At 50.6% G+C, this 69961-nt stretch overlaps 3 protein-coding genes and 2 long non-coding RNA genes across 5 annotated transcripts in view; 3 read left to right on the top strand and 2 right to left on the bottom strand.

Moving 5' to 3' along the window:
* The window catches only part of CDCP1 (CUB domain containing protein 1), a 21615-nt gene extending 16806 nt beyond the window's left edge, over nucleotides 1–4809 (top strand). The window contains exons 6-7 of the mRNA XM_049642508.1: nucleotides 38–125; nucleotides 2817–4809. Coding sequence (XP_049498465.1) covers nucleotides 38–125; nucleotides 2817–3234 — 506 coding nt within the window. The 3' untranslated portion in view covers nucleotides 3235–4809. The remainder of the gene's footprint in view (nucleotides 1–37; nucleotides 126–2816) is intronic.
* A 20065-nt stretch (nucleotides 4810–24874) lies between these two features.
* Nucleotides 24875–28117, top strand: LOC125930649 (uncharacterized). Its single transcript, XR_007460194.1, has 3 exons — nucleotides 24875–25193; nucleotides 25605–25788; nucleotides 26232–28117. It is a non-coding gene; the product is annotated as an uncharacterized LOC125930649 (long non-coding RNA).
* Nucleotides 28118–35072: 6955 nt separating this feature from the next.
* On the bottom strand, nucleotides 35073–42572 carry CLEC3B (C-type lectin domain family 3 member B). Its single transcript, XM_049642552.1, has 3 exons — nucleotides 42345–42572; nucleotides 38610–38708; nucleotides 35073–35563 (listed from the first exon to the last, which is right to left on the bottom strand). Exons 1-3 carry the CDS (start codon nucleotides 42451–42453, stop codon nucleotides 35163–35165), a joined length of 609 nt encoding a protein of 202 aa, XP_049498509.1. The 5' UTR covers nucleotides 42454–42572; the 3' UTR covers nucleotides 35073–35162.
* An 11505-nt stretch (nucleotides 42573–54077) lies between these two features.
* On the top strand, nucleotides 54078–57356 carry LOC125930650 (uncharacterized). Its single transcript, XR_007460195.1, has 2 exons — nucleotides 54078–54219; nucleotides 54425–57356. It is a non-coding gene; the product is annotated as an uncharacterized LOC125930650 (long non-coding RNA).
* The window catches only part of EXOSC7 (exosome component 7), a 36716-nt gene continuing 21342 nt past the window's right edge, over nucleotides 54588–69961 (bottom strand). Inside the window, exons 5-8 of the mRNA XM_049642542.1 lie at nucleotides 64670–64740; nucleotides 59508–59631; nucleotides 58266–58421; nucleotides 54588–54827 (exon numbers count right to left, since the gene is read on the bottom strand). Coding sequence (XP_049498499.1) covers nucleotides 54723–54827; nucleotides 58266–58421; nucleotides 59508–59631; nucleotides 64670–64740 — 456 coding nt within the window. The 3' untranslated portion in view covers nucleotides 54588–54722. The remainder of the gene's footprint in view (nucleotides 54828–58265; nucleotides 58422–59507; nucleotides 59632–64669; nucleotides 64741–69961) is intronic.

The raw sequence follows: 69961 nt of genomic DNA, 5'->3' as shown, positions 1-69961 counted from the left end.
GTCTCCTCATCCCTCTCCCTCGTGTCTCTGCTCACAGACCTGACTGTCATCATCACGGCGATCGTGGGAGGTGGCGCCTTGCTGCTGTTTGCCCTCGGACTCATCATTTGCTTCGTGAGAAAGAAGTAGGTGGAATTTCTCAAAACTGTCTTCAGCTGCCCTGACGCCTCCTTAGATCCCACAGACCAGAGCTGTCGTGAATTACGGATTTCTTTCCTTGCTCCCGGTTTCTCTCCCGAGGATCGGTGTTAGATAATATTGTTTGGAGGGGACGGGGCGGAAAAAAACAGAAAACACGGCCGGTGACACTTTGGCCTGCAGTTTTTTACACAGCTGCCTCAGCACAAGTCAGCTGTGAGTCATGTACTGTCTGCTCATCACACGGTGGCCATCACCGGGGTGACCTTAGTAGGAAAACCATCACGTCGGCCCCGCCAGACCGGGCCTCTGAGCCTGTGTCCTCTGTCCCCTTGAGAGCAAACGTACGCTGCCCTCTCCCCCCCCCGGCATGTTCTCCTCAGGTTTCTTAAACTATTTTATGTCTGTTTATTGGACTCCAGACAGGCACCAAAAAGCTAGCCCTGTGGGCAAGAGGAAGGAAGACCCAGTTATCTGACTCAGTCTCCCCTCCCTCCCCCTCAGGGTGACGGCTGCTGTTTCATGAAAGGGAAGCGTTGACCTTTTTAGACCTAATATACGCTGCTACCAGATTTGATCAGTTCTGCTCGTATTTCTGACGAAAGCCGTGAGGAAGGAGGGGGGAAATTGCTTTCCTTAGCACGACTCAACCTTCCAACAAGCCAAAACGAAATTTTTTTTTATTAACTGGGGCCATGAGCACACAACCGAAATTCCTGACCAACAGTGAGACTGTCCAGAAATATCTCTGCTGATGAGGAGGGGGCTGCCCACGGCCGATCCGGGGAAACACCTCTTCTCCATGAGATGGGATTGTACATATATCGCACGGGGAAAAAGGACTTCTTTTTGTGAATCATCGATTTATGGTTTCTCTAGGAAGCTTCCTTGTCTGCGGTGCAGTCTCTTCCACCCAGACCAGAAAGCTCCGTGTTAACACTGGGCCCCTGCCCATCAGGAGGGAACCGGGTGACGGGAGGGTCCAGCTTCTGGCCTGAGAATCGGCAGCCCCGGCCTTGCGGTGGGGGAGGCCACCAGCTGTAGGAGGGCAGGGAGGTTCTGCATTGGGAATGACGGCCTCCTGGACATTGGGGACCGTGCACGGTGCTGGGGATGCAACAGTGAGCAGGACAGAGTCTCTCCCACCGCCCGGTGTGGGGGCAGAGGGACGAAATGAAGGACCAGCTTCAGAACTGCCTGAAAAGAGCGTTCGTGGAGAGCATCGAGGCTCTGCGAAGCACGAGTGAGGGGCGTCCGTCTCAGGGCTTCAGGCTGGAGCCTTCGGAACCCATCAGTCCAGCCAGACACGCGGTGTTACAAGCTAAATGTACTAGATTATTTTTTTATCTCAGAAAAGGACAGAGAGCCTGTCCACAGTTAGTGAGCCGCCAGCCTGTGCGTTATACGGTCCATTATGTTAATTGGGCTAATGTCCTCCATTTGAATCACTGGTCAGTTAAAAAGCCAACATCCCCTGCTTTTGGCTCGTGGCGATGGAGGGCGAAGCGTTTTCCGTGGCAGCGAGTGCTAATGCCCGTCCACGCCCAAGGACCAAAGAACATTACAAACCAAAGGTTAATGGTGTTACCGAGGAACTCTGGCGTCCCGGCCTAAATGCTGTTTTCTTTTGAGCTCTTTCCCCTTATGCAGCTTCCTGCTGAAGGGGCTGGATCCCTCTGCTAATACTGACTTCCATTGTCCCCGGCTCCAGCTAAAAACTAGGATACAGCCTTCCATCCTGAGTCTCCTATGTCCTATCCTTGAGAATGCAGACGGTCAGAGTTCTACCCATGCAAAGGAGGGGTGAAGCCTTAAGCTACGGGAAGGACTGAGTCGTAGAGGGTTGGCCTGGGCATGACCGCACCTGATGTGGTCGGGGTGGGGCACGGCCCTTTCTCGTAGGACAGAGGGGAGCTGGTTGTCAGATGTTTCCACCCCGGGGTACTGCGCATTCGCCGAAGCACATCCAAGTGCAGACAGTGTTTTTTTTGTTTTGTTTTGTTTTTTAATGTTTTATTTATTTTTGAGACAGGGAGAGACAGAGCATGAAGGGGGGAGGGTCAGAGAGAGAGGGAGACACAGAATCTGAAACAGGCTCCAGGCTCTGAGCCGTCAGCACAGAGCCCGACGCGGGGCTTGAACTCACGGACAGTGAGATCATGACCTGAGCCGAAGTCGGACGCTTAACCGACTGAGCCACCCAGGCGCCCCAGCGCAGGCAGTGTTAAAACGGGCACCGTCTCCACCACCCTGTGTCCACTGTGAAGACTGGAGACAAAAGCTGGTCCCCTTTTTTGTTTTTTTTAATGTTTATGTATTTTGAGAGTGAGAGAGCATGTGAGCAGGGGGAGGGGCAGAGAGAGGTGAAGACAGAATCCCAAGTGGGCTCCACACTGTTAGCACAGAGCCCAGCGCGGGGCTCGATCTCACAAACCGTGAGATCATGACCTGAGCCGATATCAAGAGTCAGATGCTTAACCGACTGAGCCACCCAGGCGCCCCAGAAGCTGGTCCCTTCTAAATTCTAAGGACAGGAGCTTCCACTTCAAGGACCGAGGGATTTGAGAGACTTGGGGGAGACGTGTGGGAACCCCAAAGTGCCCGAGTTCCGGTAGGGGCTCTACAAATGGAACACCGCTAAGGTCGTTTCCTTCCTGTCCTGTTCCCTTGTCTGTCAGTAGGAAAAAGAAGATAAGCAAAGGCCCCTCTGTAGGCATCTACAACGGCAACATCAACACCCAGATGCCGATGCAGCCAAAAAAGTTTCAGAAGGGACGAAAGGACAGTGACTCCCACGTGTACGCAGTCATCGATGACACCATGGTATATGGCCATCTGTTGCAAGATTCCAACGGCTCCTTCCTGCAGCCAGAGGTGGACACCTACCGGCCGTTCCAGGGTCCCACGGGGGACCGCCCTCCCTCCCCGCCCCTCACAGGCTCCAGGGCCCCGACTGCAAAGCTGACCGTAGACGAGCCATCCCCCAGCTTCCCTGCTGAGTCTGAGAGTGAACCATATACCTTCTCCCACCCCAACAACGGGAACACAGACATTCCCTTGCTGGACACCCACGAGCCCACGGAGCCTGGGGAGTAACCTGGACCCATCCCAAAGACTTTTGCTGAAAGCGGGGCACTGAGACACCCTTTAGGGGTCTCCAGCAGAAACCCTAAAGAGGAGTTTTATGGAAGGAACGGCAGGAGGTTTTCCTGGACGCCACCAACCCCTGATTTCCAAGCGGGCTCGTTCCGACAATGGGACGTTGAAAGTGACGAATGCCTACCTGGATACAGTCGTCCCAGTCCGTATCCTTCTGAAGCCAGGTTGGGTTGTAAACCAGCCGTAAGGAGAGGGGAGGGCTGTGAGTCACCCCGTACGAGGTTGTAATGAGCTCTGGATCTGGATTTGGAACTCTTCAGGGCAACAATACTGATCCCTAGGAGCCCATCCAAGGTCCCTGCTCCCCCTGGAGCCCCCTGGATGAAAAGGACGATGTGCCTTATTATTATTATTTATTTGGGGGTCCTGTGTATTTAAGAAGTCGAAGGTATGACCACGCAGCTCTTTTCACCTGACGTAGTGACAGCTCACGCTCACTGGTCGGATGGCTGGGCTTTGACTTCTCCCGACCACTAGATAAACATGTGCCTGTTCCCCGGAAGATGGGAATGATTTGCGATCTGTCCCGCCAGGAAAGGGTGCGCATGTTTGAGGGCATTGACACTTACCTGCTTTGACAAGAGCCTTCATGGTTCTCTTGCTCTGCTCGTGGTCATCCTCACTGTCCTTCAGTCCCAGAAGGAAGAGAAATTTCCTCGAATTGCCGTGGGTGGCTGTCCCGGCTCCAGCCGTACTTTGGTATTTAAACAGAAATGTAGAGAGGATTTGCATCCCCTAAAAGTGTTTAATGACACAGGGGAGACTGGCCACTGGGTTCCTTTCCTATCGCTACCGTAACCAATTATCTCAAACCCGGTGGCTTGAAACAACGCAAATTTCTTAGCTTCCGGTTCTGGAGATGAGAAGGGCATAGATGGGTTTCACGGGGCCAGCTAGCATCAGGGTGTTAGCCCCTTCTGGAGGCTCTAGGGGAGAGTCGGTTGCCTTGCCTTTTCAAGCTTCTAGAGGCTGCTCACACTCCTTGCCTCCGATGGGGCTGGGCACACCGTGGCACCCGCACTGTCACTGGCAGGGTGACCCTGATGCCCCTCTTTCCTTCTTTCGTTTATAAAGCCCGCCCACCCAGATAATCCGGGATCATCTCCCCGTGTCGAGCTCTTTAATTTAATCACACTGAAAAGTCCCCTTTTGCCGTGTGAGGTACCATATCCACAGGTTCCTGGGAATTAGGCACATCTCTGGGGAATCATCGTTCTGCCCATCACACCCCCCTGCCAGTGCAGGACAGACTATGAAATGACCCAGCCCGCCAGTGTGCTTGGTTTGGCCTAAGAATCTTTTTTATTTTTTTATTTTTTTAAGAATTAGCCACTAACGTTTAAAATTCTAAAACGTTTGCGTAAAAATCCGGATCGGGACGTGCGGCTGGCCTGGGGGGCTCACGCTGTCACCCAGCAGCCGCTGGCTGGAGCTGGTAAAGCAGGTCCAGTTTTAGGTGGGACAGCTGGTGTCCCGGTTCAACCCAGCCTCCCCCTCCCACCCCCCCACCCCCACCCCTGCCACCATATTTCTTCTCGCCTCCCTCACTGATGCTGAGCCTGTGGCTAAAGATCAGTGCACGTCCCCCCGCCCCGCTGCAGGGTTGCTTTGTTTATAATGAAATGGAAAGTTTGGGCCCTAGATCTCTCATCGAATGAGAAGACAGGCCTCGAGGCTGGTGTCTGTTTCAGGAAAGGTTTTTCCCACACACAGCCCCGCGTCCCTCGTTCATACTAATGACCAGCCGAGCTCCTGTGGGCGTTTGCCTCTGCGGCCCCTGCTGTCCTCTGGGAGGAGAGGGATGGTGTTGCGGCTTGACAACACCATCCAGAGGTCAGTGTTTCTGTGGCCAGACCTCCTGTAAAGGTAAACCGGCTTCATCGTGTTCGGTGAATTCACCTGGGAAACACCCGGCCTAGACTTTGCTACTTTGCCTCCATGAGGACTTGTGCAGTCTCCGGACTGGTGTATCTTCCGAGGCCTCTTGGACTCTTTCCAGAAGGAAGAGTCTGTTGTTTTAGTGATGACCTTGGTGGTGCCCCCGGCACCTTTCTCTTCTGAAAGGCGGCCCCCTGCCCAGTTACCCTCGGCCTCTCGGCCTGAGATGCGGGCGACCTCCCCCATGAGGGGCCAGCGGAGGGCTGGGGCTTCCTGCCCACAACTGAAATTGGATCGTTGCTTCCAGTCCCTATAGGAGCCCCAGCCTCCACCTGCCGCCCTCCCCGACCTCCTGGGCTCTGCGGAAGCACCCTCAACCCATGCCCTGCATCTTGTAGCCACGAAGCGTGGCTGGCCACCCTTGGGCCCCGTGTGGCCATTTTTTAACCGAGAGCTCAAAGCCCCAGACCCAGTTGCCTTCTTCCTGAGACCGCAGGTGAATTGAACCATTTTCTGAAGCTTTGCCTCCCTGCAGGTGCCGGCCCAACATACCCCTGGCCCTTTTCTTGAAAGCCCAGACCCCCACTTACGTAAAGTACTTCGGGGTCACTGGAAACCAGTCAGACACGTTTGCTGATGCCTTCTGTGCTGGCACGGTGCCCTTCCTGCTGGGACTGCCTGCACCGGGGCCGCCCCCACACCCGTCTGCTGGGCTGGTGAAGAAGCCCGGCTCGTCCAGGCCTGGGCTGTAGCGCTGGGGTCATTTTGCCCAGGAGGAGAAAGGCCCAGGAAGAGTCAAGGGGGAAAAGCATATGTCCGGGGGGATGTAACCTTGGTCACGGTTAGAGAACTGGTGTGTGTGGATCTGTAATCCTTCGCTGGAAATAATTTATTTTGTTGTAGATACTTTTTAGGCGCCGTTTTCTTCATTTCCTACACTTTTTGTTTTTGTTTCTGTTTTTTTTTTTTAATAAACAAATGTACAGGAAAGAAAAACGGGCGTTGAGTTGTTTACATGCTTTGGTTCTTTGTCCCCTGGGTCGGCTGAGGGCCACATTCCCCAGTTCACTGTGACGGGCTCAGCACAAGGTCAGCAGATGCCGTGTCTTCTGTGTGTTTATGGCACGGGATGCCAGGCTTTGGGCTGACAGTGGGTACCTCGGACGCCAGAGCGCGCTCTGCTCCGTCTGTTGAGACAACACGCGCCTCCCTGTGTGACCACTCGTGATTTGCTCCTGCCACTGTTCCTGGACTACTCTCTACCAAAATCTGTGCCACCTACCTCCCCTCCTGGCGAAAAGCCTACCAGCACTTCAGAATCCACCATTGCCCACTTCCTCCAAGAAGCCCTCCAGCTCCCCCCCCCAGGCTCTCCCTCTGAATGGCAATAGTCTGCACGGAGGGACATTAGTTTTCTTACTTAGAAGTTTGTACTTGCAGGGGCCCCTGGGTGGCTCAGTCGGTTAAGTGTCCGACGCGTGATCTCAGCTCAGGTCATGATTTCATGGCTCGTGGGTTCAAGCCCCGCATCAGGCCCTGCACTAACAGTGCAGAGCCTGCTTGGGATTCTGTCTCTCTCTCTCTCTCTCTGCTCCTCCCTGCTGTCTCTCGAAATAAATTAAAAAAAAAAAAAAAGTCAAATGTACACTTCAGTTTGGGGGCACCTGGGTGGCTCAGTCGGTTGAGCGTCCGGCTGCAGCTCAGGTCATGATCTCGTGCTTCGTGAGTTCGAGCCCCCCGTCGGGCTCTGGGCTGACAGCCCGGAACCCGGAGCCGGCTTCGGATTCTGTGTCCCCCTCTCTCTCTGCCCCTCTCCTGTTCACGCTCATGTGCTCTCTCTCTCTCTCTCTGTCTCTCAAAAATAAATAAAAACATTTTAAAAAATGGAAGAAAAAAAAAGGTTATGCTTACTTGTGTTTTGCCCAGTGCGATTGTATTTTTCTTGGAGGGAGGAGTCTGTATTTTGTACTTGGTTCGGCTTCCTCATACTGCCCAACACAGCAGGTGCCCAGAAACAACATCTGGGACATTAACTGTCACAACAGAGACATATTGTGCTTCCGCAGTGACATCAGGCAGGTATCCTACTTGAGGCTACCAGATGGAGGGCGGGGATTAGATGCCAGGCAAAGACCGTGCTAGAAGCTTTCAAGCCTTCCCTCGCGGCAGCCGCTGCCGACTCCCAACAGCAGTGCTTCATCCCGTTTACTGGTGAGGAAAGGAGGCCCGGAAAGATGGAGTCACTTGCCCAGGGACACAAACCCAGAAGAGGCGGAGCAACAAATGTATAGCAGCCTTTCCACCTTGTTCCCCTGCTCAGTTCAGCCCAGGAGGGCCCAGTGCTGGGATCCGGGATCAGGTGAGGGGCTGCCAGAGGTGGCCCAGGACTCCCATGGGATCCTTTTCTCCCCCATCTTTTTCCCCTTCCTACAGGAGGCCGTGAACTTCGGGGGAAGGAAGCCTCAGGGACGCCGTAGCCGCCACAGGCCCTCTCTGGACTTTGTGCTAGCGGCCCCTCCCCCTTGTCGGGGATGCCTGGGAATCTGGTGTCAGCCACAGAGCCAAGGGCCTGCAGCCCTCCAGGCCCTGCCAAGTCCGGCTCCCCACACTCACCCCTGCTCCTGAGGATTCCTGCTCCTGAGGGGAGGGGGGGAGTCACGCTTCACACCTGTGTGGCCTCCAGGGTTGCTGCCAGAAAGTGCCACCTCCAGGCACTGATGTGACCTCAGCCCAGGCTCTCCTCCGGAGGTAAGCAAACAGTTCCCTACCCCAGGGCTCACAGTCCTCTGTTTGGGGGTTGATGGGGCTGCTTTTTGGCTTTAAAGGTGCTTATTGGGGGGGGGGGGTGCCTAGGTGGCTTTGTCAGGTAAGCTCCCGACTCTTGGTTTCCGCTCAGGTCACGATCTCACAGTTCGTGGGTTCAAGCCCCGTATCAGGCTCTGTGCTGCCGGCATGGAGTTAGGATTCTCTCTCTCTCTCTCTTTCTCTCTGTCCCTCCCCTGCTCATTCTCTCTCTCTCTCTCTCTCTCTCTCTCTCAAAATAAATAAGCTTAAAAAAAAAAAAAAGATTAAAAACTGGAGCACCTGGGTGACTCAGTTAAGCATCCGACTTCGGCTCCGGTCATGATCTCAGGTTCATGAGTTCAAGCCCCACGTCAGGCTCTACGCTGGCAGCTCGGAGCCTGGAGCCTGCTCTCTCTCTCTGCCCCCTCCCCTACTCATACTTGCTCACTCTCTCTGTCTCAAAAATATATAAACATTTTAAAAGTAAAAAAAAAAAATCAAAAACTAAAGAAAGGTGCTTATGAGGAAACAGGGAGACATGGAACTCAATCTAACTCCCACCCCCACCCATCCCCTCCTTTCCTTTGCTGATCCGTGACTCACAGAGCTGAGCTGTAACGGCCTCTTGGCCAGTCTTTGCTGAAGGTAATTGCCAGAAGCTAGACTGTGGTCGTTTCAGACCCAGACGACAAATAGGCCTAGAAAAAGATTTGCTGCAAAGCAGTCTAAGGATGTGGAAAGAGGAAAGACCCAGAACAGATGCCAGGAAAGATCTCCCACCCCAGCCTTCAGCCCCAGGCCAGTGCAGCAGCCGCAACAAACCCCCTGAGCCCACTCTTTTCACCACTTAGACCACCCAGCAGCCCCTCTCAGACCCTAGAGGCAGCTTCACGTGTGGGCCCCCTTGCAGCCACACAAGCCATGTGTTCAACAGGACCTACGCATAGCACTGTGGCCAGTTCGAAATTCTTTTTTGGGGGGAGGGGGGGAGGTGCAACTTAGCCAGAGGCAGAAAGCGGGTGGGGAGAGAGGGAGAGAGAGAAGAGCAGGGCTCATCCGAAGCAGAGCTCCTGTTTGACCAGAAGCGGGGCTCGTGTTCACCCCATTCAGGGCTCGAGCTCACCCGGAGCAGGGCTCGTGTTTTACCCAAAGCGGGACTTGTGCTCACCGGATGTAGGACTCGAACTCATAAACCATGAGATCGTGACCTGGGCCGAAATCAGAATGCTTAACAACTGAGCCACCCAGGTGGCCCGCCAGGTTGAAATAACTGTTGCACGAGGGGCCTCACGTTTTTCTTCTGGACGGGACCCCACCAATGACGTGACCACCTCTGCCTGGAGGTCAGGGCTGTTATGACCCCTCATCTCAGAGGATGAGGCTGGCTTGGAGACGTCCAGTAACTCGTCAGGGCCCCGCAGCCAAGGGACAGAAGCAAGATTCGAGTCCTCAAGCGTTTTCAATTCTATCCCTCTTTCTTCAGGTTTTTTGCCCTCCCGTGCACCTGACTTTTGAAACGCTACCGAAGGGCCTTTCTATACCACTCACTTATTAACCGGTTAAAACACGTAATTATTAGGCTGATAATCTGAAGAGAAATTTATAATAGGTCACGGGATAGACCACAGAACCATTCTGTCCAATACAGGAAGGAGCCACATGTGGCTGTTTAAATTTTAAGATTAAATTAATCCTAATGTAGTTAAAGTTTAAGCAGGTTGGGCGCTAATTAGTACATCAAAATATATTGGGGCTTTCTTTTTCAAATTAAGTGTACGTGGCTGTGTATGGAGGGGATACCAAGGTCCCAGGGTGGGAGGACTAGGAAAACGGGCCTGGGGCTCACACTTGGCTTGAATGTTCAGCTAAGGGTGTTTGCCTGGATAAGGTATACTTTGGCATCTTATTGTGTTGGAACTGAATTTCACGAGACTGCCGTGTGTCAGCCCCTCCCATAATGTAGTTTCTCAATTGCACTAGACACATGTTCAAGTGCTAAGTAGCCACCTGTGGTTAAGTGCTGAGTATGGGACTGCACATCACAGAAAATTCTGCTATGAGGCACTAACAGTGTGTGCCTGCGTGTGTGTGCGTGCGTGTGTGATATGTAAAGTACCACCTTCCTCGCACAGGAGGAAGAGTCCTGTGTACCAAGGACTCTTCCGAGGGGTCTATGTGGCCAGCTTGACAAGCAGTGAATACCACCTCTCACTCTTTCCCCGTGAAATATTTTTTTCTCTTGGCTGTGATGGCCCCAGGCTTCCTGGTTTTCCTCCTCCCCCTCTGGTTTCTTGTCAACCTTCTTCACTGGTGCCAGCTTGCCTCCAAATCTCTAAACATCAGAGGGGCCTGTGGTTCAGGATTCGGATCCTTTTTTCTCCTCCACCCTCACTCACTTGGTGACGTCCCCCAGTCACATGACGTTGAAAACTGTCTACATCCCGATGGCTCCCGAGCCGGATCTCTCCCCTGAACTCCGAGCTGTGTGTCAGCATCTCCACCTGGCATCTGATGGGCATCTCAAATTCAAAACATCCCAAGCTGACCTCCTGCTATTCCCCCTCCAAATCTGCTCCTCCCATTGAGGGTAAGAGTAGAGGAAACAGTTTGCTCTAACTCTGTTGATGGCGATCCCAACCCTCTGGTTGCTCAGTCCAAAACCTTTGGAGTCCTCCTTGACTCTCTCTCTTACGTGCATGTTTGGTCCACCAGCAATCCTGTTTTGTTTTGTTTTGTTTCCAGTATGCTTTACTCCCAACGTGGGGCTCGAACTCGTGACCTTGAGATCAAGAGTCATATGCTCTACTGACTGGACCATCCAGGCCCCCCCGGGGCCACCAGTCATCTTAATGGCTCTTCCTTGTATCCACGATCCCCTATCTTCCTACCTCCGCTGCTTTCACTAAATCCCTCACCTCGACAATGCCGTCACCTCCTCATCAGTCTCTGTGCCTTTGCCCTCTGCTCCCTCATTTCAAGACCACAGTGATTCTGCTCATATAAGGCAGATCTCGTGACTCCCTTGCTCAGAACCTTCCCCATCGCTCCATCTCATTCAGAGTAGAAGCCGAAATCCTTCCAATGGCCCATGAGGCCCTGCTGGACCCTGCCCCCATCACTTCTTCTTTTTTTTTTTTTAATGTTTATTTTTGAGAGAGAGAGAGACCGAGTGTGAGCGGGTGAGGTGCAGAGGGAGAAGGAGACACAGAATCCCAAGCAGGCTCCAGGCTCTGAGCTGTCAGCACAGAGCCTGACGTGGGGCTCGAACTCACGAACCACAAGCTCATGACCTGAGCCGAAGTTGGACACTTAACCAACTGAGCCACCCAGGTGCCCCATGGCCCTATCACTTCTTTGAACGTCAGCTCCTAATACCTGATCTCTCAATCATCCAGCTCCACTCACGCAAAACCCTTGTTCATTCTCGAACATTCTGGCCTCACAGCCTTTGTGTTTGCTGTTCTCTCCAACTAGAATGTTCTTCTACCAGAAATCCCTCTGTTCTCACCCTTACTTCCTTAGGTCTTTGTATAAATGTCACCTCAGTTCCTTGGCAAAATCCCATGCGGCTTCCCTGGCCACACTAGAATGTCAAGCTTTCCCCCCAGCTTCCACCCTTCATATCTGCTCCCTTTCTTTATTTTTACTTCTTAGCAATTATAAAAGTATATGTTTTATTTCTTTAAAAAAAATTCTTTTTTAACATTTATTCATTTTTGAAAGACAGAGACAGAGCATGCATCGGGGAGGAACAGAGAGAGAGGGAGACACAGAATCCGAAGCAGGCTCCAGGCTCCGGGCTGTCAGCACAGAGCCCGACGCGGGGCTTGAACTCACGAACCCTGAGATCATGACCTGAGCCAAAGGTGGAAGCTTAACCCACTGAGCCCCCAGGGGCCCCCTTTTTTTTTTTTTTTTTTTTTTTTTTTTCTTTATCTTGCCTGTTGTTGCTCTTCCAACTAAATTACAAGCTTCACGAGGCAGGAAATGTTTTACTCAACCCCATCCCTAGTACCTGGAACTGTACCTAGCACATAGGTAGGTTCGAGTTCATGTAACAAAAAACAATAATAACTTAAGCAAGACAGAGCCTATTCTCTCACATATGTGACATTCAGAGGTGGGACCTAGGTTCCTATCTTTCTCCTTCACCATCCTGGCTGTGGCTTCTACCGTCAAGTTTACCTCATGGTCTCATTATGGCTGCTGGAGGTCCAGAAGCCACATACACATTCCAGGCAGGAAGAAGAGAGGTGGGGAGTAAACACCTTTCCTGGGAACTCCGCTTAACTTTTTATTGCACTCCCACCTCTATCTTCAAGGATGACTGGAAAGTTAGCTAGGCACTTCGGTGACTCTAGCAATGTAAAACTCTGTTGGGGGGGGGGGGGGAATAAGAACATAAATACCAATTAGGCACCTTGGCATTTTCGCTTCGTTTCTGGTTTTTTGTGTAATTGTTTGCATTTGAATATGATTGTAAATCTCAAAAATGTTCACTGTTTGTTTCAGCATAAAGTAGCAGGCATATCCGATTAGATGGCCAGATTGGCTAGATTCTCTTCCCTCAGACATTTATGCATCTAGGTGTTCTTTTATTTCCTGCCTTATTGGGGCGCCAGGGTGGCTCAGTTGGTTGAGCATTCGGCTCAGGTCATGATCTCGCGGTTCGTGAGTTCGAGCCCCACGTCAGGCTCTGTGCTGACAGCGCGGAGCCTGGAGCCTGCTTCGGATTCTGTGTCCCCCACCCGCCATTCTCTCTGCCCCACCCCTGCTTGTGCTCTGTCTCTCTCTGTCTTTCAAAAGTGAATAAACATTAAAAAAAAATTATTTCCTGCCTTATCAATTTAAGAACCTCTAAGGAGATTCCGCCTTATTCTATCCCTATCCCTAGCTTATTAGAGACCATGCTAAAAGTCACCATGTGTTTTAAATAGGTCGATCCTGCCCTTATGGAGTAGAGAAACGTCTCCATTTATAACAATGTGTCAGAGCACCTGGGTGACTCAGTCGGCCAAGCATCTGACTCTTGATTTCAGCTCAGGTCATGATCTCACGGTTCGTGAGTTCAAGCCCCCACATCAGGCTCTGTGCTGACGGCATGGAGCCTGCTTGGGATTCTCTCTCTCTTCTCTCTCTGCCCCTACCCCCTTCTCTCTCTCTCTCAAAATAAATAAAATAAACTTAAATAGGTTCTGTCACAAGAGCAGGGCTTTAAAAAACTATTGGGTCGTTTGGCATTCAAATTTTTTTCAAAAATGAAAATGAGCCTGTTTTCGGCAGGCTTCAAATGAGTGCCGTCCCGTAATACAAACACAGCCCATTATAACGCCGTAGAAAGATCTTGAGCCTAGCTGTAACAGGATGATGTTTTGTTCTGTTTCGTTTTGTTTCCATAATGGACATTAACTAACCTCAAAGTGCAATCTGCCACTGAAAGTCTCTGCATGTGACATAGAGCACTGGGCACCAAAGAGGCCCAAGTGGGCAGATCCGGACCAAGAACAAGCTAATTGGAGCTGTCCATCCACTTAGGAGCTTTCATTATATAATAGTTCGTCTTTATTTTCCCCAGTTCCAAGTAGGGCCTGAGTCTGTTCACACTCAAGGCCTCCTTAAGACTTGCTTGGGTATGATATTTGCCCTTGTGGCCTCAGTGGAAAAGCTTCTAGATGTTTTCTGCTCCACCCCAGCTGATTTCCCATTCCAGGGCCCAGGAGTGTCTCAGTGTGATTTCTTGAACCCGTGTCCAAATTGCCTGGAGTCCGTAGATCAAATGCAAATTTCTGGCCCCAGCTGTGACCACACTAGTCAGGATCTCCGGGACTGGAGTTGCCACGTTCTCAACAGGCTTCCTGGGCTTGGGCCAACCGACCAAGACTTTCTTCAGAAAGGGGACTCACAGGTGACGAGACGGGGGCTCACTTTCTGGCCCGCCTGTGTCACCATCGCCTGTTTGCTGCTCCTTGGAGCACCAGTTGGGGAGTGGGCTCCCCTTTGAGGGAGTCACTGCTATTGTGACCGCTCGCTGAAGAGTGTCCCACAGAGGACGCCATAGGCCACTCGCCCTCCATGTGTCAAGGAAATGGTGCAGGTCTATCAATTTGTGTTCACGGGTATGTATGTCAAACCCAGCCTGTCTTGGTTTTTTTGTTTTTTTTTTTTAATTTTTTTTTTTTAACGTTTATTTATTTTTGAGACAGAGAGAGACAGAGCATGAACGGGGGAGGGTCAGAGAGAGAGGGAGACACAGAATCTGAAACAGGCTCCAGGCTCTGAGCTGTCAGCACAGAGCCCGACGCGGGGCTCGAACTCGCGGACCGCGAGATCGTGACCTGAGCCGAGGTCGGCCGCTTAACCGACTGAGCCACCCAGGCGCCCCCCAGCCTGTCTTGTTTTGAGGGAACATTTGTCCCCAGACTGACAAAGACCTCAGAATTGCTGAGAGGCGGCTGTGAAGTCCAGCTGTTTCATCCGAGCAAGCGCCTTCGCTTTGCTGAGCCAAAATATCCTCGACTACAAAATACGAATCCTAACGCCTACCTAACAAGGCGATTGCGAGGGTGGGGAGAGGTGACGTATACGACAACGTCTGAATTTTAGTGGCCAATCTTCATGAAATCCGCGTCCGAAAGGAAAACCATCGCCGGTAGTCGGCTCATTCTGGCTCGGACTCGTCTTCGGCAAGCTGGTTGCCTTTTCCTGTGAGTTGACCGTTCTCCAGCTAGCTGCGTCACATTTGAAGATGCCGTTCTCATCTTCTCCAAACCCACTTAGCTGTCAGCTCCAGCAAGCTGGCATGTGACCGCACAGCTTTTGCGCAGCCCTAGAAAGAGCCGTTCCTGGAAGGAGCGTCACGGCGTGAGCCGTGGGAGCTCAACCGCCAGGGAAGAGGGAAGTTCAGGATCTCATCTTGTAAACACTGTAGCGGTGAGCTGAGATTTGGCGGCCCGTGTCTGAGGCAGTCCTGTGTGTTTGGGTCTGCCTGGTGAGCAGTGGACACCAATGGAGAGACATGGCGGGGTGGGGGGTGCGGAGGGGAGGCAGCATTCCCAGCACTGAGGCTTATAGTAACCATAACAACTGTCCGGTCTTTTCTCCCTGCCCCATCTCACTTGCCAAAGGACAACTTTCCTCACTGGCAAGGGGATGGACAAACACCACCATTCCTTTAAAGATGGTGCTGGGGCGGGGCGCCTGGGTGGCTCAGTCGGTTAAGATCTCAGCTTAGGTCACGATCTCTCCGTCCGTGTGAGTTTGAGCCCCACATTAGGCGCCGTGCTGACAGCTCAGAGCCTGGAACCTACTTCAGATCCTGTGTCTCTCCCTCTCCCTGCCCCTCCCCAACTCGCGCTCCGTCTCTCTCTGTCTCTCAAAAATGAATAAACGTTAAAGTAAATAAATAAATAAAAATATAAATATTAAGATGGTGCTGGGGAGGAAAAATTGTTCTCTGTCCTTCAAGATTCTTCTAGCTGGTCTAGGAATTAAGTTGACACGAGATAGATGAACAGGGGAAAATCCCATTTAAACTTGTACACATGGGGAATCTACACACACATGAGATTCCAAAGACAGTCGGGCAAAATGAGGTACATATGTCATCCTGAACTAGAAAGAGGGGGGAGAGGGTCTGGGACTTCAAAGGGAAGGAAAGCAATTCACGGGAAGGTGAAAAAAAAGTAAAGGTTTGGTAAACATGTGTTTGCCGGGGCCCTCAGAAACAATGGGACGGAGGGAGGAATTTTAACAAACAGACTTGCCAAATCCCTTTCTGTCTGTGCTCTGGTTCATATGATCAGGTGGTTATCTAATGTAGCAAAATCTCCTTCAGGCAGGTTCTTCATCTACATCCCTTCAGACAGTTAGGGGGAAGGTCAAAGTTTCTTCCTGGGTCTTTGGGCCATGATTATTTTGCAACTCTGAACCCCTGCCATGGTCAGAAACCACCCCACTTCTTCTCCCGTGTAGAGTTCAGCCAGTGCCTTGAAATAGCCTCTAAGCATCTGAGAAGTTTTAAAAGCAATTTTTAAAAAATCTTGTTAAACAGAAACCGTGAAGCGCTTGCCTTCATGGAAGGAAACTGTGAGGTTGGGAATCTTGTCACCATATACCCTTCCGTAACTTTTGAATCTGAACCTGGAGAATGCACCTCATATTTTAAAACGTAATAAGGGGCACCTGGGTGACTCAGTCGGTTGAGCGTCCGGCTCTTGATTTTGGCTCAGGTCATGATCTCATGGTTCATGGGTTCAAGCCCCACCTAGGGCTCTGCGATGAATATGGAGCCTGCTTGAGATTCTCTCTCTCCCCCTCTCTCTGTCCCTCCCCTCTCTCTCTCCTCTCTAAAATAATAAAACGTTTAAAAAATAAAATTTTTTTTAAAATATACAATAAAATTGGGCACCTGGGTGGCTCAGTCAGTTAAGCGTCTGACTTTGGCTCATGTGATGATCTCACAGCTTGTGGGTTCGAGCCCCGCATCGGGCTCTGTGCTGACAGCTCGGAGCCTGGAGCCTGCTTCGGATTCTGTGTCTCCCTCTCTCTCTGCCCCTCCCCGGCCGGTCACGCTCTGTCTCTCTCTCTCCCTCAAAAATAAATAAAGATTTTGAAAAAATATCTTTAATACAATAAAATGAAGATGAAAACTTCCATGTTAAAACGCAAGATTCTGCGGTTGTTAAATGTCTCAGAAAAGTACGGCAGTCTTGCCAGCCTCCATTAAGTCCAGTTTTTCAGACTTTGAGCCTCTCTTCTCCCCTCCCCACCCCCAGGTGCTGCGACCGGTTTGGCCAGATTTCACCCCCACCCTCTGGTCAGAGATCCGAGGTTACTCCCCGAGAGGCTAATGGCTGGAAAAGACTGGAAGGTGTGGTGGCAGAAATGCCGCTCACACCCTGCCAGAAGCTTCTTCTACACACCTCTGGTGACTCGGAACCCCATCGCCCCGCACGCTCCTCAACTGTTGATTCTCCCAAGCCAAGATGTCTCCAGAAGGCTGGCAACCTTCTGGGGGAGGGGGTGTTGGGCTCCCACCTGGAAAGAAGAGTCCCGGCACCAGCTAGTGAAGTGACTTCAGATCCCTTCGCGGGTTCCTCGTGTCACCCAGGACGTTGAGATCTGACCTCTCAGAGGCCCAGGCTCCAATGACTAAAATCCGCTCAGACCTTAACCTTGGGACTCGGGCTGTGAGGGGGCCAGGCCGCTCCTCAGAGTTCAGGGAAAGCAGCCTGCCATACAAGAAAGGCTACTCAGAAGCTCGTTTTGGGGGCGCCTGGGAGGCTCAGCCGGTTAAGCGTCCGACCCTTGGTGTCGGCTGGGGTCATGATCTCGTGGTTCGTGAGTTCAAGCTCCGTATCAGGCCCCTCGCTGACAGCGCAGAGCCTGCTTGGGATTCTCTCTCCCTCTCTCTCTCTGCCCCTCCTCCACTTGCACTGCACTGTCCCTGTCGCTCTCAAAATAAATAAATAAACCTAAGAAAAAAGAAAAAGAACCTTGTTTTGTGGCTGTTCTGTCATTTTAGGAGAGAATATATTTTTACCCAAGATCCGGGTCGGCGAGGCTGCGGGAGTGAATGGAAGAGCCTCCTGCTCTGCCTCAGACTTGGGACTCAAGTGTGTCCTTTGGACCCCACGTGGGCTCGCTTGGGCTCAGGAGCTGAGTAGCCACCAATTCCATTCTGGATCCCTTTCTTTTCGCAAGACACCAGTCGCTTGGCTGCTGGCCACCCGCTGTGTTGTCTGAACTTGTTTGCAGGCTGAACACCAGCAGGATCGTCAGACGTTCCTGAGTTAAATCTCTTTTCCCACCATCACCACCCCCCACTCTGGTCCCTGCAGCCACCCAGGAGACCCAGCCTGCAGGCTGTCATGGGTCTTTGATCGCAACTAATTACACCTTCTCTTTTGGTTTACAAAACGCCCTCACAAGCCTTATTACAGGTTTATCCCACTGGGCACTGTGTACCTTAACAACTCAATAAACTCGTTCTTATAACCACCCCATGAGTCCTGCAGGCTAATTGTCTTCTTCCTCTTCCCTTTCTTTCTTTCTTTCTTTCTTTCTTTCTTTCTTCTTTTGTTTTAATTTAAATGAAGAAATACAAAGAATGTGTGGGTTTTGCCTAAGGCCACCAGCAGGAGAGGCACAGACCTGTGGATGGACTCCAGCCTCGTTTTTTGCGGACTAGGGGAGGCGCAAGGGAGGGCTACCCAGACACCATGTGGTACTCCAAAATGCAATTGATATTCACAACGACACGGATGGGCCTAGAGGGTACTATGCTAAGTGAAATAAGTCAGACAGAGAAAGACAGATATCATAGGATTTCACTTAGAGGTGGAATCTAAAAACCAAATCAGAACAACAACAAAACCCAGAAACACATTCATAAATAGAACAAACTGGTGGTGTTGCCAGAGGGTCGGGAGGGCGGTGGGAGGATGGGCAAAACAGGGGAATGGGATCAAAAAGTACAAACTCCCAGTTGTACAATAAATAAGTCACAGGGATGAGAAATACAGCATAGGGAATACAGTTGATAATACTGTAATAACTTTGTATGGTGACTGCACTTGTCACGGTATTTCATAATGTATGTAATTGTCGAATTGCTACATTGTGCATCCAAAACTCATATAATATTGCACGTCAACCATACTTTAATTAAAAAAAAAAAAAATATATATATATATATATATATATATATATATATATATAAAACTGTCTAGTGGCTGCTGATCTCTTTACTCAGTCAGCATTTTGGTTGTCCCAATGGCACGGACCCTACAGAGCTTCAGGGCAGGCATTCTCCAAAGGCCTTCTCCAACATAGGGATTACTATGACTCCGAATCAGGCCTATTTCCTTTCTTTTGCTTAGATGTCTTTGTATAAGTAAAGTCACAAATGGGCCAAAAAGCTCAATTTAAAGTTGCCAAGGAAGAATGAATCAATCTTTTTACTCACAGTCCCAGTTTCCAGGAAAGCCAAACGTTCTTGAGCAATGGTCTTTCCCATTCCAGGAAGACACCACCCAGGAAGCTGCAAGAAATAACTCATTCATCAGATTGTACTGAGACATCGCCATTTCCCCCAGAGGACAGAGGAAGAATCTGGGGAGAAAGACATCTGATATGGTAGTGATGAGGTTTGGAGAAGTAGGGATCTGGAGCTGATGGCCAAGAAAGAATTCTTGAGATGTCTTTGATGCAAAAAGGTGTTATTGTTAAAGCAAGGGGACAAGACCCCTGGGCAGAAAGTGCGGCACTGGGGTTGTAGAGTGACTAGTTATATACTAAGGAGGTGGGGAAAGTTAAAGGCAAAAGGGAGGCCTCCAGAAGGACTTCCATATGCTAAGGAAGGCTCATAAGATACTGGAGGCCTAGCTATTGTCAAGCTAAGGTTGTTTCGCTTAGTAAGGTGTTCAAGTTAAGACAGGAGGGAGTTCCTGGAAGAATGTTATACTCTGTATTTGCTTCAAGTGTTTGTCAATGGGCTGCGGGTTATCAGGAAATTTAATTTTACCTACCGTTTCCTTTTTGCCTTTGTTCCCCACATCACTATAGTGGGGAGGGTGATGTTGGGTCTTCAGGAAACTGAGTCTATAGGTTTCTGGAGATTAGGCTATTGATGAAATTGCCTTTTTCTCACAATTTACTAGAACACTTGTAAACTGATGGGACAGTGATCTCTATCAGTTAACCGTTTGTTTTTCCCTTTCCTTTGTTCTTGGGCAGCCAGGAGTCCCTGAGGAATGCCAGACCTATCCACATATCCCCCTGGGCAGGAGGGGGAGGGGGGTGCAGGTTGCAGGGGAGGGGGAGAAGGGGGAGGTGTCAGCTTGCCTGATGTTCCCTCATCAGTAGCTCGAGCCGCAGCAGCTCCACAGGCCATGGAAGAGGCACTTGTCCCTTTGATCTAATGACGCTTGGTTATTATTTTGCAGGGGTGTGGGCCATCATGTGAAGAGAGACAATCCAAAATTCGAAACTTACACAAAATGATGGACTGAATGTCCTTTCCAAGTCTCCCGGAGCATTGTCTAAGTTCACCTAAGGATCATTCAGTGCTCTAGGGAAATGAAATTGTGGGTTGACTCACTATTGATTGGGACCTAGACCCTGCTAAGAGTATATGTTTATTTGTAGAAAACTGATAAGTTGCAAATGATTTTTGTCAGGTAGACAATGCAAATGAACTCTGTCCAGTAGAACAGATAACCTTAAAGGTTATGGTTTCATTGCCCTGTAGGACATTAACCAGTCTTGTATCTAACTTTGCCTTCTTGTTCTACATTATTTATCCCACTGAGTAAACGTTTACTATGCATCATGATTCTTCAGAAAAATAAATAATTCTTAGGGGCTGTTTTTCTAAAACAAGCTACCAGCTTCAAGAGAAGAACAAAACCCATCTGAAAAGCCCAGCAATTCTCCTCCCTGCCGTTATCCACTAGGAGCCTTTGGGGTTGCCTACCCCAGCTGTTGCAAAAAGAAAAAAGAATAGAAGGGAAGACTCCACTGGTATTCAGCTGCAGGAGATACTTTAAGAATATCCTCATCCTGTGAGAAAAAGCTATTTGTTTCAAGGCAGTGGGGGCGAGAGGGGTGGAGCCCCCATGTGGGGCATCCTCCAAAGGTCTAAACAGAATCTTATCTCTTTATCCAGTAACAGAGGCTGACGTAGTTAAACTGGGGCTCAGGCTAGCTACAGAATTGCTCACTCTACAGCGCTAGGGTATAAGGCCCCTGAGCACAGAGACTGGGCCTTTGTTCACCTCTGTGTCCCGAGGAAAGTCAAAAAATGGGATGCAAAGGGAAGATGTATGTATCTGCACTGAAGATCCAGTCTGAAGACGACCCGCTACAAAAGGAAATGAGGGAACTTTGGGGGGTGATGGGGATGGTGGTTTGTCTGGAGGCAAATATTTGTCGAAAGTGATCAGCGGTACACTTTAAATGTGTGCATTTTAGTGTAGGTAAATAACACCTCAATAAAATTGATTTAAGAAGAAAAAAGCACTAATTGAGATTTACAGTATCTTTGGGGTGCCTGGGTGACTCAGTCGGTTAAGCGTCCGACTTCAGCTCAGGTCATAATCTCACAGTTTGTGAGTTCGAGCCCCACATCAGGCTCTGTGCTGACAGCTCAGAGCCCGGAGGGAGACTGCTTAGGATTCTGGGTTTCACTTTCTCTCTGCCCCTTCCCCACTCGCGCTCTATCTCTCTCAAAAATAAACATTAAAAAAATTTTTTTAATTAAAAAAAAAAAAAGATTTCCAGTATTTTTAAGATAGTCTGTGACTCATTCCAAGCGATGCCTGGTTTACAGAGGGCAGACTTCACTCTCCTGCTATTTTCAGAGTTTCTATTTGAAATGCAAACACTTACCAATAAACACAAATACTTTGGGAGACCTAGTGAAAGCAGAAGTCTTTTCTTACGGAATCACATTTAAGAACAAAAAAACTAAGATTCATCATTTGGTATTAGTTGACCAATTGACCAATTGCCCTTCATTTCGGCCAGCAAAAAAACAAAAAACAAAACAAAACAAACAAAAAAAAACACTAAATAATTGTGAAAATTCTAATTAGAAAGAATGTTAACAATTATCTAGTGACCAGCCCATTCATTTTACAGATGTGGAAACTGAGGCCCAGCTAAGAAAGGACAATTGGGAAATGTGTTCTTCAGAGGTGATCCTTCCAGTCAGGGGTTAGATCTTTCCAGAAATCTTCCTCACTTCCTCTTGAATGGCAACCCAGGATATTTCTGCAGATAGTCTCTTTGAGAAGCACTGGCAACAGAGAGAGTTCCAATAATGAAGATAAAATGTCCTACACCTTTTAAAAAATGTCTAATGTCAAATTGGTCCAGGATACCCAGGATGAAGTTGTATTTTCAGTTATGTTTTCCTTAAATAAAATGGATTAGGGGCGCCTGGGTGGCTCAGTCAGTTGAGCGTCCGACTTAGACTTCAGCTCAGGTCATGATCTCGCAGTCCATGAGTTCGAGCCCCACGTTGGGCTCTGTGCTGACAGCTCAGAGCCTGGAGCCTGCTTCTGATTCTGTGTCTCCCTCTCTCTCTGCACCCCCACTCATGCTCTGTCTCTGTCACTCTCAAAAATGAATAAATGTTAAAAAAAATTTTTTTAATGGATTCAAAGCCCTTTTTGAGATAATAAAGTCTCTGTCTTCGGCATTAAAAAAAATTAATCTAGTTTATTTTCTTCCACCGATTTTTTATTTATTTATTTATTTTTTTAATTTTTTTTTTTTCACGTTTATTTACTTTTGAGACAGAGAGAGAGACAGAGCATGAACGGGGGAGGGTCAGAGAGAGAGAGGGAGACACAGAATCTGAAACAGGCTCCAGGCTCTGAACTGTCAGCCCAGAGCCCGACGCGGGGCTCGAACTCACGGACCACGAGATCATGACCTGAGCCGAAGTCAGCCGCTTCACCGACTGAGCCACCCAGGCGCCCCTCTTCCACCGATTTTTAAGATAAAAATTTACACTTGCAACAGATGTTGCAAGGGTAGACTTCTTGCACAGACAGATCAAGACGTTTGTTTGTCTTCAGACCCTTGCCAAGAGTTAAGCAATCATTGAACATGGCATCACATCCACTTTGGTCCCCATGAAGAGTTTTAGCACACTCCTATCAAATACATACGATGTGAAAGACGTGGTGCTAAGCTAAGTGTGGGTGGAGAAGCCCCTGCGAGTGCTAGAAGGAAGGCGGACGGCAGGGGGTGAGGTGAGGGGTGGATTACAAACCTTAGGTGGTAGCGTTCATTCATTCATTCAAGTCTGGCTATGGCGCGCTCTCCTGAGCTGTTAAGACACTTCAAAACCACCAGAGGGGATGACTGTGGGGCTGAGGCTGGAGCTGCAGTAAGAAAGTGTGATGAGGGCTCTTTGCCAATTTCCATTCTGTTTTCCCAATTCAGAGGGAAATTTCCCATTGTTTCTCACCTGCTCCCAAGGCAACAGATGAGTTGCGAGCTGTTTACACTAGCAAGCAAGCTGTATTGATCTATAAACCGAGTAACGCATATTAAAATGATTTCTTAGCAATAATCCTTTAACTAAAAACTTACATTTTGGATGCTGTAAGGGAAAATCATGCACTCCATCACGGCCCCCAGCAATGCCGAAGGCCAGAGCAGCGAGATAGGTTCACCTCAAGATTTAATCTTGATTCCAAACCTTTGCAGAGAGAACTGTTTCTTTCATAGCAACCTGGTATTTTCTCTCACCTGCAGGAGAGAGGAAACCCATATTCAGGCGACCCAGAAAAAAATAAAATAAAATAAAATAAATAACCAAACAGGCTCAGCGGGAGAGGGTGGCCCTCTGGGGTATTCTTGACCCATCGCATCATACCCAGGCTTGGGGGTGGAGAGGGCAGACGCTTCTAGAATGCTTTAGCCCCATCTCAAGTTTCTGAATTAACATTCTTCAGGTCCTCTTTCCCCAGATCTTTAAGCACCCAAACAATCGGGAAGAAAGTGTTTTTTTATTTTTTTTTTTAACGTTTATATATTTTTGAGAGACAGAGCAAGACAGAGTGCGAGCCGGCGCGAAGAAGAGAGAGAGGGCAACACAGAATCTGAAGCAGGCTCCAGGATCTGAGCTGTCAGCACAGAGCCCAACGTGGGGCTCAAACTCATGAACCGTGAGAACATGACCTGAGCTGAAACCAAGAGTCAGACGCTCAACCCACTGAGCCACACAGGTGCCCCAGGAAGGGTTTTTTTTGCTTTTTAAATGTTTATTTTTGAGAGAGAGAGAGAGAGAGAGAGAGAGAGAGCGTGAACGGGGAGAGGCAGAGAGACAGAGCACCTGAAGCAGGCTCTGTGCTGACACAGAGCCCAACATGGGGCTCGACCCCACAAACTGAAATCATGACCTGAGCGGAAGTCCGATGCTCAACTGACTAAGCCACGCAGGTGCCACAGGAAGGTTTTGAAGATAATGGCTACATTAGGGATGAGCTTCTGCAGAATAAACACCATTCGTGACCGTTCTCTGAACAGATGCCCCAAGATGCTGAATAAGCAATATGACGTGAGGACAGGGGAAGGGAATCATGAGCTTTGTCTCCTTGGTTAGTCAAATTCTTCCAGCAAATCCCAATGAAAGAGCTCTTGCCACTGAGGACCATTCAATACAGGACTGCTGGTGCACAGGGGACAGCTTCCTCCCCAAAATCTCAAAAAGCTGCCCCCAAATGCCAACTAAAACAAAAAGCCCCATCCGAAGATCCTGGTTGACTTCAGGCCCTAATCCTTCCACATCTTTCTACGTAATAAGGTAGAACTCTCATCCTGGGACTGCGGGGCGAGAGCGCCTAGGTCAGACATCCTGCCGCTTCATCTCTGAGGGAAGAATGAGGCAGGTCTTGAGATGTATGCCCAAACCAGCTACTGTCCCTGCTCTCCAACCTGCCTCCCACTTCCAAGCCACGATTTTAAACTATGTTTAAAACGGACTATGGTGCAAAATATGCCTGGGCCTCACAGGTTCAGCGGGTGAGAAAGATCCTTGAGGCCTGGAGGAGACTCCGTGGGCAATGCCTAAGAAAGGGGCGGGGCCCGAGGCCAAGGCGGACTGAGGGCGTGGTGGACGTGGTGGGGGCGTGGCGTCTACGAGGACTTGCTGGGCGAGGCAGGGTGAGGTGGGAGGGGCTGCGGGCGTGGGGCGTGGCTGGAGGACGCGGCGGTGACTTGCTGGGGCGTGGCGGGGCGTGGTAAGGTGGGGTGGGCGGGGCTGCGCGTGTAGGACAGGGGCGTGGCGGACGCGGCGGGGCGTGACGTCGGTAGGGACTTGTAGGGAGGGCGTGGGTGTAGGGGAGAAGTTGGGCAGGGCCAGGCGGGGCCGGAGCTGGGCGGGGCTGGAAGGGGCGGGGCCCAGCGGCCTTTGGCTGGATCTCACCGGGCGGTTGGCGCCGTTAGTCTCGCGGAGTCGAGCCTGTCGGTGTTCCTGGTTCTGAACGCCCGCCCTATCGCCATACAGTGGATAAACCGCTCTCTGGTTAGGGTGGGACAGACTGCAAGGAGACCCCGCCTGGCCCGGCCTCCGGGTAGAGGGCACTGCTCAGGGCGCAGGAACCTGTTGAAGCCACGGCAGCAAGCCAGTGAAGAAACTGCTAGGACCCCCAGGCGAGGATGTAGGCAGGTGGAGAACGAGCCGGTTCATCCATGAAACTGTCCCAAGGGCTTACCGAGTGAGTTTCTGGTGAACGTTTTCACCGCTGAAGGCAGAAGAGGTTTGCTCTAGAAGACACCCCTCTTGGTTTGGGCCCACGTTTTTTTTGGGGGGGGAGCATGCATCTATCTCCCCACCTGGGGCCCCACAGCCCTCCCTCAGTGAAAGCAGGCAGCTCGAGAGGGTGGCAGTGTGCAGGGGTTGGCGAGGCTTGGAGGCCCCGACCCCAGGCCCTGGGCAGCCCGCACACCGCCCGCCACCCCGGCCCGGTGGGCCGGGTGGGACACGCGGAACCCCTTCCAGGCACGCTTCTTTTCCTCGTCTGGGCCCTCCCAGGACCCTTTGCACTCTGCAGCCTCTACACTCCTTATTTGGCCTCTGAAGTCTCTGGAAGCCACCCTCATTATTGATCTGTCGTTTCTCCTGACAGGCCTGTGCACTTCTAAATTGCACAGCGAACCCGAGGTGGAGACTTGGGGAGAGTACCATACAAGCTGCCAGGAGGCTGGGACCTGGGGCCTGCTCTGAAGTCTAGCTTCCTTCTGAAATATCCAGGAAGGTAATAAGGGGATCCCGTGCCCATCCGAGGCTCCTCCTTCAGCTCACGCTCAGAGGTGGACTTTGAACCCCATTCCCCAGGCGTGGATGTCCCCCTCCTCTTCTCCCTGACCCTTCCTTTGGTGCCCATTTGCCCAATCTTGCCAGCCCCCCCCACCACCATTTCTCTGGTGCGGTTCTCCGTGCCTCCCCAGATCCCTTCCTTTGGCTGAGGGAGACTTCCAAGGGCAGGGGGTTCCCAGTCGGGATGGACTTGGTCTCCCCTTTTGTCTGTCTCCTACAGTTCTATTTACAGCTTTTTCCCCAGATGTTCTTGGCTCTTCTCTCTCCCTAAGATAATCCTTTCACCATCTCTTGGTTCACCTCCTCGTGTTCCCTGCACCTTCCGTCTTTCCCTCAACCTTCCGGCTCCTCCTAGCCGTGAACAAGCGGGTTTTGTGTGCCGGCCATTGGGCACAGCTTGTTGTCATCCTTGATGTGTTTAAAACTCACTTTGCAGGTCTGCGAAGGATAAATAGTTCTCCACTTTTGTCTGAATTGTTCAAGGCCACGGAGCAACTCGTTAGAATCGGAGCCACAGTCAGGAGATCCATCTACACCTCAGCTGCTGTATGGATGAAACCTCTTTTCTTGTCGTCTTGCCTACAGTTCCTTTTCTCTCCTAGGATGGTTGTGGCACCTTGGAGACAGACCCAGGAGCCAAAGTCATAGAACAGACCAGGGTCTGGCCACCTGTGGACCTCCTGTCCATGCCCATAACCAAAGACCACCAGGAACAAAGTTGGATTTACTGATTTGTTGCCGACGACGTACGGGTATAGCCGAGGAGTCCTGGGGCGTCTCAGTACGAAGGTGTTACAAGGGACTTAGAACTTGTGTTAAAAACCGTAGCGGGGGGGGGTGGAGTTTCAAGGAAGCGGGGGTTCATTCTGGACTGCATGCTTTCAGGAAGCAAGATCCATTCTGTGATTGAGCATCTCAATTTTCATAGAGAAGCTGAGACAAAGGCAGAGCTAAAACTGCGGTTGGTAACCAGACAGCCATCGCTGGGGGGCGGGGGATGTTGGGTGGTTTTTGTGGTTTGCACAGTGGCCTTCATTTTGTCTGTGCTTGGACACAAGGGTGGAATAGTCCTGTTTGGTCAGGCCTTGTCTGATGGTGGCTATCCAAGAGACTGGCTCTGTTCAGGCCTAGCTGTGAGCACCTGGCTGATCAGAGCTAGCTGCCAGGGACTACTTTTCTCTTTCTCACCGCAAAGGCAAAGCCTTGACCTTCAAGGGCCAGCCTTCTGTCCATCCTAGTCTCATATTTTCATGTTGGGATAAGGATCATCACACTGGAAAAGGAAGAGGGATGGACAAGAACAGGGAGGGGGAGTTTCCTGGGGGTGGGGGTGAAATAGCAGCCTAGCTTAGGGTGTTCATGGCTCTGTGACTTGAACGGATCCAGGGTTCCCTTCCTCTATTGGAGGAAGCTCTGATAAAGAGGTGGGGGGAGGGCAGTAAATGGCCATTCTTAGTACAGATAGTCCTCACTTAGAAACACGATCCATTCTCTTAGGAAACCTAGGTGGAGTGATCATACGTCCCAATTTTCTGGTACATTCCTGCTCTCAAGTGTTACAACTACTCGATTACTGTGGATATAGTTTTGCTACATATTTTATAGAATTCAGATTGTGTAGTGAAGGGAATCCATTACTTGTCTGACCCTATGAGGAGCAGACAGCAAAATGGAATTAGAAGTGCAAGAGATTTATTAGGGGGAACACCTGTGAGGGATCAAGGGTTTGAGGGAGCAGGAGCCGGCAGGGGGAGCCCTCTGCAGTTCGGCAAGGGGGTGGGGGGTGGAGGGGACGCTTGTGCGGGCTGACCCGGGGAGAGAGGGACTGGGTAGGGAGAACCACGGGCCGCAGTGCACTTCTGAGAAAATCTTGGCCAAGCTGCTGGGGACTCCCTATGTTTACCTGCCTCATCAGAGGAGTCCCCTTATTTAGCGGGACAGTGTGGCCTCGATGCCCCTGTCCTGCTCAGTCATTGCCCAGAGGCAGCGAGGGAAAGACTGGCCTCCTGTCCCTGGGGGGCAGCAGCCGAGGCTGGGGCTCTCTTGTAGACATCTGGGCCACCCCCCCCCCCGGGGGGCCATACATTTCTTCAGTGGACGGTTCGCTTATTTTGAGCCATTGAACCAGTTTAAGTGCCCCCAGAAGCGGGCACCAAGATGGGATTAGACATGCAAGAGATTTATTGAGGGGAATGGCCGGCAGGATGAAGGGGGGAAAGAGAAGAGAGGGAAAAAAAAAAAAAACACAAAACCCTACACAAATGTGATACAACCTGTGTACTACTGGTGAAGAAATAAATTCACAGAAGAGGGTTGTTTGTTTTTTAAGCCTCTGTTAAGTCACGTGTGCTGAACTTTGGCGTGGGAAATATGGTTTCTTCATAAACCATGGAATCTGATACCTCAAACAAGGTCTGCCTCTATTTTTTGCACGGCTCTTTTTTGTGAGGGCTTCTCAGGTATCTACGGCTCCCCAACTTCTCAGTGGGGGGCAGGGGGTGATTTTTGCCTTCCCCCAGGGGACATGTGGCAATGTCTGCAGACATTTGGGCTGTCACAGTGGAGTGGCTGGCGGGCAGATGTCAGGGAGCTGCTTAAACATCCTGCCATGTGCACACAGCAGCGCCTGTATAGCAAAGGCTCATCTGGCCTCAAAGGTCAGTACCGAAGGTGACGAACTCTCCCTTGCCGATCCTCTTTACCCTCTCGCAAAGAAACTAGCCACGTGGGCCTAGTGGGGAGACCCCCAGAGCCTGGGACCTCCTGGATAGAGATGCAGCCCCGAATCAGCTCAGAGCAAGGCAGCTGCAGGCAGCAAAAGATCTAACAGAAGACGGTGCGAGAGAAACCCAGCATCCTGCAGAAGGCCAAGGAGAACTGCTTTTCTATTTAAATAGCAACTTTCTGTTTAATGAATGCCGCAGACCCCCCAATACATTTCCAAAGCTGTAACTAAAACACATGAAATGCCTTATGTAAGTTACAGCAACTCATGTCAGTAAAATGCTTGCAAACCTGATCCACCCCCCCCCCCCCCCCCCCCGCGCTATGCTTTATATGCAGTAACCTCTGAGAGCTGTACCCACGCCTGCCTGCCCTGACATTCTGTCAGTTTTATTTAGAAGGTAATTCGAAATTCTCCCAGCCTGTCTCGCTTAACATCTGAGTTTGGGGGACTCTCAACAGAAATGGTTCTTCTAAACACTGGCTGAAAAACACTGACTTTGCTTTTTCTCCTTCCCGTTGACCCTGAGTGTTTTCTGTTTTACGTCCCAGCCAATGTGACCAGCAGCATCGAGGGAATTCCGGGACACATTGAAAAAAAATGGAAACCTGGATTCCCAGATCTGTTCCCTTCGTCCTTACTGAGGTGGTAGCACTGAGCACCAGAGGTGCAGGTGACTTCCTCCTTGACTGCAGGGCATGGACATAAAAATAACAGCACATGTTCAATGTACTTACGCCCCTGTCCAGGCTCTACCCACCTCTCCCCTGTCCTGTGCCCTGGGAGTCTGACCAGACCGCATTGCCTAGACCCAGTACTGTTAGCTGCTTTTCAGTGGGGTTCACCCAGTGAGCAGGAAGCACACTGTCAAGCTGGGAGGGTGGGCACAGGCAGGTGTTCGGCTAGTTCTCCCAGTCCCCCCTCTGTGCTCTGGGCTGCATTTCCTGGCTGTGGTTGTGTCCCCCTGCACAGAGCTCTCTTCCCATGTGCTCCTGCTCAGTGGTTCCCGGGAAGCACTATCTGGCCCCCAAGCCCCGCTGCTGATCCTTCTGCCCCACAGGGTGCTTCCTGCTGCGGCCAGGGAGCTTACTTGCTGAGAATGCCCGTATCTCTGTAAATACAGGAGTCCTCACGTCACCCAGTGGTCGTGGGACTGTAAAAATGCCCAAGCAAGCTGCAATTGTGCAAAACAACCTTCGTGATCAATGGAGTGAATTACGATCCACCTATCAAAAAGTTCGTGAACACATTAAAACCCTCTTGCTGCTGGTAAGAGAAAAGGCACAAATATTAAATACAACAGTTTGAATCACCCCCGGCACTGAGAAAGTACTTCCTCGGGAAAGTCTTGCCAGGAGGAATTTGAACAGTGCCTTGCATGTTTCTCCCCGCCGGCTAATCTTGCTATAGAGTGGGCATCTTTTCTGTGCCTCGGCAAATTGTCATACTGCTTTCTAAGTTTGGATCAGCTTCCAGCATTTATCTTACAATTTTTTTTTAATTAAGTTTATTTTGAGAGAGAGAGGGGTGGGGAGGGGCAGAGAGAAAGGAAGACAAAATCCCAAGCAGGCTTCGCACTGTCAGCATGTAACCTGACCCAGGGCTCAACCTCATGAAACCGTGCCATCAAGAGTCAGACGCTTAACCAACTGAACCACCCAGGTGCCCCTATCCTTCTTATTATTTAAAACAAAATTTTTTTAAATCAATTTTGAGAGACAGAGAGCAAGCAGGGGTGGAGCAGAGAGAGGGAGACACAGAACCTGAAGCAGGCTCCAGGCTCTGAGCTGTCGGTTCGAACTCAAACGGGTGAGATCATGACCTGAGTTGAAGTTGGACGTCCAACGGACTGAGCCACCCCGGCGTCCCCATCTTTCTTATTATTAAAGTCACAAAATACCTCCAAGAGTTCCCCTCACGTGGAACTTTGCTGGCATCACTTCTACAGGGACATCATCAGTTCTTCACTTTCTCACTTATGTATGACAAGTTGACCTTCCCTAAGTTCCTCCAGCCCCATACGGAGTCTCCAAAGGCAGCGGGGTCACTCCTCCATCAGCTGTTTCTTCTCTAACCATGCCCCCTCCCTGGTCTATATTCAGATTTCTCTGCTGCATTATTAGGGTTCATTGCTGGGCTGCATTTTCATTGGCCAGTTCCCTGTTTCAGGTCTCCGTCTTTGTAAAATGTCCCCTGGGTTCATCAGTGGGAGACAGGAAGCAACATGACTGAATACTTTGCTGTCTGTCTTGAAAGAGGTGACATGATTGGTCACCGATCACACAGCGTACCTGCTGTTCACATAGCGATTTCTGGTCTGAAGAGCCAGCAGTCCAACTACACCTTACGTTGAAGCTTGAGACAATTGCTCAGAGTGAATACACCAGTGGAATGGAGATTGGAACCATTTTGCTGTGGGACCGGCGTCATTTAAAATAATTGAAATTATCCATAATTGAAATTCATATCTGTCAGAACTGTGCAAAACGAGGGCCTCCCATAGGCCTTTCGTTACAATCCTTCTTACTGCCTGAATTGGATTCGGCTTCCTGCTGGGACCGTAAGTGATCCAGTATGCAACGAACTCTCCAGGGGAGTGAAAGAGAAAGCTTCACAGAATGCAGCCAGGGTCAGCCAAGGTATGCCCTGTGGCTTTTGACCCCAGACTGGCAATCACCGATTCTACCACCCAGGTAAGGGCAGGCAGGAAGCACCTGGGGGTTACACCTTTCTTGGTCTGGGCTCTTCAGGAAGACGGCTGCCCTGGGAGACCACGGACCCCAATCTGAGGCTGAGATGGCTGTGCTTAGGAACTAGGAATTTGTTGAAATCCCTAGGGCTTGACCCAGATGCCCAACTAAAAACAAGTCGGAAGACCCACAGCAGCAAGTTTGGGGGAACAAGATGAACAAATCATTTCTTCTTCAAAATCACTTAATTTGGCCTCCTAGTTTCTAGTTCCCTCCCACGGTCAGGCTTTGGGTCTGCAATGGCTCCATACTACAACTTCAAATGGCTAGTTACCTACCATTTACCCCTTCTTCCTTAAAGACATTTGATTTTATTTGGAGAGTGAAGGTACCTACCTAAAGGGCTGTACTTTTCCTCTTTTCTTGCAGACAGGCATTTGACAAAGTTCTGGCCTATGAAACATAAGGAAAAGAGAAGACTCCTTAAAGGGAGCTGACTGGAACTCTCTTGCCCATTCTCCATTGTCTTTTACTCGATGCCTGGAATGTGGGTAATAATGGCTGGCACTCCAGCCGCCATCATGGACCATGAGGTGACCCCAAAGACAGAAAGTGCACACTAGAATGGTTGAATGGGAAAAACAAAGGCAACCTTGAATACCCTGTGACCTAGAGATGCCATATCAGCATTGGACTATCTGCCTCCAGATTTCTGTCTTAAGGCCCTGTTATTTGGGATTTTTCATTATATGCAACGAAGTCTAATTCCAACTGGATAAACATGTCTACTTTCTAGTGAAATTAACTTATACTAACTCCTTCAAGTTGAGCCTCTGCATCCTGTCAAAATCAATATAAAACAGTAACCAGACTTCTTTTGGCCAATCCTGATTAGCGTGCATTAGGCTTAGAACGGTAGGAAATTCAGACCGAGGCAGACCGAAGAGGAAGATGTTCTGGGGCTGTTGGGCTTTTTCCAAAATCTTAACCTAATAGGTAGCTGGCTTCCCAAAGTGAGCAGTTCTCAACCGCTATTGTTTGGAATTGCCTGGAAAGCTTCAAATACTCCAGTGCTTGGGCCCACTCCCCGGAGATTTGGATTTAATTGGTCCAGCATACAGCCTGGGTTCTAATGTCTGGCCAGGGTTGAGACCCACCAACCCGACCAATATTTCAAACTGTCTGTTTGTTCGGCATCCCCAAAGCTTCTTACACACCAGGCAACACAGCATGAGGAAGAGAATAAAGGCTGATTGCACAAGAGGCCTCAATATCAGTTCCAGGAGAATATTAGGACACTTCTTTCCAGGAGAAGGTGAAGTCCTATACCCCAAATTCCTATCCTTGCTTACATACACCTTGGAAGATTCTCCAAAGTTTGTACCTCTGAGCCGGGGCCAGGACTAGTGAGGTGAGTAAAGCACCGTGTGAAGCAGTCACCCGGGGTACAAAATTTAAGGAAGCACCCAAAACAAAACAAAACACAAAAACAACCTTAGTAATCATGATAACTCATATTTCAACGTGATATTCAAAATGAGTGCAAAACAGTCCATAACACAACAGTCCAAAAACACAGAGTGCCAAAAATTAAAATAAAAACAAGAAAGGGGCGCCTGAGTGGCTCAGTCAGTTACACATCAGACTTCAGCTCAGGTCACGATCTCACCATGTGTGAGTTCGAGCCCCACGTGGCGCAGAGCCTGCTTCAGATCCTCTGTCCCCCTCTCTCTCTGCCCCTCCTCTGCTCGCTCACTCTCTCTCAAAAGCAAAGTAAACTTAAAAAAAAAAAAAACAAGATCCTGGGACAGGTGTACCCCAGTTTGCCATCCACTGGTCTCCGTGTTCCAAATGTAAGAGCATCTGTGGCCCTCCCTATTAGCGATGCATAACGATTCTCTTGGCCATACTGCCACCTGGTGCTGGAGGCGGGAAGTGCTGGCTGCCTGCCCAAGAGGCACCCGGGTGGCACCTCTCCACTAGGACCCGTGCTCACACGCAGAGGCATGGTGCCCTCTTGCGGGCAGCCACCCGCGTCAGGAACTCTGAAAAAAAACCCTGGTCACCTGCATCCTGCAGCTGAGTGGGGTAAAAAGAGCCCAAAACTCAGGGCTGCAAGGCCTAGATTTGTCTCAGCTTTGCATTTGAACAAATGGCATCAGCCTTCTGAGCCTGTCTCTACAACTGGATTGTATTACCTCTTCCCATAATTACTGAATTACGCAAGAGGCTTTCTGTGTCAGTGCCCAGCAGATTGCCTGACATGAAGTACGTACACCGATCACTATAAGCTACCTCCCCCAGCCCACCCTCCTGCCATGCAGCAAATCAAACTGTTACCAATTCATTCCTGAAGGCAAGATACACTAAAAAACCGCCAGGGAGAAAAAGGTGGTGTGGACGTCCAGACTGTGGAATGATACCAGGACTGATGGGACAAGGAAGACTTCCCCTAGGGAGGTGTCTCCTAGGGAGGTCACACCAGGAGCTGGCCAGTAGCCTTTGGGGGGGGAGGGTGTCACTGCACCACTTTTCTATTGTTTTATTTCCAGAAGGTTCCAGTACATGGAGCAAACAAACATCACAGCGGTGGTGGAAAGGCCAAGGCCTTTGGAATCAGCCCTGGGTTAAATCCTGGCTCTGCCATTTACTCGCTGGGTGACCCCAAAGGAAGTCACTTAACTTCCCTGAGCTTAAGCTTCCTTTTCTACAAAATGGGGATAATAGCACATCCTGTCCTGGGGGGACAAGATTAAATAAAGCAACATACTTAAAATTCCTGTACTCTGGTGGGCTCAGCAAGTGGTGGGTGTCATTGCTAGCGTGGAGCTTCCTGTAAGGAGTGGGAAGGAGACAGACCAGTTAGGCAGTATTGGCAATTGTCAAATCGGCCCCCAGGGTGTGCTGGGGGAGGACAGGAATGCAAATTTTCTTGCGGGCACCCTCCTCTCTCATCCCCCACCCCAACCCCTCAGCCCTCAGCAGGACTCAGATGTCGGGGGCATCCCAGAAATGGATCCACAGCGGGAGGGATTGCAGGGGGTCGGGGAGTCTCCCCTTTTCTGGAGCTGGGGAGGGGATGATGGATTCCAGCACGTGGAAGTGGAGTTTCCAAAAGGAAGCCTGGACATCGGAATCAGGGCAGTAAGCTAGACAGCAACATTGCGCCAGCGTCAATTTCCCGATTTTGATAATGGTGCTGTGCTTATGTAAGAAAATGTTCTTGTTCTCAGGAAGTAAATACCCGGAAGCATTTAGGGGTCAAGGGGTATCATGTCTGCACTTTACTGCCAAATGGTCCAGAAGAAAATACAAGGATAAAGCAAATATGGGGAAATGTTCATTTTTGGAAGATGTGGAGGAGGGGGACCTGGGAATTCTTGCAACTTTTCAGTAAGTAGGAAATTAAACGAGAAAATGTCACGCAAAGAAAAGAGGCAGCTGTAGTCGGGGGGATCTAAGTCTCCCCTCATTTTCCATCCTCCTGCAGAGAAACCCTTCGTGGTGTGAACCGTGTGTGTCCAGCTCACCTTCCCTCTCCTCTCCTCTCCCCCTCTGCCCCTCCCCTCTCCCCTCCTCCTTTCTCCTCCCTTCTTTATACTCTCCCCTCCCCCTCCTCCACTTCGTCCCCTTCTCTCCCATCCTCCCTTCCTCCCTGCCTCCGCCTCTCCCCTCTCCCCTCCTCCCTTCTCCTCCCCTCCTTCTACTTTCCCCTCCCCCTCCTCCACCTCCTCTACTCCCCTCCCATCCTCCCTTCTTCCCCTCGTCCTTCCTCCTTCCTTCCCACCCTCCTCCTCCCCTCCCCCCACCTCTCCGGAGCTCCTCGCCCGGTGGGCCCAACACAGACACAGCCACTCCGGGTCCAGAGGTACCGACTTTATTTGCACCACCGACCGGGGATCCGGGCTGGGCGCCCCGGTCCCCGCAACCCCCCTCCCCTGCCCACCGTCGGCTACACGATGGCGAACTGGCAGATGTAGGGCAGCTTGTCCCGGCAGCGCTTGTCGAACCACTTGCCGTTGGCCGCGCCGGACAGGGCGGCGCAGTTCTCGACCTTACCGCCGTCGGGCTGCGCCGTGATCTCCGTCTCCCAGTTCTTGTAGGCGATGTGGCCGCCGGTCATGTCCACCCAGGTGCCCTCGGCCGCCATGTCATTGAGGCCCAGCCAGATCTCGGCCTCGGCGCCCACGCTCTGGCGCAGGTACTCGTAGAGGGCGTCGTTCTCCGAGCCTGTCTGCGGGGTGCCCAGCGTGCCCCCGCGTGAGATGCAGTCCTCACTCGCCTCGTGGAAGGTCTTCGCCTGGGTGAAGGCCAGGAAGCACTTCATGTGCACCTTGGTGCCCTTCAGGCAGACTGCAGGGGGCAGAGATGGCCATCACCCAAGGTCTGCAGGTTCCTGAGCCCAAGGCCAACCTCCAGGGCCAGGCCCACTCTCCTGCGGTTCCCGCCCGGCCACCCCGATGGCCCTGGAGAGCCCCCAGGGGGCACCAGAAGGGGTGCCGTGATGGACACCGATGCAGAGCCCTCGTCCCCATGCCAGAGGTGGTAAGGCTAGCCTTTCAGCTGCAGACAGCCCCTAGCTCAAGGTCAGGGCCCTTCCTGCGTGCCACCTCCAAGGCCTGGGGCACGCGGGAGTGTAAAGGCGGGGACATCTCTGCCCGAAGCGGGGGAATTCTGGAAGGCCCTGTCAGCTTGGGAGGCCGTGAACCTCCTAGGAATCAGCAGGCATGGTGTGGGGGCGGTGTTTGGACTGCCATATGTCAGAGACGTTGTGCCAGGAGGTCCCCACCACATCCTCACCTCAGGGGGCAAGTGGCACACGGGTTACACGGACTTTGTCCAAGCACAAAGCTTAGACATGAGAGAGAGAGACTTAGGGCCTGTTGTGCAATCTGCCCACGCACCTCCCACTGCACAGAGGAGGAAACGGACAGCCAGAATGGCACTGTGCTCATTGGGAACATTCCCTCGGTGTTCCCGGATACTGCCACCAACAACGGCTGATCCAACCAACATCGGTTCCCAACTCCTCTCTCTCTTGTCTGCCTCGACTACGGAGGCTGGAAAAGCTTCCTTCTTGTAATGAAGCTACTGGTGGTCCTACAATAGAGCTCTAATCAGCAAGATGGGAATAGAAGACCTCCATTTTCCTGGTAAATGGCTGGTCCATTCTTTCTCCATCTTGCCTCAAAATGCACTCATGATGCCTGGAATTGGAGCAGCCATCTTGCGGCCGTGAGGCAAAGCTTCTGAACAAAAGCTCAACAGCTACCCTCTTTCAGACTCCCTTTTTGTTTAATCTACTATGAGGTGTTCTATAACTGGAAGCCAAATCATGGTAGACCCTTCCCTTTCTAGAACTCCCTGACCCCGGCTGCTATGTTAAGCTGGTTGAAGAAAATCATTTCTCTTCAGAAATTTAGTGAGTGCTGAGGGCGGGGGTGGCTCAGTCGGTTGGACATCTGACCTTGGCTCAGGTCAGGATCTCACAGTTTGTGGGTTCGAGCCCCGCGTTGGGCTCTGTGCTGACACCTCAGAGCCTGGAGCCTGCTTCAGATTCTGTGTCTCCCTCTCTCCCTGTCCTTCCCCACCCCCTCTCAAAAATAAAGAAACATTAAAAAAAATTTTTTTTTAGCAATTTGCTGAGTGCTGATATGTGGCAGGCACTATGTTGGGCAAGTTGGTGGAAGAGATAAGGTCGTCAAATGCAAACATGGTCCCTGTGTCCCTGGGGCTTATCATCTAGCAAAGGAGGCAGACGTAAATCAACCAATGAATATAGCATTACAAACTGCAGTAAATGTGATGAAGGAAAGAACATCATTTTGTGAGGATGATAACTGAGGAGACTGATTGAGACAAGGGACGAGAGAGTCCTGAGACAGTGATGCCAGAAGCACGTATTAGGTGGATCTTGGGAGAGCAATTCAAGCTGCCGGAACAGCATGGACAAAGGCCCTGCGGTAGAAGGAACAGAGCGTGGCACTTCAGCGGGCCAGAAGGATGGCCGGTGTGGAGGCTGAAAGGAAAGATCTTGGTGGGAGGAAGCGTGCGCAAACCACCCAGTGAGAAGGATCTGGAGGTCTCCGAGGACGCACGAGGGGAGGGGAGATCCAAGGCTCAGGAGCTGGATGCACCTCGGTCACCCTAAGGGAGAGGGTGGCTGTGAGCACAGGGAGGTTGGCAGATTTCCTAAGAAGGGACCGAGGTGATTCCCAGATGAGAACCTGAGAGGCAGCGGAGCAGAGCTAAGAGCGACACTCTGCTCCTTCTGACAGTTGGCAAGACCCTCAGCTTCTTGGTGGAAAATGGAGGTGGGGTCCTAGTCATAAGCCCCGCTACGTGGCTTTTCTGTGGAGAAGGAGTTCACGTACAAAAAGCACTTGGAACAGTGCCAGGCGCGCAGCAAACTCACGTTGTAAGCGTAATCTATTACCATTAGCCTGGTTCTCTGGGGCAAGGTCGCAAAGGAGTAGGCGAGTCTGAGCCGCTATGAAAGGAACGTGGTTGAGAGAGACTATGTGGCCCAGGTAGAGCTGGGGCAGGTGGCGGAGCCCTGACCTCGCCCCCAGGCTCTGGGGCTGTGTGACTGGGTCCATCCTTGCTTGTCTGGTTAGCGCAGGGCCAGGCAGACCAAAACCCACCCTCCCTCCCACCCAGCCTGCGCAGGCTGCTTGCATTCAGACCCGAATCTGCACTAACCGGCCAGGTGAGTGTGGGCAAGGAAAAGGACCTGTCTCTGCCTTGGTTTCCCCATATTCATTTTTTTTTTAATTTACTTATTTATTTGGAGAGAGAGAAAGAGAGAGAGAGAGCAGGACGAGCAGAGGGAGAGAATCCCAAGCAGCCTCCACACCGTCAGCACGAGGCAGGGCTTGAACCCACGAACCGTGAGGTCATGATCTGACTCGGAATCAAGAGTCAGCTGCTCAACCAACGGAGCCACCCAGCCGCCCCTAGGTTTCCTTAAAATGGCTGTGATAAACCCTGCCTCAGCATCATTACGATGAGCAAGAGTGACAGCTTCAGCAAATGTGCTGACACGCGGGGGAGGCAAGCCAACTGCCCCTTAGGGCTGTGGGGGCTGGCTGAGGGGACGGTCCTCTGGGAGCTCTTTAGGAAGGCTGCTGGCTGGCTCCACAGTGCTCCTGGGGCCACGGTTCCGGTGGGTGGTAATGCGCTTCCTGGGGGAGAGTCTTTGTCCTTTGAGAACATTCCCGTTTGCACACACGTCAGGGGACCTGCCCAAGAGGAAGCGGGCCGAGGAGGGGGTTCCCTGAGCCCCTCGGCTCTTGGCCTACAGCCGGGGCCCCGGTACTGGCCGCAGGCACACTGCTGGCTGCCGCCTGAGCCCTCCTCTGGCCCACACCTGCCCGGAGAGGCTGTCGTCCGCACTCACCTGTCTGCAGGGCCTGTTGCTCCTTCAGCAGGGCCACCTCCTGGGCCAGGTTGTCCAGCTGGCTCTTAAGCTCCTCAAACATCTTTGGACTCACGACATCTAGGATGGAGACAATCACAGACGCGTGAGGAAGGCAGTTAAGGATGCGGGCCGGCAAGGACGGCGTGGGATAAACGCTACCTGTATCCACCACAAGGGGACAAAGGAAAGGACACCCCTAGACCTTGATATCTTGGACTACTTTCTCTCTGTCCCCATTGGTGGTAGCCTAAGTCCCTGTGATTTTCCATCTGCTGGGGGGAGGGGACCCATCCTTCACTTGCTCCTCCGTAAGTGAGACCTGTACATTTGTTTAGGAATATTGCTGGGGTTCAGATGGGGTCGGGGTTGGCAGGGGCTGGGGGTGCACGCCCAACGCTGCTCCCAGCTGCAGAGGAGAACAAAGCATAGGAAGCAGAGCCAGATGCCCTTGAGCCCTGCCAAGTTCACCCCCCTAGGCTGGAACAACAGGACGCGGCCCAGCAGGGCACATGCTCCAGCCTGGGGGCTGAGTGTGACAGCACAGGTGCGTGGGCTCTGAGGTCACAAGGCCGTGAGCGGCCTGGGGCGAGTTGCTCAGTCTCTCCGAAGTCAGTTTCCTTATCTGCGAAATGGGATGCTAACGGCCCCCACCTCACCTCGGAAGACTCCGAAGAAGACTAGAGCCTAAGAGAAACAAAGGGTGTGAACAGTGCTTGTCTCTTAAATCAACCCTACTGACCAGGGGTGATGCATCTCTCTTCTATGGCACCGCATCACAAACAGCAAACCGAAGACAGGAGGAAGCAACTCGCCTAAGATCTCAGAGCCAGCAGCAGGCAGGGCTGGCCCGAACCCAGGTCCGCCAGGCTCCAAGCTGGGCCTTCCCCACCCTTGTGACAGCACACGAGTAGGTTCCTGACCTGAGCCATCCTGAGCACAAAGGCCCGTTGGGAGCTGGCTATGCGTGGGCCGACAGGGGCAGGTGGGAAGTATCTTCCTGTGTGTGTGTGTGTGTGTGTGTGTGTGTGTGTATGAAGGCTCTGTGGGTGGACCCTGGTCTTACTGAAATCCCAGGGGCTTCAGGAAAGGCTGCAGGGCTTGGGGTAGAGGGTGGGGAAGCGCTTCTGTGGTCCATTTAGCTGTGCCTGCATAAAGTCCAAGGTCACAAGCGATGAGGTCAGAGCCTTTGTCCACCCATAAGAGGCTTTTGCAAGGGAATCGCAGGAAACAAATGTGAGCAAGAAACATACTTGTATGTGCAGAATTTAGTGATGTAACTTATTAAATATGAGGAAAATAACACCCAGATGAGCAAGGCAATAAAAGGGAGTGTTTGAGGCCTGCAGACTAGCCTGGTGGGGTTATGTGTGCTTCCTGCTGGGCTTCTGCCTCGGCCGGTTCACTCGTTCCTGGGATCCTCAATCCTGGCGGCTCCTTGGAATCACTGGAGATTTGGGGAAGACACAGATGCCTCCTGCCTCCTGCCCTCCCCCCCTGCATCCAGCATTTCCAGGGGTGGGGCCCAGGCTCCTGGACTGTAATGTATTCCCCCGCCCCCAGATGGCGCTGGTGCCCGAGTGAGAACCACCAAGGTTTTTGTTCCGATTTGCACCTTAAGAGCAGGCTGGCGATCCTTTGTTAGGATGCTCAGCACATGTATTGGCCCCCGTGGAGAAGCATTCTGGAAGCATTTGCTGTGTATGTGGGCAATCGGTGGGAGGAAGAAAAACCAGGGTGAGTCAGAACACTGAAGCGGGGCTCAGGGAGAGGCCGGGACTGTGGTCACTGTCAGCTGTTCTGCAGGCCTCCAGGGTCCAGGGCCTCCAGGGGCCGCCACGGAGACCACCTGGGGCCAGGATTCGAGTGCGACAGCTGGAGAGGGCCAAGGCATCATCTGGTCTGACCTCCTTTCTCAAATGACAAAACACATGGTTCACGTGATTAAATAAATACTAAATCTTTGGTAGTTGAGAAATCAGCAACTCTTTCCACATGAAAAAATCCTATAATTTGCCTTTGGAACTGTGTGTCCTTTACAAAGATCTCTACGTGGCAGTTTTAGCCAATGCTCATGGACACAACCATGCAGGGTATTGACTCTTCTCTTTTTACTGACAATTTTGGAGAAGGTAATACCTGCATATAACTTTTTAAAAACCCAAACCGTTCAAAATATCGGTCTCCTTTCCAACTGAGCTTGCTGTCAGCTACCCAGTTTTTCTTCCCAGAGGTAATCACTGTCACTAACTCTTGTGGAGCCTTCCAGAAAAATTCTACCCATATAAAAGTAAATGTGTATGTGTATATAAATCTGCTTTTCAAAATAAATGCCAGCAGGGTATCCATTCTGTTTTGAACTTTTAAAAAATGTCTATTTATTTTGCGAGACAAAGAGAGAGTGCAGGGGAGGGGCAGAGAGAGAGGGAAAGGGAAAATTCCAAGCAGGCTCTGCACTGTCAGCACAGAGACTGACGCGGGGCTCGAACCCACAAACCGTGAAATCATGACCTGAGCTGAAGTTAAGAGTCAGATGCTTAGGGCACCTGGATGACTCAGTTGGTTAAGTCTCCAACTTCAGCTCAGGTCATGGTCTCTCGGTTCATGAGTTCAAACCCCGAGTTGGGCTCTGTGCTGATAGCTCAGAGCCTGGAGCCTGCTTCGGATTCTGTGTCTCCCTCTCTATCTGCCCTTCCCCCCCCCCCCCCGCTCTCTCTCTCTCTCTCTCAAATATAAATAAACGTTAAAAAAAAGAGTCAAATGCTTCACCAACTGAGCCACAGCCCTGTGGGTCTCCACTGTCCTGAGGCACCTTTCCACACTCCGCCAGTCCCTGGCCAATGGGCAGCTGTCGTTTACAGAGGAGGCTCAGAGAGGGGCCGGAATGTGGCCCACGCCCCCTTGCCTTGCCTTTTCCATGCTCTTGGCTCCAGCCTGTCTGTTTCTCTGCCTAAATCCACAATCTCATCCCCTGGAACTCTCTCTCTCGGAGCCTCTGAGCCCTATGGGGGTGACAGCCCGGTTCATTGCCATGGCATTTCACTAATGTTGTCTCAACACAGCCTGGGGTGACCTCACCACAGGCAGGGCTCCAAGGGCAGGCCGTGCAGCAGCCAAGGCGACCCAAAGATACCCCAAACCCAGAGGCAACAGAAGGAACACGAACCCGTTTCTGGTGTCCTCGTTGGGGGTTGCACATTTTTATTTCCTCAAGGATGTGAGACGCACTATCACACAGAGAATTAACTTGGTCCTTTTATTCCACCCCCCGCACCTAAAGTATATCCCACGCGCCAGGCACTGGGCCCACTTGCATGTTTGGGATCATGAAATCCTAACCAGAAGCCTTTCAGCAAATGCCACGCTCCCCATTTTGGAGCTGAGTGACCGCAGTTTCGGAGATCACAAAACAGCCCGCTGGCACTGCCAGACCAGAGGTTTGATTTCTTCAACGTATTTGGGGCGGGGGTGGGGAGTGGATGTCAGTTTAGGTGATCTGGAAGGTTCTTTCCCAATCTGAGAGTCAACGATGCTTACGATGCTGACAACCGCCCCCGGTATTGGAGAAGTCTCCCCGGGCTCCAAGCGTACCTCACTAAGGTTCCCGGGACTTATGAAGAAGGAAAATGAAGGTGGGGAGGAAAGCAGGAAGAGCAGAAAAGGACAGGGTGACCAGCTCCCTGGAAGATGGGGGAGGCGCCCTGTCCCCCTCCTTACCTTTCCTGATGTTTGCAGCCTTCTTGACCTTGGGGGTTGGCGGCTCGGTGGTGACCTGGGTCAGGAGGGAGAAGAGGCAGAGGAGCAGGTAGGCCCCCCACAGCTCCATGCTGCTGCACTGGCCTGGGTCGGAGAGCAGTGGCGGCCGCGGCCCAGCCCACACGTCTTAAGGCAGCGGCCACAGGGACTTCTGTCCAGGAAACCCTCCCAGACTTGGCTGCGGGCGTGCCAAGAAAGAAAAAAAAAAAAGCCTGCAAAAAAGGAAGGCCTGGGAGAGCCTCACTGCCCAGGGAACACCCACCCGGCATCCTGGCCCTGCCTTCTAAAACAGAATCCCTATTTTCTAGGATTCTGAAAAAGACACAATACTTGTCAGAGCTCACTCACATCTGCAGAGCAGTTACCTTGGGCAAGTGCAGGGTCGTGTGCTCCCCTGGCATTAGCTCATGGACGGCTCGTACCGGCAACACGAGGGAGGTACTGTCATCTCCCCAGTTTCTAGTTGAGGAAACTGAGGCCCAGAGAGTGAAGGAATCTGCCCCAGCTACGCAGGGGCAGTGCCGGTGTTTGAACCCAAATGGGGGGACTCCAAGACTTACCAGTTCTGGAGGCCTCTTTCCAGCGTGGCCTGGGGCTGAGTGCCTGATTGCGTAGAATGTTATGATCGAGGCGCCTGGACGGCTCAGTCAGTTAAGCATCCGACTCTTGGTGATGGCTCAGGTCACGATCTCGTGGTTCGTGGGATTGAGCCCCGCATCGGGATCTGCACTGCTGGTGGCGGGCCTGCTTGAGAGTCTTTCTCTCCCTCTGTCTCTGCCCCTACCCCACTCGTGTGTTCTCTCTCCCTCAAAATAAATAAATAAACTTAAAAAAAAAGAAAAAAAAAAAGCATTCAACTCTTGATTTCGGCTCAGGTCGTGAGTTCAAGCCCCGAGTCGGGCTCTGGGCTGACAGTGCAGAGCCTGCTTGGGATTCTCTCTCTCTCCCGCTTTCTCTGCCCTTCCCCACCCCCCTTGCAAAATAAATAAATAAACTTTAAAAAAAAAAAAAAAAAGAATGTTTGTTGTGATTATTTTGCAGTTCTGTCCCTAGACGCTTGGTGCGTTTTTGGTTAAGAATATAAGGAAGTCCTCTCCTTTCTTCACATTCTGTTTCTTGACCATCCCATCCTGAAGCAGAGGTGGCCACAGGGGGAGAGTGGAAGGTGTGGTGCCCCAGAGAGGGAGCGGGGAGAAAAGAATATCCTGGCCCTGCAGGGTGCAGAGGGGCATGGGGGATGGGAGCAGAGGCCCTGCATGGAGTCCAAGCCAGGGGAGGAGGGGATCCTGCACAGGAGGTGGGGGTGGCAGGGATTGAGAGGTAGGGTACATACAGGGGCACCCGTCGAATAAGCACATCTATCAAAGACAACGGGAACCAGGTTTCTCATGATCAGAGAAGTACAAATATGGAGACAGAGACAACGAGAATGAATTGTATGGTGTAGAATGAAAATCAAAGCTATGGATGTGTCAGGGTGGACTTCAACATATAAAGACGAACCCATACATTTAACAGAAGGAGTTATTTTTTATTTTTTTAATGTTTATTTATTTTTGACGGAAGGAGAGAGAGAGAGACAGACAGAGCATGAGTCGGGGAGGGGCAGACAGAGAGGGAGACATAGAATCCGAAGCAGGCTCCAGGCTCCGAGCTGTCAACACAGAGCCCGACAGGGGGCTCGGACACACAAACTTCGAGATCATGACCTGAGCCAAAGTTGGCTGCTGAGCCCACTGGGCTACCCAGGTGCCCCACATTTTCTTAAGATACCTTTCCTTGTTGACGCTGAGGTCTTTAATCCGTACATTTAGATGGAAATGTGCACATCTGTTCCCTAGCCATCCCTGGAGGGCCGTGGAGCAGGGACCCCTCCTCCAAGGCCTCGAGCCCTCCTAGCCTCCAAGTACTGGCTTCGAAACACAGCTTCCCACGAAAAGCCACCAGAGCACCTGGGAGACAGGCCCGATTCCAGGGCTGGGGCAGGGAAAGTCGAAGAGGAGCCCGGAACAACTTGTTTGGCCAGATAGCAGGAAAGTGCTTAAGGAATGATGGGAACGTGCCAGCAGCACAGGGAGCCAGCTCGGGGGAGCTTCCGGGGGGCCGAAAGTCAGCAAAAGAGCGATAGCAACACGGAGTAGGAGAGCTGAGCACGCACATACGTAAATAAGCAAATGAATCCACTGCAAATCTGATGAAGAACGGGCTCTATTCATAGACTCAAATTACTTGGCCACAAAATACTTATCACTTACCAAGAGAGAAAAAGAGAAAGCGCACGGGGAAGGAGCCTGGCAGCCACCAACCTTCGTCAAGTGAGCAGAGTAAAAGCATCAGGGATCTAGGGACAGACAGAAAGCACGCAGACCCCCACCCCCACCCCCATGTCCAGGAGATTCCTGCCAAAGAAACATCACACGGACCCAACTGAGCGGCCTTCTGCAAAACTGTGCTCTTTCAAACTGGCCAGACTGTGATTGAGGAACCATCTCGGACTGAAGGAGACTGAAGGCACAGAACAGCAGACGCAGCCTGGGATTCTGGTCCCTTCCGCTCGCAAGGGTGCCACCGAACCAGTCAGAGAAACCCGAGCAGCACGTGGTTGTGACGTGTCCCTGCTGCTGTCCCGAATTGGACGGTGAGCTGTGATTCCGTAGGACGGATTCAGTGGCCTTGCCTGGAGTAGACACACACTGTCAGATGAAGCCAGTGATGGGGCATCGGGCTGACAACTTACAAACGACTAAGGGGGCAAATGGTCTTCCTGCTGGAATTGACGGTTTTCTGTGAGCTTAAGATTGTTCAAAAAGAAAATACAGTACTATGTAATTTGGGCTTTTCTTCCAGGGAGCCTGCCTTAACCCCACCAGATTTTGGCAGGGACCTGTCTGTGGCAGGGCGGGGCTGGCCCCAGGCACTGTGGTGGCCCAGGGCGGGAGCCGGGGGGCAGGCAGCAAGCACTGGGGGACCCTTTGGTGACACCGTGCTCCCCATCTCCTGTGCTCAGGGCAGGAGAGGATTTTAGAGGTGCAGCTGGGCCCTCGGGGAGACAAGTTGGGGCCACGGAGCACCCAGTCCAAAAGGGAGCCTTGCTTCCTGGAACTCTGGGTGGGTAGCACGTGGCAAAAGAAAACGACTGATCTTTTTTTCTCTTACTAACTCCTTTGCTGTCCTGGTTTTCTCACCTTGGTTCTTCGGCAGCAGGGAAATGGAAGAAGTTTGTTCCCAACACGGGGCAGCCAGAGGTACCACGTTCATCACCATGAGCTTGGCTGTAGAGGCCTTGCCCTAGGTATACTGGGGAGGAGGCCCCTGAAAAGCTCTGCCGTGGCAATTCAGAAAACTGGAGCCCCTTGCTCCGTGTCTTGTCACGCAGGAGCCACACAGGAGCCACGCTGTGCCAGGACACGGCTGGAACTGTTAGCGTCCCATTAGTCCCTCATTCCCTCCGTGATGTGCCTGGGCATCGGGGGTTCAATATGAGGGGCCCGCTGTGCCATTGGGACTGAGGGACTACGCTGGGGTCTCCCAGGGCACCTGACGGGGTGGGGCGCGGGGGTGGGAAGGAAGGCAGCCCCCAGCTGGGGGGGGGGGGACCACAGAGGGAAGGGGAGAGGACAGGAGGAAGAAATGTGGACAGCGCTCCTGGTGGACAGAACCCTGCACATTCTCCATCCTGAACACTAATGGGGGTGGGGATGGGGAAGAAATAAAGCCACAGATGTAGGCAGGGCAGAACTCAAAGCGCTGCTCGAGCCAACCTTAAACTTTGGACACAGACCGGGGCCCGGGGAGGTAGCAGGGACACATTCAGCCTCTGTCCAGCTTTAGCGCCCCCAAGCGAGGCTAATGGGGGAGTGCGACTCTCTCCTACGTAACCTGGCAGGTGAACTCTCTGTTCTCCAGGAAGGAGGCTTCCTTAGAGAGTTTTCTCGTAAGTGGTGAGCAGTGTCCGTTTTTTTTCACCCTGCAGCTTTTCATCGGTGTGTGTGCATGTGTGTGTGCAATACACGGAGCCCCTCTGCAAGCAACTGGGAGTCAGTGTGCTGTTAAAATGACTTATGGAGGGGCACCTGGGTGGCTCAGTCGGTTAAGCATCCAACTCTTGGTTTTGGCTCAGGTCATGATCTCACGGTTGGTGAGTTTGAGCCCCGCATCAGGCTCTGCCCTGACAGTGTGGAGCCTGCTGGGGATTCTCTCTCTCCCTCTCTCTCTGCCCCTCCCCTGCTCATTCTCTCTCTTTCTCTAAACTTTTAAAAAGTTAAATCAAGTAAAATGACTTACATAACATCGCGACAGGGAAGGTGTCTTTTGCCTTGGGGTCTCCCCAGGTGTAGGCTTGGCATGTCTCCCAAGGAGGGTCTACGCAGCCCTGGAGATACACCCACAGCCCTAAGAGAAGACAAGTTCATCGCACACTTAAAATTGTTTTTAATGTCTATTTATTTTTGAGAAAGAGAATGGGAGCCGGGTAGAGGCAGAGAGAGAGGGAGACACAGAATCCGAAACAGGCTCTAGGCTCTGAGCTGGCGGCACAGAGCCTGATGGCAGGGCTTGAACTCACAGACCGTGAGATCGTGACGTGAGCTGAAACCAGGAGTCGGCTGCTCAACCGCCTGAGCCACCCAGGCACCCCATCAGAATGATGCTTTAAAAGGGAGTCCCGTCTTGTGAACAGCATTTGCCGTGCATGGCTGTGTGTGTTAGAAGGGCGATATCGTTAACGGCAAACATTTAAGATGCATCATTTTTTTGTAAACCTATTTTGGCATTTCATCATTTTTTAATTGCTTCGGTGGGCCTCAGAAAATACAAGCGGCTCACTGTCTCTCAGCCTCTGAGTTAAAAAGCAGGTTGGAAGATGCAGTCTGGTATCTTAATGAGGGATGCCCCTTTCCATTGACCCTCTCAGACTCCCTGGACTCGCTTAAACCCCTCCTGGGACGGGCAGCTCACTACTCTGCAAAGCAGCTGGTCCATCATCAGAGTCTCGGCTTGTTGTGAAGTTCCCCTGCAGTGAGGCAGGGGGGCAATCCCGGAAGAGGCCAGCAAATTCCTAAAACTGGCCATTGTGACCCTTCTCGGTGTTTTTTTTTTTTTTTTCCTTTTGCTCCCATCTTCCTCTACAATACGGTTCCTGGACCTTTTTTAACCTTCTGGAAAATCACCTTCCGACAGAATTCTGCTTGTTACTTGTTTTCATTATGGTTCAGCTCCCAGAACAATACATGTTCTCGAGGGGCCTGCCTGTGGTCAGAATGGTCACTGTTCAAAAAGACACGGACTCATGGGCTCTCTGCAGCAACCGTGCCTCATTTCTTGCCAATGTCGAGCTCACAGCCGTTAAAATATCCGGCTCCCCTTGTCCACCGCCCACTGTCCCTGGCCAGGTGAGGCCCACCATTGTGGTCACCTGTGACGGACTCACGGACAGCCCTGGTGGAATTGATGGATTCGATTCTCCCAGAATGAAAGACCTCCTCTGCTGGCCCTGCCTGTGAGGCCTCGGCCAGCCGGAAGAGCAAGTCGGGGATGGTTTCAGCCAGGAGAGTCGTGCTAATGTTCACGAGTGACCGCCTCCCTCCCCTGGGACATGTCCATGCACCAACACACGGCCTTCAGGGTCTAATCTTTTCGTGCCAATTTCCCTGAACAAAGAATGATCTTGATAACAAAGCCCAGAGGCAGAAAAACCAGGAGAGCTCTAAAGGGCATATTTTTGTTTTTAAGTAAGGTTTTTTGGTTTTTGGTTTTTTTCCATCTCCAAAGCTGTTGGAAGTCTGAGTTATATAAAACGAACCCTGGCCACCCCACCCATGTCAGCCCAAACACCATGAAAACTTCTGGCCCAACATGGAGCCATCCCCCACCCCCTACCCTCGTCCTGCACAGCTGTTTCCTTTTAGTTTCGCTGGCCCTGTATCAACAGAAATGTGGCCCGCCTGTGGAGGCAGAGAACTTTCCAGACTCTCTTCAAAGGTAAGAGCATGAAGGGTACACACCTCCAAAAATATCGCAAAGGCAGTCTCGGCCCTTCGTCAAAACCAAAGACAAATGGCTTATAACCTTGGCCTCCAGGACCCTCTCATCAGGACAGTCATTTGTTCCTTTTCAAACCTCGTTGGCCTGGTGCTGTCATGCATTCAAGCAGTATTGCCAGGCCCTGGGGCACACAACACTGGGAGAGGCGATACACCACCTAGCCAAGTTCTTGGCTCTTAGGGGGCTCACGTTCCTTGGTTGTCTTGTCTCTAAAGGTCAACAACGCCCCAATGAAGAGAGCACTGGCGTCCTGGATTTCAAATCCAGCTCAGACATCTGGCACTTGCACCCTTTGGGGCAAGTTATTCAAGACCCAGATTCCTCATCCATAAAATGGGACAATAATCTCTCTCCCACCTACACATGGGATCCTTGCAAGGACACACGCAGACCCCAGGTGTGAGGCAGGCTGGCGACTTGCAAAGGTGTGGGAAGAGGAGGACTGGTCTGAGAAGGCACATGGTCCTCAGGGCTCAATGGCATCTGTCCCTCCCTTTATTCTGTCCAGTCCAGGGGCAAGACAGTAAATCATCTGATTTGTAAATTTGCGAAGGATAAACTAGGCATGCTCAGCCCAGTTACAATCTTGGCTATAAAAGCATACACAAGAAGAAACAGAAAACCTGATTAGCTCTATAGGATACAATAGATTTCAATCTACCTTACTAAAAGTCCCTGCCTCCCCAGAGAGCCTAAGAATTCAACAAATGTAAACCTGGCTGTGTTATTAGGGATCATGAGGTTTCCAAATCATCACCCTAGCCCTGCATAATCTTGCCAGGTTTTGCTGGTTTCTCCCACCCCCTTCCCATTAGGATCCTTCTATGTGCACCAAATCTGATCCTTAGTGCATGGGCAGAATCTGCAAATATCCCCAGGGAAGAAAATGGCTGATGATGGCCTGATCGCTTCTGATCTCTCCCTTCTTTGGAATTAAAAAAAAAAAAAACAAACAACTTTTGGTTTCATTGGTTTTCTCTATTGATTTCCTGTTTTCAATTCCACTGATTTCTGCTCTCATTCTTGTTATTTCTCTTCTTCTGCTTACTTTGGGCTTAATCTGCTTTTCTTTTTCTAAGATGGAAGCTTAGCTGATTTTGGATCTTTCTTCTTTTCTAATAATATGCATTCAATTGCTATAACTTTCCCTCTAAGCCCTGCTTTAGCTGCATCCCACAAATTTTGATAAGTTGTGCTTACATCTTCATTTAGTTCAAAATATTTTTTTTAATTTCACTTGAGATTTCTTCTTTGGCCCATGTGTTACTTAGAAGTGTGTTGTTTAATCTCCGAGTATTTGGGGACTTCCCAGTTATCTTTCTGTAATTGATTTCTCGTTTAATTCCGTTGTGGTCTGACAGCAGAACGTTGTGTGACTTCTATGCTTTTACATTTGTTAAGGTATGTGTTATGGCCCAGAATGTGGTCTATCTTGGCAAATGTTCCATGCGGGCTTGGGAAAAATGTATATTCAGCTGTTGATGAAGTAGTCTATACAGGTTCTTTATACCCAGTTGACTGAAGGATTTGTGGTTTGGTGTCTGACATTAATTTGGGAGAAATTTTCGGTCATTACTGTCTCAAATATTTCTACTGTTCCTTTCCCTGTTTTTCTGGTATTTCCATCATGCCTATGTTACACCTTTTATCATTGTCCTACATCCCTTGATATTCCATTCTGTTTCTCAAGTATTTGTTCTCTTTGCTTTTCATTTTGGGAGGTTTCTATTGATATATCCTCAGGCTCACAGATTCTTTCCTCTACCATGTCCAGCCTGCAGATAAACCTGTAAGGCATTCTTCGTTTCTGTTACAGCATTTTTATCCCTAGCAATTCTTTTTGGTTCTTTCTTAGGATTTCCAGCTCTGTGCTTACATCCCATCTGTTCTTGCATGCTGTCTACTTTATCCATTAGATCCCTTACATATTAATCATGGTTGTTTTAAATCCCCAGTCTGTTAATTCCAACATCTCTGCCAAGTCTGGTTCTGGTGCCTGCTCTTTTTGTCCAAAGTGTTTTTTGCTTTTCAGCATGCCTCATACTTTTTACTTCATGGACAAACACAATGTCCTGGGTAAAAAGGAACTGCCATAAATAGGCTGATGAGGGGAAGTGATCTGTGGTGTGACCAGGTCTCTTAGTGTGCCTCTCCTTCTGGACTGTGAACTTCATGCTGCTTCTCAGCTACCTGACTCTGACTAGCCCCCTCACACACATACACCCCTAGGTGAGACAGGATGGCTAGAGGGGGCTTGAGTGGGGTATTTCCCTTCGTTCAGGTCAGTTAGGCTCTGGTTAAGTAGCTTCTCCTGAGGGCAGGCCTTGTTAAGCATAGAATGCTCCGAGGCGCCTGGGTGGTTCAGTCGGTTGAGCGTCCGACTTCGGCTCAGGTCATGATCTCGCGGTTTGTGGGTCTGAGCCCTGTGTCTGGCTCTGTGCTGACAGCCTGCAGTCTGCTTCGGATTCTGTGTCTCCCTCTCTCTCTGCCCCTCCCCAGCTCACACTCTGTCTCTCTCAAAAACAAATAAACATTAAAAAAAAAAAAAAGAATGGAGTGCTCTGGTATATTTACAAATGGTCCTCCCCTCCCTCTCTCCCTTCCCACCTGCTAAAAGCAGGAGAGAATTTTTCTCTGAAATTCACTGTGAGAAGCAGGTTGAGCTCCTGGAGATAAAATTCACAAAAGTGGAGGGGGTAGGGAGGCTTGATGACTGGATCCCTCTGGAGTTTTTAACTCTCAGAGCTGTCCACACTGAGCCTCCAGCAATCTACCAGTTATAATGCAGGTTTCCCTCCCCTGGGCCGGTTCCCTTATTGGTTTCCAGGAAGTTGTGGCTCTTTGTTGCTCTCTCCAATTTGGGGAGCAGTGGTTTGCCCTGTGACCTCACCGCTCTCACGCGTCCAAGAAGAGTTGTTGCCTTTTCTATGTGTGTTCCGTTCTGGCATCTCCTCCTCATTTACTTCAGGTCCAAACTTCAGGGGGCTACCCCAGCAGGGAACTAGCAACAAGTTGGACCTCCTTACCAGGACATGAAATCTTCTTTTCAGCCATAGCCCTGGTCCAATACCCTCAAGACCCACTCCTATTCCCACCTCCCTGGTACATGCCAAGCCAGGTCTTGCAATTATTTTGGTGGTCACGTGTTTCTTCCAGGAAATGGCTGCTCTCCTTCAGCTAGGGGGCGGGGGCTTCTTCTGTCTGCCCAAAGCATTCAGGGAAATACTTGGGGACGAAAATCCTGTCTTTATCCCAGGTCTCAGTCCCTTTCTCTCCTGACAAAAGCCCTGACTTTGGCCAAGGAGGCAGCCTGTCTCCTTCACAGCTCTGCCAGTCATGCACAAGAACATCCTGGGTCTGAATGTCAATACCTTCTATGTAGAAGCTGCAGATCGGTCTCCTTAAACTGTACTATGAAGGTCCCCTGGTTTTTATGCCACACCACAAGTTGAGAGTTGGCCGACGAGCCTTTCATTCCTTTCTAAAAGGCTTTTCAGAGTTAACAGAAGCCAGTCAACTAAACAATCCTCATAATTACCACTGACTCCATGCTTCCATGTGGTAGAGCTTTCACATGACCCCACATGACCTCTCCTGGACCTCATCCCAACCCACCACAGGCAAGTTTTGGTAATGAGGACACTGATCACTGACCCACAGGGCCTTTGCTGCTATCTGCCAATGACTGGTTTCGTTTCCAAGACCCATTTGGAGGGTCTGCTTTTTTAAGGCCGCGTCTAGTACCAAACACTTAGCCTGGGTCACTCCCCGAGTCAAAGCCTGAGACAAGGACTCGTGTTTGGTAGTTTATTTGGGAAGTGATCCAACAGGGAGGGACTGGGGAGAATAAACAAGGAAGGAAAGGACTGACCACAGTCATGAGGTCATGAGGTCATGAGGCACGGTCCCACAAGCGTCCACCCGAGGATCAGGTGGAACAGCATGTCTCCACGGTCCCTGTCCCCACGTGGTTGTGGGTTGCCTCAGGAAGGGTTAAGTCCCCAGCACTTTTGGGGTGCACATACTTCAAGGCCGAGCGGGCTAATATTCGAAACGGGTGTATTTTGTAGGCTTAAATTTACGTGATTTGGGAGACCAAGAAGTCACAGAAACGAGACGACCAACTTAGGGGCTCAGGTCATGATCTCACGGCTTGTGAGTTCGAGCTCTGTGCTGACAGCCTAGAGCCCGGAGCCTGCTTCAGATTCTGTGTCTCCTTCTCTCTCACCGCCCCCCTCCTCCACCACTTGCACTCTGTCTCTGTAAAAAATATATAAACGTTAAAAATTTTTTTTAAAAGATCAACTTGAATATTCTAGAACACTGCATTCCCTGATGATTATTTAATGGCTGCTAAGGACAGCTCTCTTTCTGCTGGAGGAAACACTGAGTCTCTCCAGGACAGTATTTTTCCAAGTCTTTGCCAGTCTCTGCCATCAGTTTTCTCCTCCTTTATTCTGAAAGCTGCAATAATCACATATTTCCAATATATGAACCTCCTGGACAGACCTTGCTTATTGGGTGTTCCATTTCATGTGTGATGTATACTTTTTAAAAAATTTGTTTTAAACGTATTTATTTTGAGAGAGAGAGTATGTGAGTTGGGGGGAGGGCAGAGAGAGAGGGAGACAGAATCCCAAGCAGGCTCTGTGCAGGCAGCAGGCAGAGCCCGACACAGGGCTCGAACCCACAAACCATGAGATCACGACCTGAGCCGAAATCATGAGTTGGACGCTTAACTGACTGAGCCACCCAGGCACCCCTGTGATATGCACTTCTTACCAGGAGGGGTGGCCTTCAGGAAAGGTGGTGGCAGAGACAGATGCTAACATATTTCTCACCTCCATTTTCACCGCTCGGCCAGTCAGCCCAGTTGGGCAGCGGTCATACCCCCAGCCTGGCAAAGCCTCGTCCGTCTGAGGTCTTTAATCAGCAAGACTGAAGCTTCTAAACTTGATCCAAAGTCTGGCTGCCTCTTGACCACTGTCAATGTTCCATCACGGGCAGTCAGCCAGGAGCAGGGGCGGGAGGAGCAGGCTGATGTGTTGGGAGCACTGTCACGGTGCCTGGAGGAACAATCGCTGGAAAAGCATTTACAAAAAATGAAAACCCAGGTTGTGTTCTCGAGAGGGCGGCAGCCCCAAGTCTAGGCACTATTTCTCTCTGCTGGACGGACCTGGCCATGCCGGAAGGCGCCATGCCAGGGCCTCTGGGACTGGTCTGCAATGGCTTCAGCTCACATTATGTTCCTTCCGTGAGGCATTAAGTTCCTAACTCCTCACCCTATTTGTCTAGCCGAAATGCAGAGGGCAAATGCCATGGCTGAAATACTCGGCCTTGGTGAATCAGCTCCTTCCCCGGAGCTCTGTAAGACTGACTGGGGAGTTTCAGTTTGGAAAAAAAACAGAGATTGCTCAACCTGTGAGCAGACTTAATTCTAACACACTGCACTGTGAGTCGAATACAGGCTATGAGGAGCCTTCTGGGGCCATCAAGAATGGCCTTCCCTCTGTCCCCAGAGTGTGAAGACAGGCTGAGTAATCACATGACAACATCTCTGAAGCAGCCTTCTTCATGCTGATAAAGCAAGGAAATCTTATGAAACACCAGGGAGTGGTTACAAAATGCAGAGCAATTTCAAAACGAGTGATAAGAAAGCTGTGGCTAAGGGGCAAAGTGGCCACTAAGCACCCCGACCCTAGGGAGCTCGGCGTGAATTTCTTGGGAGGGCAGGAAGCAAGAACTGGGCTTCCCTGGGACTGAGGAAGGTTCACCAGCCCGGCAGAAGCCACGGGTATGTATCTGGGGCATATGCCTCCCTTCTCTCCCTCAGAAGCACCACATCCACAAGAATGAACCGTGTGTGTGTTTTTCTTGTTTTGAAAGCCCTACAGGGGAAATATTTTTCACAAAATACATTATCATAAGCATTTCCTTTAAACCACTTTTCTGGCAGGCCCTTATTCTCGTGTTTGTGTTGTTGTTTTGAACTCCTGCAGCAGGAGATAAAGGAGTCTCCCTGGAGAGGCACGACCAGAGAATTCCCCCTTGGACAGCAACCCTGGGCTCAGCTGCCATTGGCTAGACGAGGGCCAGACTTTCCGGGCGGTCACCGAACGGCACCTTGGCTTACAGCTGAAGAACTCTAGCCATACCAAACCGGACTAGAAAACAGACTTTAATTTTACACATACGAATGTCAGCTCAGGTTTACAGCAGGTAAGAAAAATATATACAAACTGCGGCTTAAAAAAGGAAAAGGAAGAAACACGCAGCCCGTGTTTGCGCTGACGTGAGTCATCCCAGGAATCCGACTTTCTGTCTCTTGGGCCCCAGGCTTTCCTCCTTGTGTAGAATGCTCTGCAGGGAGGCGTGCAGCACCTTGCCCACTCGCTTGCCAGTCTGCAGGGCAGAAGAGAGCACACACCCACTTGTGAGGCACACACACCCAGACCAGGAGAGCTTCCCTCGCTGCCTGCCAGCCATCCAAACTATACCTCCAAACTATACCGGCTCCATCTGCCTTAAGGGACTTTTATTTAATTAAACAAGTCAATACAAAAACAACCCCCAAACAACAACAACAGAACAGTTACCTTCTGGAAAAATCTCATACTAAAAACAAAAACAAAGGAGAATACCTACCCCCAGGCCCAGGCGGCCAGCAGGAAGCAGCCAAGGCTGCCTCAGCCATCAGCTCCCGCTTAGCACTCCCGCTGCCATTACAACAAGCAGCAAAACCGTCAAGCAGACCTGGTTTTGGTTACTGCCGAGTCCTGCTGCCTGGTGGGGCGAAGGCAGAGGGAGGCCACAGGGAACCGAGAGTGTGTCTAATGAAGGAACAGATGGCGCTGGGGACACGTTTGAACAAGCAGTTTCTCATTCACCTGCCACCAGATCTCTAAGCGGGACTGTTCAGAGGGGACCCAGCTGATACCTGGGTAGGGTCTCCGGTATCGCTGCCATGCAGAGAGGCTAAAAGAATGGGATGTCAGGAGCAAGACGCCATCAAGAGGTCAGACAACCCGCAGACTTCCTAATCAGCCCCCACACAGGAGACACGAGGAGGGGCCCTCAAAAAGAACTCACTAACATACAAAAATCTTTCTTTATGAAACTGTTTTCTGTGTCTGAGCTCATGAATAATTTTTTTAATGTTTATTTTTGAGAGAGAGAGAGAGAGAGAGAGAGAGAGTGAGCAGGGGAGGCGCAGAGAGAGGGGGACAGAGGATCTAAAGTAGGCTCTGCACTGATAGCACAGAGCCCGATGCAGGGCTTGATCTCATGAACCAGGAGATCATGACCTGAGCTGAAGTCAGACGCTTAACCGACTGAGCCACCCAGGCGCCCTGCTCATGTGTATTTCAAGACTATGATGAACCAACCACAGGTCTCCACGTCGTCAAGTCTTCCACATTCCCATAGAAGTTTTCATTCAGTTGTGCTGCCGGTTCCACTCTCAGCAACGTCAGGGAGAAAGATACCCAGGCCAAGACCCTCGCCTCAACTCTCCCAGTTACGAGGAACTTCTCCCCTGGCCCCTAACTGGAACACAGGATGAGACTCCAAGTATTGCCGGAAATTCATATGAAAAAATCTCATTCCAAAAGTGGGAAGTGTTCACTTGCATGATGCAAAGTCAGGGCTAAGGACCAAAGTGACCAGAAAGGTTTTTTACCATAACATGAGAGAAGGAGAGCATGTCAGAGTCGATCAGAGAGGGTTACTGATTACTCATATGAATGAAGGTGGGGGACGGGGTAAGAGGGGACGGGACAGACAGGACACTAGGACTTGGGAGGTCTGAATGTGAACGGCAGAGGCCAACCCCCCACCGATGTTTTAAGCTTCACAACAGGCATTTCTGGATTGCTGCTTCCCTGGGTGAGGCCAGAGCAGTCAGACAGGACCACGGGGCTATGGTTCCCCCTGAGCTGGGTCTGCAGACCTCATCTGCCGAGCCCCGGAGGAGGATGTAGCTCGGCTCACCAGACAGAGCTCTGGCTCTCCTACCAGCCACGGCAGCCACAGCCTACCTGGTTTGTAGGGTTAAAAATAGCTCAGTGTGGCTGCAGGGGTGCCAGGGCAGCCCTAGAAGCGCACAGTCTGGGTGTGAATCCTACTGCCGGCATGATGAGCTGGGAAACCCACAGGCAACTTACCTATCTGCTACATGTCTCAATGTCCACGTCTGCAAAACCAAGGATAACAACAATGGTTGCCCCACAGGAAGGCTAAGGACTAAATGACATAATAGGTTGGGTGCCTGGGTGGCTCAGTCGGGAGGAGGCATCTTGACTTTGGCTCAGGTCATGAGCTCGTGGTTTGTGAGCTGGAGCCCCACATTGGGCTTGCTGCTCTCAGCCTGTCAGCACAGAGCCTGCTTCGGGTCCTCTGTCCCCCTCTCTGCTCCTCCCCCACCTGCGCTTTCCCAAAAGTAAATTAAAAATAAGTAAATAGATAAATGACATAATATGTTTAAAGCACTAAACACAGAGCACCTGACACAAAGTGAGTGCCCGACAAATTGTCGTGATTCCTTACTGCTTTTCTTGTTTTACGTACTGGGATTCCCGTAAAATTCTCCTGGAAGAGGTGGGGGAGAAGAGCTCCTTCCAAGACAAGGTTTCAGAGCCACTTGTCTAGAGAGGCAGAACTTATAAAGTATTTGAAGGGTTTTTGTTTAAAAAAAAAAAACTAACCAATTGACCAACCGGGCCACGAAGAATCCCCCTGCTGTGCACGGCAAGAGACACCTGAGCTCCGGGCAGACCCAAGCCGCGATATTGCCGCACCCCCACGTCCTTAGGGGCCGTCATGCGGCCTCACAACACGTCCAGCGGCAGGCACCCCGACCGCTGTTACGCTCTCCCTGAGATGAGCTGCCTCCCAGCCCGGGTAGTCTGTCTTCACGCCTGAGTTCTCGACACCGTGCACACCGCTCATTTTTGCTTTCAAATAAGACAACAGAAAGAGAAAATGGACTTTAAATGCTTAGAGCCTTCAGTGCAAAGTCAGCGTTTCCAGGCGTGAAGGAAGAGTGTGAGTGGCAACCTTGCCTGCTAGTCAGCCATGACCTCTGGACGTTGAGTTGTGACGCAGTACCCAGAGCAAAAAACCTGGGTCTGGCCAACTCTGTTCCCGGCAAGTCAGTCAGTCAGTCAGTCGGTCAGTGTCAGAGTCCTCAAAGATTTCTGGAAAGTCAAGGTGGACTTGGGGGAAGGGGAATCTGGGAAGACACAGGTGGTCCCTCCCACGGGGGCCTTTCAGGCCTGTAAGGGAGACACACGCATCATCCCAATGGTTGGTGCTGCCTGACAGCCTGAGACCCGTGGGGAGTGACCCACCCCGAGGCAGTTGGAAGGATTTCCTGTCTGTCTCCTTTTGAACACTTCTAGAGCCATGAAGACATGGGGAGACGGCATCCTTCAGCCCCCCGGCTCTACCTTTTCTCATTCCCTTCAAAGGACAGGAAGCAGTCAGGCGGGACCCCAGTTCCCTCATCAGATCGCAAAAGCCTGGGGTTTTAGTTACAAGCGATTCCACGTTATCAGTCCAACACACTCATCCGTTTCATCTAGAACCATGGAAATGTGAGATCAGAGAGGGAGAGGACAAGGAACGATCACTGACAGGTTCCTTACCTCCCAGTCCGGAGCCCCCCACGGCCACCACCCTTTGCCATGTCAGTAGAAACCAGCTCACACCAGCTGTTCTCCCAGCTCTAAGTCTGGGGTCAAGGGCGAAAAGGCAGAATTCCCCTGGTGTGACCAAGGGAGTAAGAAGCGGCAGCAAACACTCCCAGACAGTGCCTGCACCTGCTTCAGGGCCAAGCCTCACCTCCATCATCTCGAAGATGCTCTCTGGGTCCAGGCTGCCCTTCCCCACTTTCCTCATGCATGTCACGACTCCCTTGCTGGTCACGGACACCAGCAAGCTGGCCAAGGAGCAGGCCTCCTCCTGGAGAGTAGCATCCACTACATGCCGGTAGCCAATCTGCAAGGTCAGAGTGCACACGTGGGTAACACACATCCCAGATGCCCACCCTGGACAGCCTCGTGGAGGGAGTATCTCCACCAGCAAAGAACCTGCACTGCCCGTTCCAGACCTTATTTTAGATTCTGCTCGTATAGAAAATGCCTGAAACAATGTTCAGCAATTCTATCACGGGCCACTCTGCCAGCAGAACAACAAAAGCATAAAAAGGAAATGTGGGGTGGGAGTGGGGTTAGAGCTGTAATTCAGAGACTATCCAAGTGAGGCCACCAAACGTCTCCAACAGAGGGGCCCAGGGAGAAACTGACATGTGAGGCCACACAGATGCTTCACTGAAGACAAAGATGAATCAAGGGGGGTGCAAGCTAAGTCACATGCTCAAAAATGAGTCAAGTGCAGATGGCTTTGGCCAGTCCCCACATTTCACCAAACCCCCAGGTTCGTGAAGTGACTTCAGTGGAATTAAACCTGACCCATACAGTCCTGTTTTTCCATGAATCCTGTGCGGAATCAGGGACAATCTCAGCCAACACAGGCCTGTCTGCACGGCCTTGGGCAGCGCCAGGTACACAGCAGCATCAGCCAGAGCTTGGGCTCCATGGGCCTCGGTGCTAACGTAAAAGCCACACTTGACACAACAGATGCCCAGATCCTGCTCCAACCCCTCACTTCACAGATATGGACACTACAGCCCACAGAGGGGGCAGTGTTCGCCCTTCAACCTCCCTGCTATTATTCTTCCAGCCTCGACCCCATAGAATTGAGGGAATTAAGGGAAATGTGCACACAGGGTGTTTCAGTGAAATGCCTGGTATGGAGGAGCTTAACAAACTCTGGCTACTATTACTATGAACCCCCTCGTGTCCCCCTGCGACTCCGTCATGTCTTCCAATTAAAACAAATAAAATAAAAGGAAAAGCTGCTCATATAGTGGCTTCTAAAATAAGCAAATTACTGGATTTGGATTAAAGCTATTTCTATATGATTTGTGCAGCTGTAGCTTCTCAATCTATTAAGTAGCCTTAATGGGTTGGGGTTGAAGCAGACTCACAAGGAAGTCCAAAGCCGTCAGATACAACCACATACCTTGCACAGGGTGACAATGCAGGGGACATGCTCCACGCTTAGCCGGATGCAGTCATAAGGGTCATCCGAGAGCTCAATATCCTTGGACCCCTCTTCATCCTCTAGAACCCGAACTCTTGGGATCCTGGAAACAGAAGCCCAATCAAAATCCCCGCTTCCCGTGAGGAAGAAAGAGAACTTCTTTTTCTTGAGATTGACGACAGGGGTCAGAATTCCTGCACCTCACAAGATGAAGTCACACTCTGCTTGTACTTTATCATCCTCATCCCTGCCATCCCTCTCAAGAGTGCACAGGCAACGCCGGAGAGCAGTGGAGGAAGGAGGTCTTTTTAAAAATAACACTTGGTCAATCGGATATGCACACGGGGGGGAAAAAAAAAGGAATCTTGATCCCCGCCTCATACCATATATAAAAATCCATACCAAATGGACTGTAGAGATAAAGGAGAAAGACAAAACAATAAAGCTTTTAGAAGAAAAACTAAAAACCTAAAACTAATCTTCAGCATCTTGGCGTAGACAAAGATTTCTTAAACAGGACACAAAAAGGGCTTACCATAAAGGGAGAAAAAAAAACAACAACAACAAAACCCGATAGATTCAATTGTGTTGAGAACTGTGAACATCTGAAGAATCATAAAACCTAGCACACAGATTGCTATATTGTGCTGTTTGTGAACAAGGCAAAGAATCTTAACCTAAGAGTGAATCCCTTCATGCTTAAATTACACAGGGTGTGAGGGACTTGTTAGGGAATGTGATGAGTTATTATGTGATCAGTTATATGAGGTTCTTCTTGGTCTTTACCTTGTTACTTTCAGGCAGAAATTCATTTGTTACTCAGAAACTCTTCTTTGACATTGGAGGCCTTTGTATCCAAGATATTCTGAATATGTAAAATTATGTGTACCAATGGAATACACTACAATAAAATAATACCATATATCTGGATAATCCTCTAGAGTTTATTGGAATCCTTCCACATTTATTATTTCATTGAAAACAAAAAAGCAATGAAATAGGTAAGAGTTGGACATTTTAATTGCCTGTTACTCAGTTATGTTCTTCAAAGACAGAAAAAGACAAATGAAACCATGGTCAATGTTGTCCTCCCCTCCCCATCCTCAGAGTCTAACACACTAACTGCCACAAGGAGGGACTCATTTATTGCCTAAGATTTAATTACTTGTTCAAGGTCACAGGCACTAACAATTGTTGCAGCAAAGACTAAACGCAGGCCTTCGGGCCCCAACAGCAGTGTTTGCTCTGCACCACTGCTAACGTAACAGCATCTGCCTATATAAAGGCAGAGAAACTAGAAAACCAGAGAAGAATAATGGACACGTGTCTGTATTTTCTCTGAAACTGACCAACCTGTCCACTTTTAACATGTTGGCAGGTAAACAGATGACGAAGATAAAGCCTGGGTCACTAAGAACTTAGGCAGGTGCTGAGGAGTCCCTGCCCATAACTACCATCAATGTGTCCATCTGCTCTATATTTAGAAACACATTTGTCCAAATTAACATATTTAGACCCATGGAAGTGAAGACCATGTTCTGAAAGGTATTAGGAAGTGCTACTAAGGCTGATGAGAAAGCCTGGGGGCTAAGAGAGCATCAATAGCTAACATTTCATTATTCTGGAAAGAGCTACTTACGCTAGTAGAGACGTTCCCAAAGGGGGGAATGTCTCCAGTGCTGTCTAAAGGGATAAACCCGACCTCTTTGATTTCATTGGCCAGGGCCTCTGTACACAGGCTGCATTTATTGCTAATTTTTTATCTCGACTAAATGGATATTAGAAATGAAATGATCTTCCCACATCAGGCTGATGTTCTACTTTCAGAAAGGCATGCATAATCAGCACTAAGCAGAATGAGACATTTTCTCAATGGCCCTCTGTACAATGTTTCAAAATTAATTATTATGTGGATCCTGAGAAACTTAACTGAAGTCCATGGGGGAGGGGAAGGAAAAAAAAAAAAAAGAGGTTAGAGAGGGAGCGAGCCAAAGCATAAGAGACTCTTAAAAACTGACAACAAACTGGTGGTTGATATGGGGGGGGGGGGGGGGGGGGGGGGGGGGGGATGGGTATTGAGGGCACCTTTTGGGATGAGCACTGGGTGTTGTATGGAAGCCAATTTGACAATAAATTTCATATTAAAAAAATTAAAATATATATATATATGAACTCCTGTTTGTCAAAAGACAGCATTTAGAAGTTAAAAAGAGAATCCAGAATGGAGAAAAATATTTGCAAACGTGTGTGTGCATGCATGTGTACATATAAGCGGACATGTTACGTAAAGAATTCCTACCAAACGTAAAAGACAACCCAACAGAAAAATAGGCAAAAAGACTGGAATGGGGACTTCATAAAAGAGGCCACTAAAGTAGTTGATAAACACACAAGAAGATATTCAACTTAAATATTCATCAAGGAAATGCAAATTAAAACAATATGATACCAAGAGACACTCACTAGAATGACGGATATTAAAAAGACAAAAAAAAAAGAAAAAGCCCACAAGTTGGCAAAGATATGAAGCAACCCAGGACGCTTATACAACACTGGTGGGAGTATCATCCAGTAGAAGCACTTTAGAAAACTGTTTTGCAGTGTATCTACTAAAACCAAACACAGCCATGCCTTATGATCCAAAACTTTCACCCATACCCAACAGAAATGGGTAAATACGTGCAAGAAAAATACAAAAATGTTCGTGTTTGGAATAGCCAAAAAAACTGGAAACTGCCCAGATGCTCATCAACAGCAGAATGGATAAATCAACTATGGCACAGTCACACAATGGAACAGCAGGCCGCGCAGAGCAAACTATGACTCCGGGCCACAATACGAGTGTCTCAAAACATAATGCTCAGTGAATGAAGCAGACACACAAAAACACCACACGGTATGATTTCATTTATATCAAGGACAAAACCATTCTATTGTTACAGGACAACGGTTCTCCTCAGTGGGTGTAGTGACTGCACGGGGGTGGAGGGTGAGAGGGCTTCTGGGGGCCTGAACACATTGTTTCTTGAGCCGGGTGCTGGAAAATACATTTAACCCACAGAGTCCATTCATCTCTGTCTGGGGTGGGGGAGCCAGGGAGGAAGAGGCGGTCCATTCAGCTACCGTGATAGAAACAGCGTTGGTGCCTTTCCCTGCTCCTCTAACAAAAGCCGTCGATGATTCCAGCCCTGTTCGCTGTCCCTACACAAGGCAACATCCAGAGCAGATAAGCCGCGGCCAGGGAACGTCCACAGGAGCCAAGGAGTCCTGCTAGGGTCTGCCCTGGCTCACAGTCTCCGTGTCAAGGGCACCCAGAGTGGAAGTACTAAGTAATATCCTATTTGAGCAAGTCAGGTAATCCATTTGAATTTGGGTCAGTTATGTTAAAACACACACACACACACACACACACACACACACACACACACTCCTTCCTGACACTTTGGCCACAACGTAGTTCAGCAGAAGGGCTACAGAAGAGCCTCTGTCCTTCTAAAGGACACGAACTGGATGTATGGTCTTTCCACGTACCAGGGGACCTGATGTCTCACATGGTCCACATCCCTTGCTACCTGCAGGGCTATTCTTGTTCTGGGGACAAGACTCCTGGCTACACCCAGGACAGGTGTCCTCCCCAACTTGAGCAGCTGGGTCTTACCATCCTGGGGCACAGCTTGCCCAACACTTCCCCCCACAGCCAGACAGCCTCGAGCCTTGTCTGGTTCTACTCTCTCTTTTTGCCCTGGTGCCTGTGGAAAACCAGCTGGCAGATGGGGAGTGCTTTCCAAAGCTCCAGGTCCAACAGATGGCCACTTCCTTTCTTCTCCGATAGAACCCGAGCACAGGCTGCCACAAATGGCACTGGTACTCGGGCCCCACGGTGGCCACAAAGGCGTGGCCCGCCTCCTGACTGGTCTCAGCCCGGAGTCTAGTGGCACAGCTTGGGGTGGGGGTGGGGGGCTCCACAGCTTTCGTTCTCAGCAGGTACTCCATCCTGCAATGTCTCACCTGAATTTACTTAACTTTGTTTTTGTTTTCTTCTGAATTACCCAGGTAGTCTAAATCCACCATAGAAAACCTCTAAAATACAGATGAATGTTAAGTCGCCTATGATGGGAGCCCTAGAAAAGAATCACAATGACCATCCTGGGACATATCCAGACATATTAAATATACGAGTTACCAAAAGTAAAAATCAACAAAACAAACAAGATGAGAGGTCTGTGTTTAATGACTGGCTTTCTGGATTAACAAACTTCTAAAGAGGCTGCTGTGCAGGATTTCGATCCCCTATGTTGGGACACTCCGGTTGTTCCCAACTTGTCACCATTACAAAGAGGCTGTGATGAACATTCTAGAATAATACCCTTGCCTACTTATCCAATTAACCCCTTAGACGATAACCCTAGAAGTCTCTAACCCTCATTTTCTAAACCCCACGGTCCTCCACTCCCTCAATGTAAGCTCTCTCGTGGCATGAACGTCACCACCCATGTATTTATTTTTGAATGCTGCAAACCGTCCTCAAAGAAGCTGGCACGTAGAAAGGGAGAAGGCTACAGGATCAAACGGTTAGAGGGAATGCCAACTCCAAGAAGGCTGAGTGCCTCGTCCCTTGCTGCACATCTGGCCGGGGAGCCTAACCACAGTGGCGTAACCACTTCCTGCTCTTAAAGCCAAATGCAGGCTGTCGCCCTGCGTTTAGAACATTCTTGTGTCCGATCGGGGAATATGTGAGCACCCACTCTGTGTCAGGCATTGCCAGTAGTGGTGGGGATGTAGCAGACTGCACAACAGGTGAAACCCACGCCCCCGAAGTTCTGTGCCCAGTAACAGTATTTGGACAGTCGACCTCTGGGTGGTTTTCACTCCATTTGCTTCTCTGTGGTTTTCTAACATTTTTCTACATGGGACATGGTTACTTATGAAAATAATAACATAAAAAACAAATACAGAAATATATGCATGTATTTAGTTTTATCTTGTGAAATCCGGAGCTTACCATTAAAGGCCACCATTTTTCACGCTAAACCCCTTGTTACCTTCCCCTGGAAGCTTTGGTAGAAGTGTCCTGAGTCTTCATCACAAGTGTCGGCTGGGGTTCTCCGCAGGCCCACGGGGCTGTTTCCAGGAAGACTCACCTTGTATTGAAGAGAGCAGCCTTTACAGCAATGGAGATGGTGTCGAACAAATTCCCGCCACATTCCAGCAGCTAAGGGAGGCAGGGAGTGAGGTGGGAAGAAAAAGCAAGGGTCATTTCTTACTCTAAGTATTATCCTAAGTAAAGGACACTGGTTCCTAAGAAATACTGACCGAGCATTTACAAAATAAAGAAAAGAACAGGCGGTTGCTCTCCTGCCTGACACTCCAGGCGTCACCCTAATTGCAAGAAGCACCTGGAGGCCGTGCTGGCCTGGGCCCCACGGCTGAGGTCGCCGCTGGCATCGGCTGTGGGGCCACCACTCAGGCCCCGGCTTGCAATGGATCTCCTCTAACTGGCCCCCCAGCCAGTTGGGTCTGCACTCAAGGAGGAAATGATCACCTGCATTTTGTCCCAAATGGCTCCTGATTGCGGAGCCTGGTGGCTACTTAACCAAAGGCAGGCGGGTCCCAAGCCCGGGCCTTCCGAACCCGACTCAGAATCTGGCGCGTTTCCTTCACACGCTGCATTCGTGCCCAGGGCAAATCTCTAACTTCCCTTTAAGCTCGAACCTCAAGTGCAGACAGCACCCTTCCCACGACACTGCATAATTACTCCTTATTAAAATATGACCTCCCCTGACTCCCCACTCCACCCCGCCAGCCCGTACTACTGCCTGGCTTTGTCACAGCAGCCTGCTCGCCTAGCACGCGACTAGCCCTTCTCTACGCTGGTTCAGACACACTGCCGCACAGCGAAGAGCTCCAGCTGGACTCCTGAGTCAGACTGTCTGCTAGGATCCCCATGCTCACCGGGCAGCCGGGAGCTACCTCAGCGCTCCGCGCCTCATGAAGGGCAAAAATCACAACTATGTCACAGGGTTGTCACCAAGGCGGAAGGAGCCAGGGCGCCTGGGTGGCTCAGTCGGTTAAGCAGCCGACTCTTGATTTCCGCTCAGGTCATGATCTCACGGTTCATGGGATCGAGTCCTGCGTGGGGCTCCGTGCTGGCCGTGTGGAGCCTGCTTGGGATTCTCTCTTTCTCTCTCTGCCCCTCCCCAGCTCACGCTCTCTCTCAAAGTGGATGAACAAACTTAAAAAAAAAAAAAATTTTTTTTTTTTAAAAGAAAAAAGAAAAATGCGGGGTGAGACCCTGGCATGTGTACTTTAGTCTTGAGGTGGCCCTGAGGATCAGCCTGGGCTGAAGGCCACCATTTCACACGCCACTCTTCCACAGCATCTACTTTATGCAGAGAAAGTGCTCCAGCAGCCACGGAGCCCCCCAGTCGGAAAGGACCCTGGAGAGCCCATCACCCACCCTTACTTGGCAGGTGGGGACACAGAAGCCCTCTCACTCGTGCACAGTGGCCTGATACAGACTCTGATTTTCAACATTCTGGCTTATCGGCAAGAGATGAAATCAAGAGGGCAGAACGCTAAAACCCTATCTGCCGAGGGCCCCCCAAAGGGCAGTTACCAATCAGCCCGCCCTCCTCCATGGATACAAGGGATGAGCCCACTCCAGGCCTCAGGTCCACCTGCCCAGGCTCCTCAGGCTGTGCCACACGATGGGGTAAGCCAGATGGGGCGCTGCGAGGCTGACACTCTTCTCCGCAGCTTGCTGGCCACATACCTTCCGGGATTCAGTTTCCCCGTCAGGAAAGCAAAGCCACGCTTCTCTACTGGGTGACCGTGAGGATTAAATGAGATCGCATCCTTACCATTCCTGGCACATAACAGGGGCTTGAAGGCCCTACCTTCCTCTCTCGGAAGCCAAGCGGCTGCGGCCCAGCAAGAACCTTTCTGCCAAACACAGTGGTACAGCCAGGAGGCAGGGGAGAGTGGGCGCGATATGAAGACCCAAAGCAGCCCGACCCGGTGTCTGAACAGGCCCAGGCAAGCTAGGAGAGAACGGGAGGTGCGGGACGTCTAGCGTTACAGAGAGCCTGGGCCGTGGTCCCGGCTCCAGGGCGAAAATCCCTCCTATAACAGAGGTGGGGAAGCAGGAGAAGTGGAGAAGAAGAGGATACACCTGGTCACAAACACACCTTCCCCTGTCAGGTGCACAGGTTCCAGAACTCTTCTTTTAGGGGAAGAGCACAACTTATGCTGTTGGCCTTCTGGGAATGAGGGGTTTCTTTTTGATGTCTTCTTTTCTTTTTTTAATGTTTATTTATTCATTGTTGAGAGAGAGAGAGAGAGGGAGAGAGAGAGAGAGAGAGAGAGAGAGCGCGCATGGGAGGGGCAGAGAGAGAGGGAGACAGAATCAGAAGCAGGCTCCAGGCTCCGAGCTGTCAGCACAGAGCCCGACGCGGGGCTTGAACTCATAAACAGTGAGATCGTGACCTGAGCTGAAATCAGACACTTAACTGATTGAGCCAGAGGGGTTTCTTTTCACAAGGCAAACCTCCAAAACCGTAATACTGCTAGGACGCCCAAGTATAAAACATGTCTCCCCACAAGACACCTGCTCCTCCTGGACTTCCCCTCAACCATCCTCTCAGACCCCCGGGCTCAGCACCTCCCGGCACCACACATAGCCAGCTGCCAGGTGCTGCGGTCGCTCCCCCGCTCCCCCTGCCTTGCCCATGCCCAGTGCCACGGACCACGTGCCAGCCTCTCATCCCCACTCCCGGGGCTCATCACAAGACAGCCTTGTGACGGTCTCCCCACCAAAGGTCGCCCGTATACTGTCAACGTGACAGAGTCCTGACAGTTCTCCCACCCGGAGTCACAACCAGGCCACTGAAGGAGTGCGAAGCGGAAAGAAGAGGGAAGCGTCCAGGAAGTTACATTTCTAGTCTCATAAAATACCCCAATGGAGGTAAAAAGAATAATACTGGAAATAGGTGGTTGGTCTGACTGTAACAGGTTTCAAGTAAAGGCACCTACACTAAAAGCATAAAAACATGGAAAGTTGCCCAGCGAATATTTGGTTGAAAGATGGGCTCTGCCTGAGGACTATCCGGACCGGTTGGTAAAAATACATCGAGATTCACTCACTTTTGCAATTCCAGTGACAAGACTGGATTCCCACCATCTTGCTTCAAACATGGACTCGATGCATTCTGCGTATTTTTAGATGTAAAAGATAAAACAAAAACCCACGCGTGCCTCGCACGAGGCACATTCCCATCAAGGCTGAAAGCAAACATTTGCTTTCACAGAAGTGGAAGCCTCCACAGATGCGAATTACATGAATGACAAAAACGGATCTACCTCAATAACAGAATTTCAAAAACTGCTTTCCTAATTCATTCAAAACTTTTCTGAGGATGACAACATTTCAAAAGATCATGTCTTATTTCCAAAATAAGACAGAGCCTGGAGAAAAAACAGGAGAGAAGAAATCCAAACGCGAGGAGTCTTAAAAGGAAAGGTCTGCAGGTGACAGGGACACGGTGTGCCACTGAGGCACCTGCTAACCATATATTCCCCCCACCCCACCCCCACCCCTGCCCCGTGGAAGAGGGCGCTGGTTCTAAGCTGAGACAACATCCGATATTCATCCATCTTGCACAAGCCTTCACTCAGAGAACAGGTCTCTGGACGAAATCATAAAGTGGATCAGGACCCCTCACCGGGCCAGCCTCCTATAAAAATCACAAGTGCGGACAAATTCTGACGAGGAGCAAAAGCAGGATCGCCAACGGACAGGTGCAATGCACCACAACACTCCTGCCTTTAGCTTCTTGGGGAGGAAGGAAAAGAGAGAATGTTCCTCAGACACAGGGTGGAACCTTACAGTTCGTACCATGGGGCTGCACCTCCCCAGGCGGCTGTGAAGCCCGCCCCTTATCAGTGAGGACTGGAGGCTGCCGGCTCCCGCCTCATCACATCCAGCACCTGCAAAAGTACTTGCTTAGTAGGAATCACACTAAAAGGTACATCCCGCTTATCGGACATGAGGAGAAGCAAACGGACTTGTCATTTCATTATTTTCACCCATTAGCGTCAGCGCCCAGAACATCCCTAACCTGCGGGACAATGGTAACCACTGTTACCTTTTGGCTAGTTGTGCTCCACCCATTATCAAATTAATTTAAAAGTATCCAGAAAGCCCCGCCCTGTTTCATGCAGGGCCAACATCTGGAGACAGCCAGGCTCTTCCTCATCAAGAAGTTCCCTCTCAGTCCACGGAATCTGCTTTATCTCTAGATTCATGAAAGAATCTGTTTGGCTGACGGCCTAGCCTTGTGACCTCAATCCGAAGGGGAAGATGTAGCCACTCATCTCAAGGTTCATGAAATTTCACTAAAAGGAATAAACAGACCCAACGAGAGCCTGCCTTACACGAATAAGCACGTGGCACAATTAATCACACCGTCCAGGGGCCAAAACCAGGCGAGGAGCATTTGGGAAAACATCAGCAAGGAAATGGGAGATTGGCCTAGAGAGGCTCCTGTAGGAGTGGACTCGGGGGAGAAGGCTGCAGGGTCTCAGGGTCCTCCCCTGGGAAGTGAGGAACACACCGACGGTGGGTTCCATGGTGCTTTCAAGGGAGGAGGGCTTGGTGAGGTCAACAGCAGGCACAGGCATTAGAGACCCAGCTTTGAGTGCCAACACCACTACTCACGAGCTGAGACCTCTTGCGCTAGGTCACTCTGCCTCCCTGAACCTTCGTTCCCTCACCTGTAAATGGGGCAATAGCGCCCGCTCGCTGAAGAGTCGTAAGGGCTAAATGAAATGCATAGAAAGAGTTCATCCCCATTCCACATACAAGAGTACGCCAACTTGTCTAACTTCTGCCTATAACTTCTACCTGATGGCATCTAGAAAGCATCTCTTGTTTTTTATTTCTTCCCTGATGAGCTCGGGGGATAATTTTAGGTGCTACCATGATATGACTATGATTTCACTGTAGGATGGTATTATATATACAATACATACGTTGTATTTAATTTAAAAAACTCAATACAGGGGTGCCTGGGTAGCTCACTCGGTTAAGTGTCCGACTCTTGACCTCGGTTCAAGTCACGGTCTCATGGTTTGGGGGTTTGAGCCCCGTGTCAGGCTCTGTGCTGGCATCACGGAACCCGCTTGAGATTCTCTCTCCCTCTCTCTCTGTCCCTCCCCACTTGCATGCACGTGCACGCTCTCTCTCTCTCTCTCTCAAAATAAATTAATAAATAAATAATAAAGTTTTACAAAATGACAAAAATAAAACTTTACAGGACATCATTCTTTTTCCATCTAATCTCACCCTGGAAGTTGAAAGCATCCACTTGAAGAGGGCAAAAGCACCAGAAGGAAAGTAGGCCAACCAGTCTCCAGCAAAAGCAGAGAGTGTGGCC

This window comes from Panthera uncia, chromosome A2 (genome assembly GCF_023721935.1).
Source record: "Panthera uncia isolate 11264 chromosome A2, Puncia_PCG_1.0, whole genome shotgun sequence".
Lineage (NCBI taxonomy): Eukaryota > Metazoa > Chordata > Mammalia > Carnivora > Felidae > Panthera > Panthera uncia.
The sequence above is the reverse complement of the archived record's forward strand: the minus strand, read 5'-3'. Positions and strand labels throughout refer to the sequence as shown.

What these genes read in the sequence shown, in the direction of transcription:
- CLEC3B (XM_049642552.1), bottom strand. Translation starts at nt 42,453, where the DNA reads ATGGAGCTGTGGGGGGCCTACCTGCTCCTCTGCCTCTTCTCCCTCCTG. An exon ending in GGCTGCAAACATCAGGAAAG is followed by an intron (nt 38,709 to 42,344) that starts GTAAGGAGGGGG and finishes TCTCCATCCTAG; the next exon opens with ATGTCGTGAGTCCAAAGATG. An exon ending in GCAACAGGCCCTGCAGACAG is followed by an intron (nt 35,564 to 38,609) that starts GTGAGTGCGGAC and finishes TGCCCCCTGCAG; the next exon opens with TCTGCCTGAAGGGCACCAAG.